The following is a 60948-nucleotide window of genomic DNA, read 5'->3' as shown; positions in this document are numbered from 1 at the left end:
TCTCAAAAGATAGGGTTCGTTTTCATAAGCACATACTGATCATCGGCTCCGTGTGGCAAAGCTGTCAAGTCTGTGGATGCAGCGGACTCGGTGAGGGTGGCCCGCTGTGACCTGTTGGGAGTTGGGGTTCTAGGGCGCCGGATGATCTCCGGAGGGAACGCAGGCTGGTAGTGGAGGCGAGCGAAGGGTGTTCTGAGCACAGTGATGAGCTGGTCAAAGGCGTGGAGGCTGTGTGTGACACGGAGTAGAGGGGAGAACTTTGCTAAGTGTGGGGCGCCTTGCATGTCTGATTAGGAGTGAAGGCTTTACTCTGAGGCGTGGGAAGACATGGAACCTTTATAAAAAGGAGGTGACAGGAGGCAATAAAAGCAAAGAGGCTGGTGATCTGCGGAGGAGACCTGCAGTACCTACGCAGGGGTTCTCCAACTTCCACAAACTTAATCCTCCGGGGGGGAGGGGTGCTTACAACGCGGTTGCTGGGCCCACCCCAGTATCCAGACTGGGTCAGACTCCCTGACGGTGGGCCAGAAAGCTGCAATTTAACCAGGGGTCCTGCCAAGCTGGTTCGCAGACCAAGCTCGAACACAGAGAAGGCTGCAGGCCAGGGTGCAGCAGTAATGACCAGGATTTTTACTCTGGGTGACCCCTCCCTCCCGTTACCAGAAGCTCACCAACAGGATCCACCCCTGGCCCAGGCAGGAAAGTGTGGCTCAAGCAAAGGACCAGGAGTGTTTTCATTGCTCACACAGAAGATGTTGCTTAGGGAAGACAAAAACCCAAGGCCAAACAGCGTCTTACTGTAAAATTCATTATGCATCAAATGACACATTAGCCAATGTGATCCTGCAAATGGAGGCTGCCTACCCACCGAGGGGGGCTTCCACATCAGCTAGTGAAACAGAGACCCCTTAAGGGGAGGGTCAGGGAAGTCACAGCAGTGCTTCATGCCTGTTGAAACCTTGTCCATCATCAGTGGTGACCCTTTGAGCCATAGCTCAGCCCTCATCTTCATGACAATCACCTATGCTCTTGATCTGATGACATGTGGGTGGACCCTGGGCCACCATCCTGAAGGGAACATCCTCTCTTGAGTGTTGAGGGAGTTCTATCCAGAGACTGGATAGGATAGCAGGAGTCCTCCTACAAAAGGAGACCCTGTTCAGGCTGACCATCCCCAACGCAGGGGTCAGAGAGCCTCATCTCTCCATACATTCTCCAGAAGCCTCCCAGAGGATGGAACAAGGGACACCTGCAAGCAAGTCTTCCTCCAACTCCTGGTTGGTGGCCCAACCAATCCATGTTGATACCTAATCAAACATTTAGAGGCAATCCAGGTTTAATCATTGCCTGTTTTTATTTGAAATTCTTTATGTAAAACTCTTTTCAAGGAACAAAAGAGATTAAATTAGATTAACATGTCAAAAGAGCTCACATTATAGAAAGTGATCCGAGACCAAATTAATGCTAATAAAAAAGGTAGGCCAGCAGAACCTTGGATAATTTAATACATTAAAACTGGGAGTGGGGGGTAGGGAAGGAGAAAGAGGACTGTATCTTTAGCACTTATTTATCCTAATATTCCTATTTGTGCTTCATCATGAAGCTGTTTTACTGTAGAACAGATTCATTAAGGAGCTAATTATTTCCATATGAAATCAAATTACAAGATGAAATGTATTCAGATCAGGAATCCGCCTTCTGAAGAATGGTTCTTTGAGGGTGGGGAGAATATCAAGATGTAAAATAAAAATAGAAACACCCTTCCTCATACAATTGCAGCCAGAGTAATGGGATAACCACTATTTATAGAGCACGTATCTATTTAAGCCACTTTTTTTCTAGGCCAAAGGCAATGCTCTAAGCTATCGACCTGGAAAAGCAAGGAATAAGTGAAAAAAAGAGAAACACCTCAAGTTAGAGCAGTTCAATCCCCTCCATTGACTTCCATCAGGAATTAGGGAACTCTGCTTTGGCTAAGGCAGTGGGAGCAACCCCTCAAGGGCTGAAAGCAAGAAGGGGCGAGGAGGAGGCTGCCTGCCAGACCTGAGTGAGGTTTCTCCTTCCCCAAATCATCCACCGAGTCTGACTCTTCCACTTCCAGGTCACACACAGTAATTCTTAGGTAACTCTAAACAAAACCTAAAGTGACAGAGCATCTTCTGCAACAGTCTCATCCCCATCAGAGCCAGTAACTAAAAGCCATTATGTTGCAATTGATTATTTTATTTTCCAGTCAGCCAAGAGTCCCAACTTATGGCTTTCTTCCCTTTTTACGCAACGACTGTCCTTCTCCAGAGAAAGCGACGAATCTGCCTCCAGCTTCATCCTGAGTGTGAAGATAAAATACTATTTTCAGAAACTCCTTGGAGGCTTAGAATAAACACTTGATTTTGTTGACTCATGTGCCAGCCACCCATGTCCCTTACTTCCCTGTTATTCATAATACTTTGAATAATGGCTTTGAAATAGAAATCATAATCTACTCAATTAAGAAACGAAACCAGAGAATTATAACTATGCCTCGACCACATCCTTTATTCTCAGGTTGAATGTACGTCTTTCTGCAGAAGCACCGCCATTTTCAAAATGTAAAAAATGCAAAACACACCCCCAAAAGAAAAATCATCGATAACTCCACCATTCAAAAATATTTCCGGCCACTTTACTATATATGCTTATGTAAATTATTCCCATACTTCCCCAGTCTCAAGTCGATGAATTTCTTTTCTAGCATGCCCTAAAGGCTACAGAGAATTCCATCATCCGGGAGAGGTAGGCTTTCACCATTGGATATTACTTCCAGGTTGGGGTATTTTAAATTGCTGTGGTGAGCAGCTTCATGTGTTTGCACACAACTCTGATTTTTTTCTTGGAAGTGTTATTCTACCATAAAAGGCCTGCACAATTAAATTTTTTCTTTCTTTTTTTTGGGGGGGGTGTTGCACGTATTCTTAAGGCTCTCAATAATACGGTCACTAACAGGCCCTCAGAAACATTCTATTAAGCTATTTTCCCACCAACAGCAACAGGGCCTGTTTTTTTGCAACTGAGAATAGCAGGTACCTTTAAGGAGCTTATACTGCTAGTCAGTGAGAGGCATTCTCCACAGAAGGAGAGGATTTTGTACTCCCTGATACACAGCCCTGCACCTGCCCTGTCCCTCCCCCACACAGGAGTGAATCACTGGCAGGGCCTGCACACGGCTTTATGTGGTGGCAACCATGTACATCTGAGTCATAGCTGAGCCATTCAGTCTTCCTTTCCTGCAGAGCCTTCTGTTTGTCCCGCTGTCCCTGTGTCTGATTTTTCTCTTCTGCATACATTCCATCACAGCAGGCATCCTGCTGGTTGTGTCTGTTTGAAGGTATATCTCTGTGGGGACAAAAGGCTGCTCTGCCTGACTGGCCATCCTCTTGGTGCTGCGAACGGCTTCAGGGCTCCCTGTTTCCTGGATCTAGGTCTTTCTTATTTCTACTTTATGCCCTCATTTTAGTAGGGTACATCCTCCAAACACTTCCTGAGAAAGGGTGCTTCAGGAATATCCTTTTGTGAGATACTACATGGCTGAAAATCGCTTTTTCTCCTCTCATTTTCCCTGACAGGTTGACTGGTGTTACCATGCTAGGGCTGCCGTAACAGAATACCACAGACTGGGCGGCTGAGACAAGAGACATTTAGTTTTTCATAGTTCTGGAGAATGGAAGCCTAAGATCAAGGTGCTGACAGGGCTGGTTTCTTCTGAGGCCTTGCTCTTTGGCTTGCAGATGGCTGCCTTCTTGTGATGTTCTCGCATGGTCTTTCCTCTGCACATCCAACTTTCCTCTTTTTATAGGAAGAGTCAGACTGGGTTAGGGGCCACTCTACTGGCCTCATTTTAACTTAATTGCCTCTGTAAAGGTCTTATCTCCAAATACAGATCACATACTGAGGTGCTGGGGTTAGAGCTTCAACAAAGGATTTGGGGGAACACAATCCAGCCTATAAGAGCTGGGTACAGAATGTTTTAGAAAAGTTTCCTCTCAGAATTTTGGAGAAGCTACTCCATTATCTCCTAGCTTCCTGTATCCTGCGCTAAAATGATGCTGTTCTTAATCAGTGGTATAACCTCTTTTCTCCTTCTGGAAGCTTTAGATCTTTGCCTTGATAGGGGGCTATTTTCATTCATGGGCTGGACACTCAGAAGGTCCAATGCAAGGGCTGCAAACTCATGCCCTTGCATTGGGGAAAATTATTTTCCTGATGGCTCCTGACCCTTTGGTTTCTCTAATCTCTTTTCAGAACTCTTCAGAAAGTAAAAACTTTCTCGGGGTGCCTGGGTGGCTCATTGGGTTAAAGCCTCTGCCTTTAGCTCAGGTCATGATCCCAGAGTCCTGGGATCAAGCCCCGCATCGGGCTCTCTGCTCAGTGGGGAGCCTGCTTCCTCCTCCTCCTCTCTCTCTCTCTCTGCCTGCCTCTCTGCCTACTGGTGATCTCTGTCAGTCAAATAAATAAATTAAAAATCTTTAAAATTAAAAAAAAAAAGTTGTGCTAAAAAAAAAAAAAAAAAGAAAGTAAAAACTTTCTGACTGCAGTCTCCACACTGGGGGAAGTTGGCTGGGACATTCCTCAGGGGTTGCCAGACTATCCAGAGAAAGCTCCTCCAACTGCAATGAGCAACCCTGGCAGCCAGCGTGGGAGGCAAGCAAGGGAAGGACACCAAGGGCAACAACAATTCAGAATTCACTCATTCTTTTAATTCTGTCCTGCTATCCACTGTGTTGATGGCCCCAATTTAGGGACCTGCCATAATGCCTCTTCCAGAAGATAAGCCTCCAGCCTTCTCCTGGGGTCAGGCAGGTACAGCCCCATGGTGGGGAAGGGTGCTGCGGTTCTAAGTTCTTTGTGACACACATTCCATCTTTGGCCCCCCATTTCCAGAGGTACCTTTCAGGATCTACTATCTAAACCAATTGGCCTTTTGGCTTTCTCCACAGGCAGCTCAGGATGCAGCTTCCATGGCCTGTGGTCTGTTACCTCTTGTCCTTCTGTTCTGGGGCTTTCAAAGTTTTGTAGCAATTGCCTCCTCTTTTCATCAATGTCTTTATTACATTATTACCTTGTGCCACAGCTTTAGTGGGGGTTCAGGATGGGGTAGAGCTAAGTGTGTGCCTTCAATCCCATCGTCAGCCGTACATTCCTTCTGGACTGGACTTATGGATTAAACAGCTCCAGCTATGGCTGCCAGCCTTGGCCTCCCTTCCCCTCATCTCCCACAGTCAGGTCACAAGTCAGCCTGCAAGAAGCCCATGCTGAGGCCTCTAGGCCTGAGGTAGCAAGCCCCAGCCTGTAGCTGGCAAAGGCCTGGAAAGGCACTCAAGGAGGAATCAGAGGCTGAGGTCTCATTGAGGACCACACTTGTTTCCCTGAGCCTGGACGTTCCCCAAACGCCCCCCAGGTAGAGGGGAAGAGTTCAGTGGTCAAGAGGCTGGTGATGGCCCAGCAGGCAGGAGCTAGCCAGTGACTGATCCTGTTTAGCCGCCCATCCTGAATAGGCTCACAGAACATCTGCCCTCTAGCCTACCCTAGATGCCCAAGAGACTGAGCCTTTGAGAAGAGGAACCAAGAGAGTGGTGGATCTAAAGTGTTGGTGTTCTAGAAATACACAGCACAATGGCCATGGCTGCTGGGTGGTGTGGGGCATCTGCAGTAGGGTGTGCTGGGTTTTCTGAGCTGATTTCCAACACTCGGAAGAAGTGCCCACAAGTTGGGAACGTACCCTTTGCAAACACCTGTCCCAATCTGCAGCCTTCCCTTCCTGTAACAGGGAATTTCTGGGCCAGGGGAGGCCATGTCTAGAGGGTGGTGGCATAGAGGCGGCCATGTCGTGATCAGGAGCTTGTCTCTGTGGCCTGGGTGCCCTCACCTCCACACACCATCATGCTCAAATCTGTAAAAATGTGGATAGTCACAGCAGCCACCTCAAGGGATGGTGCTGGGGATTAAACAGTTAAGTACAAAGCACCAGCATGGGGCCTGGCACTTGGGTGAGAACTCTGTGAGCTGGTATGACGCTGATCACCACTACCAGGTGTCACCAGAGCTATGGCCTGTGCACACCCCTAACACAGCCTTAACAGGATAATCAGGGTACCAGGGAGAGGGGAGCCCCAGGCACGGGGCAGTGGGGGGGTGGGGATATGACAGAAACGGATATGACAGAAATGGCCTCATTCAGAATGGGAAGAACTCTCCAGTCATCGGTAACAAACCAAACTTCTCATTACCAGTGAAATAAACTCACCTCTTCAACCTTTTTGACCAATGGACGTGAATTTCTGATGAAAGTGATCTTACCCAGTTTAAATTCATAATTGGGAATTCCTCTGTGAAGGAGAGGAAGGAAAAAATGGAAAAATGTTAGTTGTGGGAGAAAAGAATTGAAGTTCGTTCCTGACCATCGAGAGAAAATCAGGCAGAAAGAGGCAAGCATCATCCTGGTGACTCACTCTGGGCTATGGCACTGTACCCATTCTGGGCTTGGCCAGCCCTCTGGTGCTTCCCAGCCTCCTTTCTGAAGTAACCAGAAGGCAACTGGGGCAGAGGCCTGTGGACCTGATGCATGGCCTGCTGTGGAGGATTGGGGGGCCCTTACCATCTCTGTCCTCTAGTCTCACAGACCCTGCAAGGGCTATATTCTCATTAAACTCTTTATGCTCTCTTAAGAGACTGGGTAAAAACCCACACTTCCAGGGGAGCCTCACTGGCTCAGAGGGTCAGGCATCTGCCTTCACCTCAGGTCATGATCCCAAGGGCCTGGGATTAAGCCCCATGTTGTGCTTTCTGTTCAGCGGGGAGCCTGCTTCTCCCTCTCCACCCAGCTTGTGTTCTCTCTCTCTCAAATAAACAAATAAAATCTTAAAAAAACAAAACAAAACACACCAAAAAAAACACACACCCAGCATTCTCCTTCTGCTCTAATACACGAGATAGACAGGTGACATATGTCATCCCCACCGCCTCCATGACAGCCGCCAGAGCAGGAAACCTGCTCTGAGAGTCCCCGAGCCAAATGACAAAAAACACATTAAGGCAGCTCCGGCCTCCTGTTCGAGGGAAGTTGACATAATGGGACTTGATCAATTATTGGAAGTCACAAAACAGGAAAATAGAGAGATGACTAAACAGGAACCAGAAAGACCTGAAACAGCAGGGCAAGCTGATCAGGTACCACTTGGAGGTGGGCGGAGGCTGGACCGCAGTGGGAGGCTTGGTGAATGAGGCAGGGCACCGATCTCCTCCCCAGTGAACCCCCGCCGGGAAACACGGGCTCAGGTGGTGCTTGGGCCCACTGAGGAGAGCAGGCAGGGGCCAGTCATCCACACCACCAGCCTCCTTGGTCCAGGCTTTGTCTCCGGAGCTTGAGTGAGGCAACCCTGGCTTAGGAACCTGGCACAGAGTCTCCCTAGAGGATGACAGAAAACCCACCTTTTGATGTCTCCAGGCTTGACTGGGGAGGGGCTGGGTTCTACACCTTTCTTCTTTCCATCCAGTCTATTCCCGGAGCCAGAGAAGGCCTAGATGAGGGAGCAGGAGAGTGCGAAAGAGCTGGTGAGCACACACACATCCTGTGCCAGAGACTGATGCCAGGATGTATGGGGGAGGTGCTGCCCAGAACCGTTAGGGACTGAAGCCCTCACTCCCCAGCTGCTGGAGTACAGTAGGCCAAGAACTTTCCACCAGCCCCTCAGGGGATTGCTGTGAGATGAAAGGAGCCTACTGCTCAAACACAGCCACCCTACACGGGCAGCCAGTAGCTAAGGACAGGTTGAAGGTTCTGGCCCTAGCCTCTGCGGGACCAGCCAGTTCAGTGCCCCAAGGGTGGGCGAAGGCCTCTGTTGCAGCTGCCACACACAGCTCAGCTCCGCTTTCCAGGCCTGACTCCTCTGCCGCCTCCCAATACCCTGGTGCCAGAGCCCTGGTTATCTCCACCTGCTTCCCAGGGAGCCTAGCTGGGCGCAGTGCTGGGAGGTCACGCTGCAATTTCCTTTCAAAGAGTCATGTTCTCAGAGATAAAGCAGAATGTGCTCCCCTCTGGTGAATATAAGTGAAGGGTGTATGTGTGTCCTATTTTAACTTTTTGGTAGGTTAGAAATCTTCAAAAAGAAGAAAAATTGGGGCCTGCCTTATAGAATTGTTTGGAGGATTCCAGGACAAAGTGGATGTGAAGGACCATGTCACCGAGAAAGCACCAGATACGTGAGTGCACAAAAACCGCATCCCTGCAGAGGAACCCAGATGGCACGGTGGGAGCACAGAAATTGAAACTGTGGCCTGGTACTCACACGGAAGCCCAGCTCTCCGGCATAGCCACTGTGGTCAGCTTCACCCTCCTGACGGGGACAGAAAGATGGGTGATGAGCCTCTCATTGTTACTGCTATCCCTGCACCCCCAACAGCTGGGACGTGCTGTCCCCTAGGAGCAGGGCACGTGGCCGTGTCAGCATCAGCAGAGGGCAATCGCGACATGTCCATTGCCACAACACGCGCGGGACACCCTCCCACAGAAGCCCCATCACTGAAGAGGGCAAACAGCGCCAGGGCTGCGGAGGGATGCCGGACAAACGACTTACAGTAGACTCCTCATGCTGGACTTGTCTTTCGGGCTCCTTATAGCCCAGTGGGGCATCGAAGTCCACCTGTGGTCCCAAAGGGAAGAGTACAATTTTGAGATACAGGGGTACTGAGGCTTCCTTAGCATTTGTGTTTTCACTTGAGACAACCATAGGTTCACATGTGGTAGCAATGCGACAGAAAGCTGCCCCTGTATACTTTGCCCAGATTTCCCCAATGGTAACATTTTATAAAATCACAGAGGATCACCACCTGGATGGCAATAGTGGCACCGTCCTGCCCTCCCATTCAGATTTCCCACTTAAGTTCTCACTGTTTTATCACAAGTTTAAGTCAGTGTCTCCATTGCCACAGTTGAGATACTGGATCGTTCCGACCTCAAAGGGACCCCTCAAATTGTCCCATTATAACCACACCTGCCTCTCTCCTGGCCTGCTCCTGACGCCTGGCAACCACCACCATGTCTTCCATTTCTAAAATCCTGCTGATTTCAAGAACGTAGCTAACAAATGGAACCAGAGAGAATATAACCTTCTGAGATTGTCCCCTCTTGCTTGGCAGCGTTCCCTGGAGACCCATCAGGCTGCTGTGGGTACCAATAGCTGCTTCCTACACAGACGCTGAGTAAGCTTCCTTGGATTTCCAAAATATCCACGCTATGGCATGTCTGCAGTGCTGGTGAGTGCGGCCACCTCAGAACTGGCTACAGCTTTGCCACCTCGATTGGCCGCAAGTAGGTCACCAGGTCCACAGCCTCCTCTCAGTGTTCTGGTATCACCTCCTTCTGCCTCTGTCACCCACACTGTCCCAGGGGCTGCATGACACCCTGGTGGGGCACTGACTGCCCATCTTCCCCTGGCCCAAGCATACTGCAGGCAGCAGAGGTACTCACGTTCATGTCACACTCAATGATAGACACGGCCTTGTCAGGCTTCGTCTCCATCACCCGCAGCTCATAGATCTGTGGGCAAAACACAAAAATCAGGTGCGTGGTTTCGTGGGCTGTCCCCACTCACGTTACTGCGGCCCCCTGCCTAGCTCCTGTGGACATGCTGTTCACCTCCATGACACCCTCCCCCTGCCACCACCTCTTGCTGTGACGAGGGGACTGGCTGCCTGCTTGGATACCTTCCCATCACTCAAAAGAGGTTGTTCCCTATAAGTAGTTCAAATCAGGTAGGGTAGTTATGCATCAAATTGCAAAAGACACAACCTTTATCCCAGGAAGTTCACGTCCAGGAATTTATTCCGAGTAAATAATTAGCTAAACAGCCCAAGAGAAAATTCTGAGACGGCTCTCTCCAATATGACTAATGATAGTGCGTGCTCAAAATACCTACCAGTAAATCAGTTAAATGAGTGTTATTTGTTCATATATAAAGAAATTAAGTCACCAGTGGAATACTATGCAGCCAACAGGAAAATAAGTTTAAAGACCAGTCACACTGCTGTGTGTCCGAGTCAATCTCAAGTATGTAACAAACATAAAAAAGCCCTGAAGGGCAAGAGTTGAAAGTGGCGGAATCTGCTTTTTCCTGCATTGTTTTTGTTTTTTTAGCTAGGGTATGCCTTGCTTTTCTAAAGAACAGTCTGAAGAGTCCCACCATTAAAAAAAAAACCCTAAACATTAATGAAGTGAGAGGGTTTTGTGTCCCCAGCCTGTTTTCTAAAATTTCCTCATGGGGCCCCTGGGTGGCTCAGCCAGGTAAGCATCTGCCTTTGGCTCAGGTCATGATCCTAGGGTCCAGTGACTGAGTCCCAGGTCCGGCTCCTTGCTCAGCAGGGAGACTGCTTCTCCCTCTGCCCCTCCCCCACTGCTTGTGCGTGCTCAATCTCTCTCTGACAAGTGAATAAATTAAACCTTTTTAAAAAAATAAAGTGTCCTCATTATTTATTGAAGATAAGCAGCAAGGCATGCGTGCCACTGTGTGGATATAACCCAGTTTCTCCACTCAATACCTGGGCTAACTCCACCAGTTTGGCCATCCCGTCTACACCACCACCAATACTGCCAAGATATCCGTCAACGCTGGGGCCACAAGTTCTCATTTTGGTACAGTCGTGCTTTCAAATTGAAGGTCACAGCTGATTAGTGGGCCATAAAGCCAACTGTGTCATAACCAGAGCTGGTAAAGAAAAATTTTGCAAGGAGCACAACAGAAATACTAGACTACGTTGCATGCAATAAAGAGAAATTCTTGTGACTTTTTTTAGTTTTTTCTGTGGTCATGCTGCCTCTAAAACAGTCATTTTATTTATTATTTATTTATTTTTAAAGATTTTATTTATTTATTTGACAGACAGAGATCACAAGTAGGGGGAGGCAGGCAGAGAGAGAGGAAGAAGCAGGCTCCCTGCTGAGCAGAGCCCAATGCGGGGCTCGATTTCAGGACTCTGGGATCATAACCTGAGCTGAAGGCAGAGGCTTTAACCCACTGAACCACTCAGGCGCCCTAAAACAGTCACTTGAAACTGTTTTTAAACATTCAACACATACAGAGAGTTTCTAGTTATTTTTATTGAATGAATATTCTCTTGGAGTGCAAATAGAGAACACTTTCATTCTTCTTTTCCAGTATTTGGGATGTCCTTGTTTCAGGTTCACATGTTAAATATTATTTCTGCTTTATGTGGGATGTTTACCAAGATTTACTTCGGGACAGGAGAGTGTGTGAAGGGGCAAGGAGGCAAGGAGCTGGCCTTGGGGAAAGCCGAGCAGGGGCTGTGGTCACTCCCGAGCACCAGGAGGTCTGCTCTGGCAGCAACTCCACGAGGGTCACCATCCACAGTCATAGCGGGTGAGGGTGTCCACATGGTTGTGCTCCATGCCTGTGGCAAGATGGGGAAGGGGCAGGCTTGCCAACTATGACAGCTCTCCTCCGCCTGTTGCCACAGATAATGGGGACGTGGATAGCGTCTTGAATTTTGTGTCGCTTATACAGGACACAAATGAGAAACGGGAGGACAAGAGACATTGTCTAGATCTAGAGAGCTAGGAAGCACTGAATCACAGACGAACATATATGGTATTCAGACCCAAAAGATTCATATCCCAGGGGAGCTTCCAAGGGAAAACCAGGGCTAAAGAAAACAGGAGGAAGAGGACGTGCCCCCATGAGAAGGAGAGGTGATCTCATGTAACACTGTCTGTAGGCAGAGCCAGGCTCTACTTTCCCTGTGCCCCACAGGACTTGGGGCATGTTGTAGGGGGCCAGCTCCTCAAATCACAAGGACAAGGACCCAGGCTGCTTTGTTTCTGTGTCCCCAGACCAGCAAAGGGATTAGCTCAGATTATGGGTGCAGTGAAGAGCTTCCTAACAGAGACACAGTCAACACTGCTGGCATCATGGGACGCAGACACATAATTAATAACGTGAAGCTCAGGCACCTGAAAATGCAATCAATCAATTCTCGAAACAGAGCTGATGAATGAATTACTACAGGACACTAAACATGAACCCATGGGGACTTAAACAAGCAAGGAGCAGACAGCCATCATGATAAAAGCCAGGCATACTCTGCCTAAAAAGAACCCCCATTCAAACCCCAGAATGGACACTGTTGGTCCTCACTGGCTGTGACCTCTGCTGACCAGGACTCCAGGCCCTGCTGGCCCCATGGTGGAGATACTCACCTTCTCATTGTAGTTGATGGCAATCACGTCCCCTGTGGTCAGACAGGCAAAGTTTCTCAAGGCGTTTTCTAATCTGCAGACACACACTGTCAAGGTAACATGGCAACATGGGCACCTCAAATCTGAAACAAGTTCCATGAGGGGTTTAGATAATCACTGTCATTAATTTCTACCACACAGACAGTGGGATATGACTCAGCAATCATTATGGAAGGGTAAGCTCCTAGCACGGATGAATCTCACAAATGCTGCTGAGGGAAAGAACATGCCACAAAGTGTTCCCTCAAGAAAGGCAGCTCTCTGAGGGCCAGGAGGCAGTGGGAAGTTCCCAGGGCTGGAGGTCGGGTGAAGATGGGCAGGCAAGGGCACAGAGGACCTCTTGGAAAGATGGAGACGTTCCGGATATACAAGTGTTCCCATTCATCAACCCATCACACTGTGCATTTTACTGTATATAAACTATACCTGAACAAGTTGATCTTAAAAATCCCATGGGAGCACAGAAGAAAAAAAGACAGAGTGTATGATAAACAGGCCCCCTCAAAAATCAAAAATGTTCTCTGACACTTTCATTGTTTCTATCTTTTGGGCGGTAACCCAATTTTAGGGGTATGTTTAAAGAGGAAAATTTAAAAAAAAAAATTAGGAAGGAAAAAGTAACCTATAAACTTTTTTCCTAATAATAATTAATAAGAATGTCTTAGAAACTGAATAATCCAAATGCCCAGGCGAGGGAGTAATGCCTATTCACACGGAATATTTTTACCACGTCATCCTCATCAATTCGGAGGATTATTTTAAATAGAAAGGTCACATATACACTGTGGCTCCAGAACCCAGCACTGGGACATGGGACAGCATGTGAGGCTCTCAGAGTCTCACGGAGGGTACAAGACTCAGCCTGACTAGAATCCCTACTCTTCCTCTCACCCTGTTTCTTACTCAGAAAGCCTTCCAAGATGAGAACAGCTTTGTGTAAAGGGTATTCTGTGCATACTGTCTTTGTCCCCTTGCATAAAATGCCACGCTGTTGGGGTGCCCTGCCCTAACTCCCCTGGTGGCCCTGTGAGGCAAGAGGCACTGAGCTGTCCCAGCCAGCCCTCCGGGCTTCTGGGGGTGGAGCTGGCCTCTGCCTCACAGCTCTGTGTGCCCTCAGCCTCTGGGCTGAGTCTGGCTTTTACTATGAGTGTCTCTATCCTGTCAGCCAGCCCGGGGAGCACCACACTGCCTCTCAGCTGACAAAGGGGACACTCTTTCTCTATGGGCTAAAAAGTTAACCATGAGGCTCTAGAAAGAGCCTCTGAAAACCGTGTGGTAATTCTATGTCGAAACACAGATGAAAACCAGAGAAAAACCGTAAGGGGCTGCAGTCACGGAGGCAGACACTTCCGGGCCCCGCCAGGCAGGTGAGTATATCCAAGGCGGAGCTCTGAGGTACCCGGGCAAGCAGATCTTGCCACAGGATGTCATCCTACCTGTAAGTCTGGAAGCATTCAACAGTGAGTGCCAGTGAGCACAGCTCCCCAGACCCCCACCATGTCCAGGGCCCTGTCATAGGGGACTTGACAGGCTTGTCCACAGACATGGTCAGCAGAAGACAACACAGTGCACCCACATCCAGGACGTGGCCAGCAGCAGGCTTGCTCCCGGGTTTGGGGTGGGGACGGGGCTGTGCAACCGGGGGGAGGCAGTGGAAAGAGACTTTTTTTTTTTTTTTAACTGTCTACCTATCTGTATTGTTAAATTGTGTTTTTTTCAAGCCTTTTAAAAACAGGCAGCAGAGTGACCGCTCTGTAACATGATGTGAATAGCCAAGGTGGAGCCTCCAAGCCAGAGGTCTAGACCATAGAGGACTCACAGCATGCCCCTTGCCCACGCCGGTTACTCCTTTAATTATCAACACACATGTCTGGCTTACGTTCAGAGACTATACCAAAAACCACTAAAACCTATAATCTTTTCTTTCTTCTTGATGACAGAAAATGTACTCTGTCAATGCTCCCCACTGGTTTGGAGTGCAAAGGGTAAAAGGTGGGTAAAAGGTGAGGCTGAGAAGTGCTCATGGCTGAGGTGGGGCACCAGGGGCCCACTGGGGTAGGGCCTGGAGGGAGAACAGCCAGCCTCCTTCCACCAGAGCACACTGAGCTTTGTGCCAGGTACCCTAGTCCACCTGGAGGAAGGGCTCCATTTTGCCCTCAAAGAAGTGTCTGGAAGAGGCCCGCCGTAGAGCTCCTGGCAAGATTGTCCAGGGCCAGGCCGGGGTGGACATGCTGGCCAAATACCCTTCTTCTCAAACCACAACTTCAATCACAAACAAATGTGTGGTCCTCAAAGCCAGCACATGGTCATCAAAAAGCTCGCTTTTTACCAACTGCCGGCACACCCCTCCTTTGTCCAGAAGAATCCTTCTTATCGCAAAAGGATACACTGCTTTGGGGTTGGTGATGTCCAGGAAGTCAGGGCTCTGAGGCTGGAATTTGGAGTACGTGGCCACTTGAAGGTTGACACTCTCCACCTGAACCAAGCCCCCTTCTTCCAACAGCAAATTCTGCATCATCTAAAGGAAGAAGGCGGCTACATGAGGCTCTTGGAAATGGCCCGCGTCAGCGCCGTCTAACCACACATATGGCAGGCCCAAGTCCAACATTCAGACGGCCTCATTCTTGGGTCACTGGAAGAGGAGTCTGAGATGAGGACTTGAGGACAGGTAATCTAACCATAATTTGACATTAGGAAAGAGGACAAAGCAAGCCAGGACACAAGTCAAGGACATGAAAGGAAGGCCTTGGAGTGCTACCAGGAGGCTGCCGCTGGCAGTGTGGGTGTCTCTGCCAGCCTCTGAATAAAGATGGTCCACTGGAAGGGTCACGTAGAAGGGACAGCTACCAGTGCTAGGTCTCTTACAAGCAAAGTGTTTCCCCATGGAAGTTCACCGCCCCTACTCCTTGAGCTATCCCACATCCAACTTACAAGGCCTTGGGGTAAACGGCTGCAATGGAGGCAGGACAGTGATGACATCCAGTGGGCTCACCTCACATGGAATGGCCCCCTAGCTAGGGCACAGGGCAGTGACGAGCCCTCAGAGGCGTCTGCTACAGGGGGTCATATAAAACCGACAAGACAACCCCACACCTCTATGTAATTGTCCTGTGTGGTGGATGCTGGCTGAGAAACAAGGTGCAGAGAGAAGAACATAGGCCTGTGAGTACCTGGTGGGCAGGAAATCAAGACACCACAACCAGGCTGACACTTGGGGGTCAATGAGGGTAGGCCAGAAATGAGAAACCCTGCATGTCTTGGAATGTTTTTTTTGCTTTTCTTATCTTAGATCCCCCCCCCCAGATTTATTTGAGAGAGAGAGAGAGAGAGAGAACGCGTGTGCACATATGAGTTTGAGCAGGGGTAAGGGCAAGGGGAAAGGGAGAGAGATCTCAAGCAGGCTGTGTGTGAGCGCAGAGCCTGATGTGGGGCTCAATCCTACGACCATGAGATCATGACCTGAGCTGAAACCAAGAGTTGACCTCCTAACCGACTAAGCCACCCAGGCGCCCCTTGGAGGTTCTTACAGAGAACTTCAAACATATAAAAGCAGAGAATGGGGAGGGTGTCTCGCTTGCTCAGTCAGTAGGGCATAAGACTCTTTGATCCACGGGTTGTAAGTTCGAGCCCCACAGTGGGTTGTAGATTTAAAAAAAAAAAAAAAAATGCAGAACTGCATGAGCCAGCATCTACACACCCACCCCTGGCTTCAACAGTGATCAACAGTGATCAGTGACCTTGGTTCCTCAGTCACTGCCCCACTTCCCGGCCCCATCCCACACTGGGCTGCCCTGGAGCTGGTCCTGGGCATCATATCCCCTCAAGAACACTTAACCCAGATGGCACTGTCAAATAGCACTGCTGACCACAGAGGCTCCACAGAGGTAGTTAGAGGAGGAGACTCTAAAGGTCCAAGGACAAGATGCACATAAGAGGAAGGAAGGCCAAGGCCAAGGTGGGCAGAGGTCATGAGCAAAGCTGGAGAATGAGTAGGGCCCCGCAGACAAGCCTGCTGAGGTCTCCACAAACTCTCATTGGAAGGGTGCTCACCAGGCTGGAGAGGCAACAGACCTGGTAACTGGGACATTCGGTGACCTTGGAGAGGGACGTTTTCCTGGGAAGTGCTGTAAGGACAGGCAGTCAGTCTGTTGCAGCCCAAGCTCACAGTCCCTTAGGGATTTCCTTGGGAAATCTGCCACTGAAGACAGAGGTTAACCGATGGCTGGAAGAAGGTCATAGCCATTGGCAGCTCAAGGAGGAAAGGCAGGAGCCCGGGTACCCTGCTTGTGGTTGAATCAGCAGGCTCAGACAGGACTTTGGGGGGGAAGTAGTTGATGGAAGACCCCGACGGCAGGGAGGAGGCTTGCTCCAGGGCTGGCCTGCTCCTTGTGTGCACAAGCCCCTGGAAGGCACCGGTCACCATGGAGCACAGGCAGTATGACAGTCACCTCGCAGTAGGCATCCATCCACACGCTCCCAGTGTCCTGGGCAGGATCTTGGTCTAGGCCAATAGATGAGGCCTCAGGTGCTAGAAGAAAGTCCAGCATCTGTTCCAGGCTGACTTGCCCTGAAGAAACCTGGGAGCTCCAGGTGGGACGGAGGCCCTCAAACAGCTAACAGAAGACCCCTGCTCACATACCCACTGGGGGTGGAAAGATCCTCAGGCTGGCTCTGATCCCAGCAGTAGCTGGGAAACCCCAGGCCAACTATCCACTCTGGGCAAGAGCTGGAAGACCAGCCCAGATAGAAACAGGTCCACGTTATCTAAAGAAGCCTCCCAGGGGATACAATATTCCTCAACAAAAGGGATCCAACCAGTTTTCTGATCCAAAACGGTCTGAGAGCCTGGACAAGGGGCCACCCAAAACCCTATATCTGTACGGTTTTCCCCAGGTTACTGTCTCCTCTTTTACCTCTTCGTAAGAGTCACAAAGGGGCTCTGAGGATCGAGAATGACCTGGGGAAGTAGTCAGTGCCCAACACTTCAGCCACCTACAGCACTCTATCTGATGAGTAGGACAAGGCCTCGTGCCCATGAGGGGTACCTGTAAGCCCAGAGGACAATAAGGCAAGGTTTTGAGCGGCAAGTGCTGGGAAAGCAAGTGAACAGGGAAGCAAGTTGAGTCTGGGCTTTGAGGCATGAGTAAAAGCTCCTTGGGGGACTGAGGCTAGGAAAACAACATAGGAGAGGTAAGGCAGCAAGTGAGATGGGAGAGTAGAGTTCCTGGTAGGGAGGGGGCTGGCCAGGCCTAGCACTCAGGAAGAACCCAGGCTCAAGAGAAAGTCTGAAGGCAAAAAAGAGAGGCTTTGTTTCTATGGCAAGGAAGTGATGTGCTCTGGAAGGACTCAGTTACAGACAAGCATGGAAGCACATGAGCGTGTACATACCCACGCGTGACAGAACTGGGGAGAAATTAGTAGAAGTGGGAGCAAATGTATTAAAACATAGAACTCGGTACTCAGACCACTTCAAAAATACTCCTGCTCTATTATTTTTACAAAAGCCTTACCCAGGAAATGGCAGGTAAAGAGCATGGCTGCGGTTTCTGGGCTATTGGCTGATCAACTATCAAAGAAAAGGCCATCCCCCAGCACACAAAGCCTTGCTTTGCATCCCATCCTTGTAGTCCTGACACACACTGGGGGCTACCCTCCTATGGGGCCCCAATCCTGAGATAGGCCCATAGATTCTCAGAGACCAGCACGGCCCCACTCACCCAGTGCGGGAGGTAGCAGATGCCCTCGTCGGCCACGAACTCCAGCACACCGCAGTGCGTCATGCGGTCGGAGTTCTTGTTGGTCAGTTTGAACAGCATGGGGTAGGTAATGTTGAGTCGGCCTGAAAAGGAGAGAGAGGCTGAGGCACAGCTTCTGTGAGGGAGAAGTTCTATTCCCCAAAGGTGCTCCTCTGAAAATCAGCCTCCCTGGGTGCCCTCATGGCTCCACAGGGCCTAGTTCCCCAGAGCAGGCAGACCCACAAGGCACTCAGGCCCCTGGATGCCTGCCCACACTTCTCCCATGCACGTCACCTGGCCCAGAGCGCAGGAAAGTTTGGTCACCTGGGGATACAGTACTGGCTTACGCTTGAGGCTTTCGGAAATCCCAACTTTAAAAAGTAATATGGTAACTCATGTGTTTGTAAATAATTTAATTGCCAACCACATGTTGGACAAAAACCCCACCTGCAGAGGTTTCTAGTTAGAAAGGTGGGTAGGAAAGAAACACGTGCACCGAGATGCTGTAGTGCAGTGGGAAGGGTGGCATCGGGGAGGCAGCACTCCTACGGTCAGGCCTCCAGGTGAGTCCTGGGGCAGGCCAGCTGGGGAGGGAAGGCCAGAGAGGAAGCAGCCTGAACAAAGGCATGGAAGGAAGGGGAGCCCAGGCAGTTTATGAATGGCTGGCCATCAGGTGAATGGCTGGCCATCAGGTGAGACTGGGGTGAGTGTGGTCAGGAGGAGAGGGAGGCTGGGCCAGACACTAGGCTGGGTGGGAGCATTTGTCAAAGTGGGCTCTCAGCAAGGTCACGACACAGTACGTCCCCTCGCTCTAGTGGTCCGGAGACCAGGCTGCACGGACAGCCAGAGGCAGGCAAACCCAGGAGGGCAGGAGGTACAGGCAGTGTGAAGCAGGAGACCCAAAAGAGTCAGGGATCTGGGGATGGGTCTGGCACAGACTGATGCAGTGACAAGTAACAAGCGTTTGCTACATTCCAGGCTCTCGATTACTCTTTCCAGACCAGTGAGGTAAGAACGACCGTTACTCCTTTTATCTATGGGGAACTAACGTGCCCAGTCAGCAAGAAGCCCAGGAGCGACAGCGCTGGGATTCAACCCAGGCTGCCGGCCCAGGTCTGAGGCTTAACCACCGAAGCTCACTTTAGCTTGTCAGCTTAAGCAGATGTGGCCACAAAAACTTCATTCAGTGGCAGGAGGTATGGCAGACTCCCCCTGGGATCTCCCTGAAAATTATGGTGATGCAGATCAAGTAAGAAGCTTGGGCAGGAAGCCAGAGACAGGGGAGAAGAGGCTCCAGAAGTGGCAGCAGTGGGCGTGGGTGTTCTCGCCCCATCACCAAGGGTGACTTGGAGGCTGGAGTACAGTGACCAAGGGCCCAGAGGCCAGGGCTTCTGTCCCCACTGCACCTGTCAGCTGCGGAGTCGTGAAGCAGAACAGTGGTCACTCAGGGCTGTGAAGCAGAAGTTCCAGCCAAGGAGCCAAGATTCTTGTGGTTGGAAGAAACCCCTGTGCTCCTCAGTCTGGTGGTTTTTACACCACATTTTCTGATTTAGAGAAGCGCGTTGGGGCTCCTGAGCCTTCTGCCCATCTCACCTCCTCCAAACTGAGCAGTGACCCTTTTATAAATGAAGACTCTCTGTAAAATTTCGTTTGGACAAAATTTCTTCCATGACTTAAAGATCCAAACGCTGATCTAAGCCCCCTGTCCCAATCCGTGTCTCTTCTCAGACACCTGTAACAAGGGTCACACCTGGCACTCAGTGCCTGGCTTAGCTCAAATGGAAAGGCAGGCTCTCTGGGGGGCCTTGTTTCCATTTCTGTGATGGGGCTATGAACCCCATGGGTCTGTTAACCCCCTGGCTGCACAGAGGCCAGAATTACAGGCCTCCACCAGGTGTGGCCACTGCCACTGCCAGCACTGATTTAGCCCTGCCGGCTAAAGGCGACCTCCTGCCTTAACTGGTGTCACATGGGCTTGGGCTATTTACACACCTCCCACTGGGCACCCTCTCGGGAGGAGGAACTCCTGCCATACAGAAGCTTTGACAGGTGGCTGCTGTGTGTCCCTGTTTAAAGATGAGAATACTGAAGTTCAGAGGCCAAGTCACTAGTCTACAGGACAGGTACAAAGCCCAAGCTGGAATGCACCAGACCCACACCCCTTCTCAATGGTGCTGCCGCCACCCACTACACTCAACAATGAGTGTGGACCTGCCCTCTGGTGGCCTCCAGGGGTTCCTGCCTCAGATAAGAGAAATTCACACCAAAAACACCACTGAATCTCAAAAGGAACTGATTGCGCCCATGGCTGGGGGGCATGAGGTCTCCATGGGTTGTTCTTAGGGGATGAAGGGTTGAAGAAAGAGGAAGTATAGCCGCTCTCACACCCATGGGACTTTCTCACTCCTGCTATGAGAGAAAGGACCGGATAAGAGTGGCAGCAAACAATAGTTCAGTTTTTTATGTGCTTTTCAATGCAGAGGGGCAGACAGCACTAGGAATTCGGGCCTGGAGCTGGGGGAGAGATTAAAAGTCCGCTGCACAGCACCCTCCTGGGAGCCCACTGCCTCCTTTAGGAAAAAACCTAGTGAACCCAGCCAGTAGCATCAGGGTGATGCCTCAGCAGGGTGGAAAAAAAGCACCGGTGCTCGAACTTTCCTTTAGTCCTGATGGATCCGAATAAGGTGTATATGTGTATTGTGGGGGGAGTGGGGGGTTTCACAAGAGTAGAACCCCCTTCACAGGGGAGGGACCTAGAACTGAGTACTTGCTGGCCCTTGGACAGCTGGCCACCACCTCACCAGGGCATCTGCAGGCCCAGCTCTCCGGTCCAGCGTGTACCCTCCATGGACAATTCCCAACCAGAAATGATGAAGGTCGCTTATGTCCAGACATACTGAAGAGCATGTGCCAAGTTTCTGACGACACACGTAAACAACCTCGGTTCCCCAGCCATGGAGAAAATACTTACTGAGTTGATCGAGAGCTGAGGGCGGCATAATTACTGTGGAAAGAATATTTTAAAAACATTAAGAAAATAAAATTAAAAAGGCAGAACAAAAGCCAAAATTTAGTCTCTGTCGTATCTTTAAAACATACTATATGATACTTGTGAGGTAGCCAGCATTTCATGATGGTCTTTTATGAGGAATTTTACTCGCTGTAATTCATGGTGGGGAACCCAATAGCTATTAGCCATAAATCTAATCATAATTAGGACTCTCCCCGCCACCCTAGGCCCCCCTTAGCAAGTCTAGGGCAAGTAAGAGTATCGCTGTAACTAACTTCTGGTTACACATGCAAAACAAGGGCTACTGAAGACAATAAGCACTGCAGGTTGAGGGCAGGAAAGGTTACTATTCAAAATAAAAACGAGCACATACTCTTCCCTCCTTTCTCCACATCTGACCTGTCATTAGGCCCTGCGAGCATGGACACGGAGAAGCAGCGGTACTGTGTGGAGAAGCGGTTCTGGAAGACCCGGGGAATCGGGTGGTCAAACATGTTGAAGGAGAACTACAAGGAAGGAAAGAGACGTTGGAGTTAGAACAGAACAAAGGTACATTTCTTCACGTCGAAAGCCCAAACAAGTCAGGGCAGTTAATGCGGCATAATGTTCTGGAAGAACAAGATGCACCAAAATCCTGATGGAGCACAGCAGTCTACTGGAAGCACTTACTTCCCCGGAACATGGGAATCTCAGATCTGTTTCTACACATTTGGCCCTGCCCAGTCTCGTCCCTCCCATCTCGATTCCACTGCTTTTAGAAGGTTCAATCTTATTAAAATATACAATTGGCCACATCAGGCCTGTCATTAACCTTTCTCAGTCTCTCACCCCTCACCCAAGGATCCAGGCCAGACCTCACATGTACCTCAGGGACTCATTACTACGGTCCACAATCTCCTACACCTGCCACACCTGGTTCCTCCAACCGGAACACTTTCCCTCTTCAACAATTTAAAAAAAAATCTATTTTTGTAAATTTGAGTGCCCACTATCTGCTAGGCTCTGATCTAATCACTAGCAGAACATCGGTCTAGGCTGTTTGCTCATTGACAAAATAGGTACAACATCCACCCTGGAGGAGCTGGCATTTAAGACAAGGGAAACAAGAGAAAATGCCTGCCGTGTCTGGTGCTGATCAATGCTCTGAGAGCAAGATGGGGTAAGGGACAGAGAGCTCCTGGGAATGCTATTCTTTTTTAAAAGATTTTATTTATTTCTTTGAGAGAGTGAGGGAGAGAGCAGAGCACTAGCTGGAGGAAGGCAAGAGGGAGAGGGAGGAGCAGACTTCCTGTGGAGCAGGGAGCCCAACATGGGACTCAGACCTGAAGTCGGATGCTTAACGGACTGAGCCACCAGGTGCCTGGGACTGCTATTTTAAGTGGGTGGTCAGGAAGGGACTCTGCAGAGACTTGAATGCCAGGAGGGAGCCAGGCAAAAACAAACAAACAAAACCAGGGAACAGCATTCCAGACAACAGGAAGAGCAGGCATGAGGTGTTTGCACTCCTTCCCCTGGCTTCTATGACTATCCTTTCCTTGCTCCAGGAACCTTCCCTGCTTTGCCCAGGGTTTGACTGGTGCCCCTCCAAGGTGCTCTCATGTTGTTACACTGTGGTACGCCCTCATGTTAATAAGTAAACTCAAGACATGGTGCCACCAAAAAGGTACTATCCCAGGTCTTAACATGCGGATTATGGTGAGGCTTAGAAAACATGTTATATGGCAATCTGGAGTCTTCTCAAGTATTGCAATTACCATGATGTCCCTCCTCCCAACCCCCACTAATGTAAAATTACACAACAGGGTACATATCCAAAAGAACTGAAAGCAGGCTCTTGAAAAGATATTTGTCTCATGTTCGAATGTTCATAGCAGCACTATTCCTAATAGCTAAGAGGTGGAAACAATCCAAGTGTCCATCAACAGACAAAAGGCTAAAAAAATGTGGTCTAGGGGCACCTGGGTGGCTCAGTGGGTTAAGTAAGCCTCTGCCTTCGGCTCAGGTCATGATCTCAGGGTCCTGGGATCGAGTCCCGCATCGGGATCTCTGCTCAGTGGGGAGCTTGCTTCCTCCTCTCTCTCTCTCTCTGCCTGCCTCTCTGCCTACTTGTGATCTCTCTCTTTCAAATAAATAAATAAATTCTTAAAAAAAATGTGGTCTACCCACACACAATGGAATATTATTCAGCCTTTAAAAGGGAGGAAAATCACAGGGCGCCTGGGTGGCTCAGTCGTTAAGTGTCTGCCTTCAGCTCAGGTCACGATCCCAGCATCCTGGGATCCAGTCCCACATCGGGCTCCCTGCTCAGCGGGGAGCCTGCTTCTCCCTTCCTCTCCTCTGCCACTCCCCCTGCTTGTGCTCTCTCTCCTGCTTCCTCTCACTCTCAAATAAATAAAATCTTAAAAAAAAAAAAAAAAGGGAGGAAAATCTTATCACATACTACAACATGGATGAAACTTGAGGACATTACACTCAGTGAAAAAAACCAGTCACAAAAAGACAAATACTATTTGATTTCACTTATATGAGGTCCCTAGAGTTGTCAAATTTATAGAGACAAAAAGTAAAATGTTGGTTGCCATGGAACAGGTGAGGGGAAATGGGGGAATTGTTTAATGGGTACAGAGTTTTGGTTTTACAGGATTAAAAAATTCTGGACATCCAATACACAACAATGTGAATATACTTAACATTACAGAATCTATGCTTAAAAATGGTTAAGATGGTAAATTTATGTGTTTTTTACAAGTTTTAAAAAACATCTCATAATGAACAATTATTTCCCTTTTTTAAAAAAATATTTTATTTATTTGAGAGAGATCACAAGTAGTCAGAGAGGCAGGCAGAGAGAGGGGGGAAGCAGGCTCCCTGCTGAGCAGGGATCCCGATGTGGGGCTCGATCCCAGGACCCTGAGATCATGACCTGAGCTGAAGGCAGAGGCTTTAACCCACTGAGCCACCCAGGCACCCCTGAACAACTATTTCTTGACTGGATTCCAAATACACATTAAAGAGAGGGAAAGCCGTCTACTGATAAGGTCTACTACTAGCAATTCCAAAATTAGCAAGATGAATCTGCGATCTTCCTGAAATACAAACACAGTATGTTCCTGCTTAGAATCTCAAATGGCTCTTCAATCCCTGGGAGCTTTAGCATAGTAGTTTTCAAGGGTTTATCTCTTCTTTTAAGCACAACTCTGTTCCAGTCTTGGCCAGAAGCGTAACAAACGTGAAGGTAGACCAGTGGAGGATTCCCGTAGCCTTTCACTACACCACCCCACCTAAGCCATTTTTTTCTCTTTGCTTTCATTCCTTCTTAAATTAGAAAACCCCCACAAAGTATTTAAGGCCCCTAACAACTTGCCTTCAATCCACCCATGAACCTGACCTTCTGCCCCTCCCTGCTGCTCCCAACCCCAAGTCCTACTTTCCTTTAGGACTTTCCTTTATAATCCCAATGCCTAGCATATTGCCTAGACCTCTCAGGTATTCAACGTGTTTAAGTGGATGAACTTGAGAATGGAAGCATGATTCAACAATGACATACTTCGGATAAAACCTAATAACCATTACTTCTTTTTGCTAAAATAAACAAGTGACATTGAGGCAATGCCGTACAATGGCAACAGGACTAATCTTGCGGCCAGACACACTTGGTTTCAAATTTCCACTCCCACTTCCCTGATCTAAACTACTTTTTAAAATCTTGGGTGTTTTCACGGTTAAAATGATGATAATCATCCTTACCTCCAAAGCCATTGTAGGGATTAAATGGGATGAGGAGTAATAAGGGACTGTGGGTGTTAAAAACTGTGTAAAAGAAAAGAGCGCCAGCAAAAACTAGCTACTACTGTTATCTTTACTGAATCGCTTAAATAGCCAAAGGCGTCATTACAACCGAGGCATGACCCAGAAGTACTGCGCTGGACAAGAACTGGGGCAAGGGCTGAGTGTTCCCGCCCATGGGAACGGCCCCCAAGCATTATCCCTGGGGGGTCCCCGACTCGGCTCCTCACCCCCAGCAACTTTTCCATTAATTTGGTGTTATGGAAACCTGTTACATGCCTAGCACTTGTGAGACCCATGGGTGGACCCAAACGTAGAAAATTCCTTTTCACCCTAAGAGTTTAAGTCCAACTGAGAGGGAATTCGAACTGTGCCCGGGACCAACGAAGACAAGCCAAGGCCGTTCGTGGTCAAGGGTCCGGCTCTTGCCCGGCCGGGGTGACTCGGCATCTCCGCGGCCGTCCTGTCAGCCCTGCGGGACTCGGCCTCGGCCTCTGGCTCCAGCAGCCAGCCCCAGCTCCCAGCCCTCGCCAGGCCGCGCTCACCATGGTGGACACCCCTGCCTCGAAGATGCCGCTTCGCCCAGAGAACGTTACGATGCGAGCCCGCCGACCCTCTCTGCTCGCAGCAGCCGCTGCCGCCGCTTCCGCTCGGACGCCCTGGGAGGCTCACCGGAAGTGCCGGACCTGAGACCCAGGGGGAGAAGAGGAGGACAGGGGTCGGCTGCAAATGAAAAGAAGCCGGGCAAAGGCGCTAGGGTCTAAAACTTCTCTGGAGTATATACTAAAATACAAATTCCTATTTTTTGTCGCTCTAGGGTAATTTTTATCATTATTTTAAATTACATTTTAATAGTACTCCCCTCTAGACGAATTTAGTGAGGTCCGCTCTCCTTGTCGACTACACTACCCAGAATGCACGTAGACCTCCCGGCTTTTGCTGCAGCCATCGAGGATGCTGGCGGAAGTAATCTACACATCAGCCTTCGAACTACGCCGAGAGCTTTTTGAAGTCGTAAACTGACGACTCCGTTCGACGCATAAGTGGATTTAATTTATGGCGATGTTTCTTTTTCCTGGAGTTCCCAGTGGGAGGCTTTAAGCTTCTCTTCCCAAACTAAAGATGTCCACCAAGCGTCAGATTTGTGGGTAAATGGGAGTCAGGATTGAAGTGGGCGACCGTGCTTGCGTCCTGCCTGTGGATGACGCTCCTTTAGGAGCCTGCCTGACTTTTCCAGACTGAATGGCGGAGTGCTAGTGCCCGCCTCCAATATGACCCAATGAGAAAGAGGGAAAGGCAGGGAACTAAGTAGCGATTGGTTGGATCCTGGGCCAATCGGACGAGTCCTGATTTGGCGGGAGTCTTGACCACCCCGACAACTCTCAGGAGTTTCTGCACTAACTCTCGGTGTCCGGCCGCCGTGGCCATGTTCGTGTCCGATTTCCGCAAGGAGTTCTACGAGGTGGTCCAGAGCCAGGTGACCCCTTTTCTTGGACCTCGTGGCCTTGTCGGGGGGAAGGGATGAGAGGGAGCGGCCGTGGGAGGGCACCAGGGGCCAGTGTTCGGGTCTCTGCGTTCAACTGCGCTCTTCTCCCGACAGAGGGTCCTTCTCTTCGTGGCTTCGGACGTGGACGCTTTGTGCGCTTGCAAGATCCTCCAGGTGAGCCTTGCGTATTTTGGAAGGGAAGGGCCGGGGCGAAAGGTGAGGATGCAGGCGGGGCCCCAGGAGGAGTTTGGTGCCGGGTGGGCTGGAAGTCGGGGCTGGAGGTGAGGAGCAGAGTAGGGAACCTCTCTTCACCCCAGCCCCCATGATGAGAGCTCAGGCTACCGTAGGGGCTGGAGCAAAGGAAACCTAGGGAGGGGCACTCGTCGCTGGCAGGAGTATTGGGTGGGTCGGGGAAGGATTCGGCAAAAAGCAGGAATACTAGTTAGTATTTTGCAATAACGTGGGACCAAAAAATGGTTGCATTGGAGAGACCCTTAGACCCCGCGTGTCTTCGCGAATGTGGGGTTTCAGACAGAGGACTCTGTGATAACTGAGGGCACCGTGGTTTCATACACAATACCAGAAATTCAGATTCCTTCGTCTATTAGGGAAGATCATTGGTACTATTTTGAATATGATCCAATGTTTACATGACCTTTGCTCAGGCCCTTGGGTGAGGCACTGCTTCTCAGAAGATCTAGAAATAAGATCAACTTTCCCCTCAATGTTTTCCTTTCGTTATTTTCAAAAATTAGGCAAAGTTGATAGAATGATACAGTGAACAGTCATATCCCCATAACCTAGTTTTCCCCATTAACATTTTACCATTCTTACTTTATCACATGTCATTCATTTCTCAATCCATCTTTTTTTTTTAAGTGCTTTTCAAAGGTAATTGTAGATGTCCTAAATTTGATAGGTTTGAAATTAATATCTCTCAGGCCCTGTTCCAGTGCGATCACGTGCAGTATACCCTGGTTCCAGTTTCTGGGTGGCAAGAACTTGAAACTGCATTTCTTGAGCATAAAGAACAGGTATGGAAGAAATATTTTGGAATAATTAGTCTTATTTTACTCAGTTGCAATTTTTTACTACACAGCATTCTTTCTATGTCCATGATAGATTGTATGTATATTTAACTATCAGCTATATTAGACAACATGGAAGGAAAAAATGAGTTATACAGGGTGACTTACCCTCAAGTTGTAGAGACAAAATTGACAACCAAAAAAAAAAAAAAAAAAAAGATAGTGACGGCAGACACCCGCTGCCTTTGAATTTGTGTTGCAGACATTTTCATTGTAAGCTGCTTAGAGTTTAGCAGTTAGTTTTTGATATGGCCTAGTTAAGATTATGTTACACTACACAACTAGTTTACATTCTCTCTCCAAGAAAAAGTATCCCAGCTTCCAAATGTTAATCCAGGAATATGTCTTCTCCCTTTGCAATTTAAACAGTAGAGGCCAGGACTTCTGGTACCTCTGCATGGGGCTATACTGAAAGATGGGACATTTTAGATCCCACAGGGTAGGGTTGTGGTAGGGAAGAGGATCTTTGGGGTCTGTAGCCACATTTTGGACTGTCTAGCAGAGATAAATCCTTGCCTGGAGCTCCTGTCATCACGGAAGGAGCATATTTGTGCCAACTTGGTGTTTACAAGGAAGGGATTGTCTATAGTGATAGGACGTAATAAGACTTAATTTAATATTATGTGCTCATTGAGTATGGGCTGCCCAAGACTTGCTACAAATTTAGACCTGTATGACGTTGTTAGTACAGAGAGGCAACACCGTCCGGTAGGGTGACTGAGATCTGCAGAGGCTCTGTTATGCCTTTGAAGTCTTGGTCTATTGCTCGTCAACTTCTTGGTCCTGTGCATGAAACTGAGTCATGCTGAGCCTCCATGTGCTGCTCTGAGAAGCAGAGACAGTCACAGGGCTAGCCATGGGGCCTGTCTCATGGTGTCATCATGGAAATGAAATAGCATGTGGAGTATGTTAAAGCACCTACACAGACCAGCACTTGCCATTTTTGGAGCCTCTCACCGTCCGGGCCTTGCCCAGTGCCAGGGGCTTGATGTGTCTCAGAAGAAGGACTTAAGGGCCTAGTAGGCTGAAGTGAAGATCCTCCTCAAGGCACTTACTTCACAACGTCCTCTCCTCTTTCTTCTTTCCAGTTCCATTATTTTATCCTCATAAACTGTGGAGCTAACGTAGACCTGTTGGATATCCTCCAGCCTGACGAAGATGCCATATTTTTTGTGTGTGACACCCACAGACCAGTCAACGTCGTGAATGTGTACAATGATGCCCAGGTAACTCGACCTTTGGGGCACATGTCTTCCCTGAGTTCTCCTATCCATCTTTCTGTACCTCTTATATTATGGACAACATCGCATCTGGTGATCTAAGCAAGGCACGTATCCACCTCTGCTATAGGTGTTGGAACAGCCTGAGGGGCAAGAACCTGGTCTTGCTTTTTTCTGGTGAGAAACTGGCACCTAAGCCTTGGAGGCGCTCAGAATGCATTTTGGATTCACTTCACCTTTGAAGTGTAGGGATCAGAAGTCTGCACTGAGCCTGCCCTCTGAGCTCAGGCCCAGCTGACCTCATTGAATAAAAGGATCTAGAGGCATTAGCCCTACAAGTGGGGCTAGCATTTTCTGTCCAGCCAAAGGGTGGTGTGAGGACCAGAAGATGATAGCGTAAGAGGCCACTGTTAGCCTAAAATGGCCGTGCTGTGCTTCCTCTTTGAGCCCCAGCAGCAAGCATGGAGCCTGGCACAGGGCGGCCACCTAACCATTCTCTGAGTTGACCCTCCCCAACCCCCAGCCTTGTTATCAAACTGTTGGCCCTAAAGTTCTCTCTCGAAGCAAAATCAGCTCGGCCCTGCTTCTAGAGACAGCAGTTGTATGCACCGAAGTGTCACACATCTTCAGGTTTTCCATCAGAGTCCAAGTTGGAGGGTATTCATTTTGTTTGCTTAGTGTGTGGCGTAAGAGGGAGCTTTTTTCTCAGACTTCAATGACTGGGGATAGTTTTAAATCTTTGGAATTTTCTCGTATTGTGTGGTACAACTCCAGTGCCTCAGGGAGTGGAAATGAAAACAGGAAAATGCTTGAGAAGTCGGAAATTCTTCTCTCAAACAGGGGACTCTTTGTACACAAAACTGAACGAGTCAGCTCATTGGGAAAGAAGATTCTCCAGGAGAAAAACATGTGACAGAGAATTTTCTGTCTATGAGAGAGGAGAACCTTGACTGCTTTTTGTTTTAACCTTAGATCAAACTACTCATTAAACAAGATGATGACCTTGAAGTTCCTGCCTATGATGATATCTTTAGGGATGAAGAAGAGGATGAAGAGCATTCAGGAAGTGAAAGTGACAATGGGTCAGAGCCTTCTGAGAAGCGCACACGGTTGGAAGAGGTGAGTTTGGGACTTCCCATAATCTTGAGGAACTTGTCATTCCCAGAGGTCAGAGCTCAGACTGGAGCCTGCGGGGCCCAAGGTTGGCTGGGACTCACCAGGCATGGATCTTGACCCTGAGCTCTGCCATCCCCTGTCTGTGTGGCCTCAGGCAGGTTACTGAACTTCTCTGACCTTTGACATCCTTGTCCATACAGTAGAATTTCATCAGATAAGATGAAACTTAGAATGGCTCAGCTCTTCGCTTAGAGAACATACTTTTTAAAAAAGTGATACAGAGGGGTGGCTTGGTGGCTCAGCTGGTTAAGCGTTTTACTCTTGGTTTTGGCTCAGGTCATGACCTCAGGGTCTTGAGGTCAAGCCCCATGTCGGGCTCCACACGCAATGCAGAGTTTGCTCAAGATTCTCTCTCCCTCTCCTTCCACCACTTGCTTTCTTTCTCAAATAAAAAATAAAATTACCAAAAAAGTGATAAATAAAAACAATAAATAGCATAAACATCAACTCTCTTCCTTATTTTCTCAAGACTTGCTCTCTGCAGTCACCATGAAGAACAGCATGAGTCTGTGGCTCTCAGCTAGGCTCAGTCCCCAGTGGTCACTCCAGGGTAAGCCTCTTGCATGCAAAGATAAGAGTAGTTTGAGCCTCGTGACTTTTGGGTCTGAGGTGCTTACCTGATCTGGGGCCTGGCCAACAGAAGTAGCTTACCCAATGCAGTGGCTTCTGCTACCTGGGAAATAAATGGCAGATGGTTATTCCTTTAACAGGAGGGCCATGTTTTATTTTATTTTTTTTTAAAGATATTATTTATTTATTTGACAGAGAGAGAGAGATCACAAGTAGGCAGAGCAGCAGGCAGAAAGGGGAGGTGGGGAAGCAGGCTCCCTGCTGAGCAGAGAGCCCGATGTGGGGCTTGATTCCAGGACCCTGAGATCATGACCTGAACCGAAGGCAGAGGCTTTAACCCACTGAGCCACCCAGGTGCCTTGGGCCATGTTTTAATCTAGTTTTCAAGTGTTATGGAAGAAGCTGAGGCCTTTTGGCTCCCAATCCTTGGGGTGCATGCTGAAACTTGCGTCTGAAATGTTTTGGGCTCTTCCCTTCATCCTTGGCCTGACACTTCCTAATAAGGTGCTTGAGCAGAGCTCTTTTGAGCCATTTTGGGGATATTCAGGACATTCTGTCCATCTAGAGGGCATGTTCTGCAAAGGTAGGAATGTTTTCTCCTTGCCTTCCCCGCCTTTGACCAGTCCCTTCTGTAGAGTTTTGGGTGGTCTGATTGGGGACCTCAGGCACATTCTTAGATTCTCTTTCCTCTTGACCAACTCTTTATCTGTTCCACTCTCTAGCTAACTTGTGGTCTCATCTTCTAAGCTTTGATTTCTAAGAGCTCTCTTTTTGTGATCTGATGCTCCTTTATTTATAGCATTCTTTTTTCTCTGTTAGTGAGTTGCTTTCCATCGGGCCCCACATATCAGTATCTGGTGGGATTTTTCCCTGGGAACATTCACGTTCTGCAGATTAGAATCTTGGAATTCTATATCCTGACTAATAATTATATCAGCACCTAATATGTGCCAGATATCGGTTAGGCTCTAGGGTCCCCCGGGGAGAACAAAGTCCTGTCTTCACAAAGCTTCCTTTGCAGTGGGGGAGACATACGGAATGTATAAATGAACACAGTTCAAGGATGGTTTCAGGGGGAGAGCTATGTTGCTTGAGGAAAACTAAAACAAGATAAGGGGCTGGACAGGGAATGGGCTGCTTTCATGAAGGTGGACATGGACACTTGACCTGAATGAGGAAGGAAGGAGCCAGGGAAATCCCTAGGATCTTCCAGCATTCAGTGTAGCGTGTCCACAGATACAAGGGCTCTGTAGGGGGGATAGGCAAGCAGAACTGACCAGTGGCTTTGGCGTTAAAGAGAATGTCGATGGTTCCTAAAGTCAGAACCCGTAAGAACTTCCATTAACTTTCTTAGTGCATCTATTTGGAATCTGAATTTGTGAATGCTTTCTATGATACTCATAATGATATACATAATTTTCCACCGGCTTTTTTATTTCTTTTAGAAGTTTTATAATTTTAGTGTTTTTTAAATTCTTTATTTAAATTCAATTTAGTGAACATATACTGTTATTAGTTTCAGGGGTAGAATTTAGTGATTCATCATTTGCATATAACACCCAGTGTTCATTGCTTCAAGTGCCCTCCTTAATGCCCATCACCCAGTTACCCATCCCCCCACCCACCTCCCCTCCAGCAAACCTCAGTTTATTTCCTAGATATCCATGTCTCTTATGGTTTGTCTTCCACTCTATTTTCATCTTATTTTATTTTTTCTTTCCTTCTCCTATGTTCATCTGTTTTATTTCTTAAATTCCACATATGAATGAACTTGTATGGCATTTGTCTTTGACTCATTTCGCTTAGCATTATGCCCTCTAGTTCCATCCACATCATTGCAAAATGGCAAGATTTCATTTTGAATAATAATTCCATTGTGTATTATATATATATATATCGCATCATCTTTATCCATTTATCTGTTGATGGACATCTGGGCTCTTTGAACATTATGGCTGCTGTGGACATTGCTGCTATAAACATTGGGGTGCACATGCACCTTTGAATCACTGTGTCTGTATCCTTTGGATAAATACCCAGTAGAGCAGTTGCTGGGTCGTGGGGTGGCTCTATTTTTAACTCTTTGAGGAACCTCCATACTGTTTTCCAACGTGTTTTGATATTTTTTTGATATTTTGTTTTGATATTTTTTTGTTTTGATATTTTTTTGATATTTTTGATTTTTTGATATTTTTATTTATTTATTTATTTTTTCCTAACGTGTACAACAGTTAAAAAGATAGTACAGTGAATACCCATAAACCTTCATCTGGATTCAGCAATTTTTCACATTTTCCTTTTTTGCCAGTTTGCCTTCTTTTTTATATGCTTCCTCCCCCCCACCCCGGTTCATTTGAGAATGAGTTGCGGACACCATGATGCTCCCTGACAAATTCTTCCATATTCATCTCCTAAGAACATTCTCTTCTATAAACACAGTACCATCATCATACATAAGAAATTAGTAATGTCATCTATTCAATCCATATTCCAATTTCTTTAATTGCCCCCAAAGTAGATTTTTTTTTTAAAGATTTTATTTATTTACTTGACAGATAGATCACAAGTAGGCAGAGAGAGAGGAGGAAGCAGGCTCCCCACCTAGCAGAGAGCCCGATGTGGGGCTCAATGCCGGGACCCTGGGATCATGACCTGAGCTGAAGGCAGAGGCTTAACCCACTGAGCCACCCAGGTGCCCCTCCCAAAGTAGATTTTATAGCTGTTTTTGTGTCTGAATCATCCAGCCAGAGTTGACACAGTTGTAACTAGCTATTCTCTTAATCGTCTTTTAACCTAAACCGGGATCCCATCTCTTTTTTCTGTTTTATTTTGAATGACATTGGAAACCAGTCCAATTTTCTAGTATTTATCACTTGTTCATGGAGTATTTTACTTGCTGCTCTAAATTTGTATTTGCTCTCTTTCAAGTTTAGGCCTACATACCTGATTTTAATAAAAATTAACACTTTTTGTTAAAGGATTTTATTTATTTGAGAGAGAGAGGGAGAGCACAAAGGGAGAGTGAGAGGGGGAAGCAGACTCCCCGCAGAGCAGAGAGCCCAGTGTGGGGCTCCATCCCAGGACCTTGAGATCATGACCTGAGCCTAAGGCAGATGCTTAACCAACTGAGCCACCCAGGCACCCAAACACTTTTGAGAATACTTCAAATGTAATTAAATCCTCATGATTTGTAAATACACTGGTATCCAAGATATATTCTCAGAAATATTTTTATTTATAAAGGTGCATACTCAGAGAGATTTAGAGAAAACAGGCTATAAATGTAGAAATCTTAGATTCCTTTACTTCCCTTATTTTCCTCTATTTATAAAAGATTTTTTATTTACTTATTTGACAGAGATTATAAGTAGGCAGAGGCAGGCAGAGGGAGAGGAGGAAGCAGGCTCCCCGCTGAGCAGAGAGCCCGATGCGGGGCTCGATCCCAAAAAATAGTCTCTGTGTACATTTAGATCCACATGGGCTGTCCCAGTGGGATAAATTTTGCTTCAACAACAGAGCGTGATTATAAAACTCAAGTGGATAAGGGAAGCCTATTGTATTTACCTAGTTTCTACTCAGCATGTTCTTTCTTCCATCCTGACATTCCAGGGTTTTTTCTTTTCTCATTTTCTTTCTGTTTATAGAAATGCCCTTAACCATATATTTTTTTCTTTTTTTTAAAGGCAATCTGCTGGCAGTAAATTCTCTTAGTTTTCCTTTTTTTGAGACTTTCTTAATTTTCTTCTCTTCGTTCCTGAAAGATATTTTCACTGTGTGTGGGATTCGGGGTTAGCAGTTCTTTTCTGTCAGCACTTGAAAGTTATGCTCCTTCTTTCAGCCTCCGTGGTTTCTGGTGAGAAATCTGCTGCCATTCAAACTGTTTTATCCTATAGGTAAAATGTCATTTTCCTTTTGTTGTTTTTGAGATTTAAAAAAAATTCGGGGCTCTAATGGTCAGAAGTTTAATTACAATGTGTCTCAGTGTGGATGTCTTTGGGTTTAACCTATTGGGACTCAGTCAGCTTCTTAAATCTGTAGGTTTATGTCTCTTGCCAAATTTTGAGCCATATTTCTTCATTTTTCAGCCATTATTTCTTCAAGTGGGTTTTCAGCCAATCCTTTTTCTCCTCTCTTTCCAGGACACCAATGACATGAAGGGTAGGTCTTTTGTTGTAGTTTCCATGTTAATGGGGTTCTGTTGGTTTGTTTTTCCAGTCTGTTTTCCTCTCTTGATCAGACTGGATAATTTTTATCATTGTACCTGCTGGTTCTTTCCTCTGTTCCTCCATTCTGCTCTTGAGCCCAACCACTGAGTTCCTATTTCAGTTATTATACTTTGCAGTTGTAAATTTCTCTTTGGTTCTTCTCTATTCTATTTTTCTACTCATTCGTAAAAGCTTCCTGGTTTTTTTTTTTTTTTTCCATGCATTTCAGCTATGTTTCTAATTGCCCATTAAAGAATTTTTGTGGTGGCTGCTTTAAAATCTTTGTCAGATACTTCTAACATCTTTGTCATCTTGGTGTCGGCATTTATGGGTTTCTTTTTTCGTTTGTTCAGTTTGAGATATTCCTGGTTCCTAGTGTGATGAGTGCTTTTCACATGAAACCTGGACATTTTTATATTACGTTTTGAGATTCTGGGTCTTATTTAAGCCTTCCATTTTATCTGCTTTCTCTGACATCATTCTGGCAAAGCAAGGGGCAGGCAGCATGATCCCTTTATAGCCAGGTGGAGGTAGAATTTCAAGGTTTCCCACTTAACTTCTGTTAGCTGTGAGAGGAGTTGCTCTTTGTTACCACTGGGTAAGGAAGGTCCAGGCTCACTATTTGGCCTCTTCTGATACCACCACAGTTAGCATGTTGGGAGGTGTTGCAAGTGAAAGGTGGAGGTGTTACAGGTGGGAGATGTTTATCAGGTGGCAGTCTAGGCTCCCACTTGATCTTTGCTGGCTGGATAGGGGTGGGGCCACAGTGTTTTTGGTGCAGTGGCCTGAGTGGGCCAGTTATTATCTCAAAGTTTTATGTCTTTGGAGGCTGCTCCTCTGGGTCCTTGGCTTTTGTTGGGGACTTTTTCCTCTGTGCCTGTTGGTGTTTCCAGATTGCCGGCTTCTTCAGCTTCAAGTCTGGGATATATAAGCCCATACGAAAACCTGGGGAACTCATCTGTACCTCACTCCTCAGGTCCTAGGACCCCCAGCTTGTTGGCCTTCCTCTCCACCTTCCAGAGTCTTTTGTTTGCTTTCTATATATATCGACAGGGTTTTTGGATATATTTACATTTCAGACATATAGGGAAAATTAGATGGAAAATTTCCATCTTTCTGGAAGCAGGAACCTTGGGACCATAGATTTGTAAACCTGCCATGCTACCTCATGCCTTTGCTGTAGGAACTAAAGGGATCATGTCTATCAAATTAGAAGAGTGACTGGCACGTCGAAGGATATAGGAAACATTAGTGCTTATTAATCTGGTGGGGAAGCCAGTATGAAGTGGCGATGTACTTATCCTGGATCACACAGTGGTGGGGAGAATTGAAGGCTAGAATGGACAGACGGAGTGCGTGGCCAGTGTAGTGGGACCAGGTACTGGAGAAGCATCTGCTCCTGTCCACAATCTGGTATCCTCAGTGCCAGTGGGCCAGAGGAGTCCTGGCTATTCCCCATCTCAGTTTCTCCCTCCTCCAGGACCAGCCTGAGCTCAGGACATGGGAATGAATGACCCATGTTTTCCCTCTAGGGGATGGGGGCCCATGCCTGGTGGCTTGTGCCTCATCAGAACCTTCTTAGGCTACAGGGATAAATTCCTGGCTTCTTTGTTCAGCCCTTTGTTCTCTTTGTCCCCGCATCAGGAGATAGTGGCACGAACCATGAAGAGGAGGCAGCGAAGAGAGTGGGAGGCCCAGAGGTGAGTATATATTTGAAGCAGTACGCTGTGCCACAGAGCCCGTAATCCCTGTGGAATACTTGTGTTTTCCATGGGGCCTGGACACATTTTTTTTTTTCCCACTTGAGAACAGTTCATTTAGTTTAGAAATTCTGGGCCAGTGGCTCCAGGAGTGAGCATGTGGCCCCTGCATTGGAGGAGAGCTCTGGGTCTCCTCTGTATCACCCTGCGGTCTCACAAGTGGCAGGACTGGGCCCAGAGGTCTCCCAGATACATGCTGTTAGGGGAAACAGCCCCTTGTCTTTTATATTTGTAGTTTTCCAGATGTACTTTTATTTGTTAAGTTCTTTCTAAACGAGATAGATGCTAATTGTGTAAAGGTTTTCATAGAAAAAAGCGTGTGCAAAGGAATCCAAATTATTCTTAATTCCTCTCCATATTGTCAATTTTAAAGGAGAAGGGCTCTAGGGATGCAGGGGCGGCTCAGTTGGTTCAGCAGCCAACTCTTGGTTTCAGCTCAGGTCATGATCTCACAGTCATGGAATCAAGCACCATATTGGGCTCTGCGCTCGGTGTAGAGTCTCCTTCAGAGTCTCTCTGCCTCTCCCTCCTGCTCACTCGTTCTCAAATGAATAAATAAAAATCTTTAAAAAAAAAAAAAAAGTGAAATGCTCTAAAAAAAAAAAAAAAAAAACCAAAACTGGAAAGGTGACTATAGCTCGAGGTGACCGTGTAAGCATGCTGTTGAGCTGAGAATTCCTTGCTAGATCCAGTCCTTGATTTGTAAACAAGTATTGTGCTCAGCCACCCCCTCGTGGAAGGACACTGAAAAACCATTTTGGGGAGCATAAGGAAAGAAGAATGAATAGAATGCTATTCACTGATTGGAAGAGATTCTGACTTTGGGTCAATCTTCCTGGGGTAGCCATACTTGTGCATATTTTATATGATCATAATATGCACACCGTTTTGCATTTTTTCACTTAATATAACCATTTTTGATAGTTCCAAGCAGCTTTTATAACATGCACTGTACTTAACGTGGCCGGTCCCCTTCTTTTTTGAACCAGAGGTTACTTCCAGTATTTTGCCACAACAAGTAGGGAGACGATGAACAGCCTTGGGCACACGGTGCTGTTTGCTTGTTCCTTTGAACTGTTGTGTTAGGGTAATTTCTTAGAAGTAGGATTCTGGGACTAGTCCGTGCCATTTTACGTTTTTTGTTGCCGCAAGCCTTTTACGTCGATGTCACGCCCTTCCCTGCCCTATACATGTATACCCTGTGAAAGGGTCCGTAAGTGGCTGACTTAATCAGTGTTTCTCCGAATACTGTCAAGTTTCAGCATTTCCCAAATGTTGGTCTTCCTTGCACTGCTTCCTGCTGAGGGCCTGCATTTTATGTCGTTACAGAAGAGATATCCTCTTTGACTACCAACAGTATGAATATCACGGGACTTCGGTATGTACGGGTGGGTGTACTTCACCATAGAGTTCTGATTCTAGGGCTGTGTCCTAAAACATGAGGAGGAATGAGCATAGGACAGCTGCTTTTATTTGTGTTCATCATCAAAAATACAGAACAAGTCTGTTTTAGTCTCTAAGAAGAGAAACCTCGAGAATTTCAGAGAATTTCAGAGAATTGCATATTATGGTGTGTGTTACAGAACAGAATTTCACATGGAAAACGTACTGTGTTGACTCTGGAAGTGTCGAACAGAGCCCAGGGCTTTAAGGAGCCCTCGAAAATAAGTTTCCAGTAAAATATCTTGTGTTCAGTTTAAGCATTTGGCCCTGGGACCTTGAACTCTGAACACCATATTTCTAGTATCCCTTTTCCTGTCAAGGTCCCATCGTCCTTTGAAGGATCGTCTTTGCCCTTTTGGTTCTGCCTAAAGACATGGAAAATTCTAAGCAGTGGGTGAGGTGGGTTGGGAGGCAGAGGCCTGGCTCCTTTCACATGTGTGAACCATTCCCTTGGAAATTCTGGTGGGCAGCCCAGTGTCACAGCTAATGGGACTTCAGAGTCTTCTGGTTGGACACTGATGCCTCTTGTTGTCTCCCACCAAAACCCAGACTCTGCTCACAGGGAGCAGATGCTTCTGTCTGCAGACAGCCCTGTTAGAAAGAGCTCCCCACAGAGGTCCTGAGGCACCCTCCCTCTTTAACGTCCAGGTAACGGTAACAAAGGCCCTGCCTCACCCAGCCTTCCTGGTAGTGTGTGTGTGTGTGTTTAAGGCCACCAGCCTTCTGGGAAGAGCATGTGGACATGGGCCCCAACCCATGGGGGCTTCAGTGCCTCCCCGGGTATCACCAAGGCACCAGTGAGATGTGTAGAGGCCCAGGACGGTGCTGTACCCAGATCTTCTCCCTTGCATGACAAAGTGTGCACACAGGAATGGTGAATTAACAGAGGACCCCCCGTAAGTCACTTGAGTTACTCTGCCTTCTTCCCTCAGTTTGACCAAGAATCCACCCACACTTCCTTCCCTAGCTGGGAAGACCTTCAATCTTCAGGGGCTTGGCTGGGACCCTAGATAGCTCAGGTCTGGCCCAGGTATACAGCCCAGCCTCAATGTGTACCCTTCTTTTGAGCACAGCTGCCTTGGATCTCAGCCTTCTTTCTTTCTTGCAGTCAGCCATGGTGATGTTCGACTTGGCATGGATGATGTCCAAGGACTTGAACGATATGCTGTGGTAGGTAGGCCCCACCAAGACCAGTGCTGTGTGGGGCTTCCTTCTCTCCAAGCAGCTGTCCTCCCACAGTGAGAACAGGGTCTGGAGGAAGACATCTCTGTGCGGTTTCCCACCAGGAATACCAGACACGGCCCCTTTCCGGGAATTTTCATGGACCTGCTTTTCTTCCTGAGACGCTTGCCTGCCTATAAAGTTCTGGGGGAAATGGAGGGGACACTGTTGGATGCAGAGGGTCGCGGGTGGAGCCTGACTACAGCTCTGCCTTTCCCACCCTATCATTCAGCTTTGATGCCTGGTCAATTTGGGTAACAGAAGGAACATGGAATTTGAACAAAACAGGCCTTGCTAGACATGTTTGCATCCCTAAGGTGCAGTGGAATCCAGCACAGGAATACCCATTAGCCCACCTCTGAGTTTGCGACGCAGGCCATAAGCACGAGTGCTCAACACAACTTAGGCGGGTTTAGAAACTAAACCCAGAGTCTGAGCAAAGAAAGTCTGGATCTGGCCTGCTCTACCCCTCTCAGCCCTCTGCTCGGGTCCTGGTTTTCTCCTCCATGAGATGAGGGGGGGAGGCCCTTCCTGGCCCTGAGCCCATAGAGGGGACTATAATGGTCTTTGCTGAATCAGGGTTTTAGGACAGCCAAGGGCTGGGGCAGGACCAAGGCACTGGCCACACTGAAGCCCAGAGTTGCTGTGTCATCACCCTGAGCTGGTGACCAGCTGTAATCCACAGACACTTGGCTCAGCTCTCTTTGCCTCAGGTCCTCATCCATGGTGTGGACTGACAATCTCATACCTTGGCACAGGGGCCAGCTTGTAAATCAAGAGATCTTGCAGCAAGGTCAGGTGGGATCCCTCTACCGTGCCCTGTAGCCACAGTGTGTGACTGCCATGTCAGCACTGCGGAGCCTTTAATGAGCACCTGCTGTATGCTCAGGAGTACCCTTGACAGCCCACTCACGGCAAGCACCCCAGTTGAGCACTGATGTCAGAATGTGGCCCTGTGAAATACCTCCAGAAAACTCCAGAAACAGCACAAGGACAAAAGCAAAATAACCTGATATGAAATGCATGTGTGGAAAGGTTGGAAGGAGGAAGGGTAGGTCAGGGAAGACATAGCAGGGTGGCCTTTTTTTGAAGAATACCTTCTGAAGAGATGCTTGCTGTACTGAGATAGGGTGCTCAGACACCCTGCCCCCAGGTGAACCTTCCAGGGCGTCCCCTGCCTTACCTATACCCAGCATCTCTGGCTATTCTCGGCTCTCACCCCAGAGGAGGGTGTTGAAGGATGCAGCCTGGAGACTGACCGAGGGTACACACCCGAGGTCCTAGTCCCTCTTGCCAGGGGCTGGGCACAACCCTGGGGAGGTCAGGCCAACCTGGGTCTCCATGATCATCTCATCCACAATAGATGAGCTAAGAGACGGGACCTTGGAAGGCTCTTAAGAGGCCTAAATGCTATTGCTCCATGTCCCACCATTTTAAGACAGGGAGACATGGGCGTGTTGGGGGTCTGCTATCCTAGAGGGTATATTGCATAGGGGGCGGATGGCACGAGGGGCTAGGTGGGGGAACGATGCATCAGGATCCACTAGCACCTGAATGCGGTGTCTGCTGTAGTCCCACTCCAGCAGGATGAGAGTAGAGAGTGGTGGGGTCAGCCAGGACACAGAGACAGTGTCAGGCCTGCCATCCTTGCCCTGGGAGATCTTCCTCCTGGGTCCCCAAAGCTCCCACAGCAGTGACACTGGGCCGGGAGCTCTGAGCTGGCCCCATAACCTTTCTACCCTGCAGCGGAGAGACTGCCTGTCTGATGGTGGGCCCGGGCCAGGCCATGTTAGCGGGACGCTCCTGTGAGCTTTGTTGCCCTCTTCTCTTCCAGGTGGGCCATCGTTGGACTAACAGACCAGTGGGTACAAGACAAGATCACCCAGTAAGGATGTGCTCCCTCAGACTGTCTGAGGTTGACCTGTGCTGTGGCCTTAGGCCTGGCCTGGCTGCAGCCCCATGTGGCAGTGGGAAGTTGGGTGGCAGAGCCCTGTGGAGGAGGGAGCGGGCCTTGGGCCTGGATCCTCCTCACTGAGGAAGGGCTTAGGACTAGGACCTGTGGTAGAGTGGTGTGTGGCCTGGTGTGGATGCTGTGTCCACCCTTGGGGAGCCCAGCAGATGGAGCCAGAGATGAGGGAGGGAGCTCAGTCTCCCTGCTCTCCATATGTCCTTGTAGGGGGGAGCTGGGAGGAGGAGGTGAGGGCCCCAGGAATCCTGCCAGGAAGGGTGGATGTGATCTCAAAGACACAGAGAAGGCTGGCAAGGACTGCCAGGAGGACTGGCATGGAGCCGAGTCCTCTTTAGCCTCTCGGTGGGCAGGCTTTTGTGCTCCCCGTCCCTCCTGATGGAGAGCTAAAGGGCTACCCCAGAATGTAGACACCAGGGAGGCATGGGGTACTGGAACCCACTCTTATCCCCATTCTGGTGGCCATCAAATGGGAGCTCCAAGGGAATCAACAGGGTCCCATACCCTCACCTTGTCCAAGGGCACCCTTGCCTATCACGTGGCACAGCTTTTGTGCATTCTGGACCCCTTATGCATTTTGCAGAGATCCCTGTGCCTCCTGTTCCTGCCTCTCCCACCCCACTCTGCCCACCAGTGTCCTGCGGTATAGCCCAGGGACCAGGAGGGTTCTGAGTCTCATAGGCCTGGACACCTTGCTGGGCTTTGCTCCCCCTTTTTTGTGTTCAGGATGGCATGGGGCACATGCACTTCCAGGCACTGTCCCTTACCTGTGGCAGCCCCTCTGGTGAGGCTCCGCTGTCAGTGTCCTGCTCAGTGACCACCAGCAGAGGGACCTGGACTGGGATCTGCCCTCCCCTGCTGTGCTCAGGAGCACTTCCTGTATGGGATCCATCACCCTCTGCTGGGATTACTGACACTATGTGTCCGTCCACTTGACTGTGGCTGGTGGATGGGGTTGTGGCCTCTCACCGTGCCCACCCTCAGGAGGCCTCAAAAAAGTAAGGGCCGGACAGCCGCCACCTAGAGGAGAGTGGAAGGGGGACAGGGGCCCAGCCAGAGCACACCTCTCCCAGTCTCCTCACAGCCACGGCCGCCAAGCCCTGGTGCTGGAGCCACATTTGGCTTCTCCGCAGTGGTGGCGGAGCTCCATCAGTGCTGGCAGGAACAGCCAGTGCGGTGGGCCAGCGCCTGAGCCTGGGAGGGGGGGGCCTCCCGAGGGAAGAAGGGAAGCCGCATGGCCTGGCCGTGTGTGAGAGGAAGGCGCCCACCCAGGCGGCTGGCGGGGCTTTCTTTCCAGGATGAAGTACGTGACCGACATCGGCGTCCTGCAGCGCCACGTGTCCCGGCACAACCACCGGAATGAGGATGAGGAGAACGCCCTTTCTGTGGACTGTACGCGGATCTCCTTCGAGTATGAGTATCCTTGCAGCTCAGGCTCGCTCAGCTACACAGCGCTGGTTGTGTCACGTCTGTGGGCCCAGCCTGTGGGTGGTGTAGTTGGGGCTGCGGAGTGGCAGGTGTGGATTGTGCTTCCAGGAGAGAGGGGCCCTGGTGTGCTCTCCAGGCCAGGCAGAGCACCAGGGACCGGGGAGTGGCCACTGTCCTGGTGCTTCTGGGTACCTTTGGCTCTGAAATGCCAGCCAGTACTGTGTTTGGCAGCATCATCTATTTCTTTAGGGCTTATTGTGGGCCTGGTGCATGTGGACAGGTGCCTTGCAGGGCCCACCTGTGCAGCATGGGTGGTTTAGCAATGAGCACAGACTCTTGCCAAGCCATTCAGCAAGAAGTAAGCCAACATATGATTACAGACCACCAATGTTTCCTGAGAAGAAGGTAGGGCATTGAAAGAATAACCAGGGGCTTACTGGGTGGCAGTGCCCAGGAAAGACCTTCGGGAGGCCACATCTCAGACTGAGACTTAGCCATACTCCACGGGATTCAGGATAACCTGGGCCAGGGCTGTGGCCGTGCAAAGACCCTGAGGTGAGCCTGAGGAAGGGGCTGGAAAGATGGGTGGGGTCTGAGGGTCAGAGGGCCTAGGGCAGTGGGAGGTTGAGGGGCTTGGGGAGTTCAGTTCTTTGTGCTTCAGAGGTCCCTGGGCTGCTGGTTGTGGAGAGACAGACTGTGGCAGCCACAGGTGCAAGGCGTGGCTGGGAGCCTAGCTGCTTCGGTGGTAGGTAATGATGGCAGGAATGATGCTGCCCTGTGCCTACTGCAATGGATGGGGACCAATAAACATGGGTCTAGACAGGTCAAGTAGGAGGTGGTCATAACATGTCTAGGAAGAGGGGCCAGATGTGAGGCAGCAGAGATCCCAGGAAGGGGAGCCCCCCAGGACCTGACATATGATGTCTGGGGATCAGGGCCCAGCCATCAGGAGGGGCAGCACAGAGGACGGAGCCCACCACATGCCCAGAGGCCAGACCTCTAGGGGCATGTGCGTTGGCATACGTCAGAGCATCAACATGACTGGCATCCTGCTGAGGCCCTTGGAGGAGGGCACAAGAGGCGTGTGGGCAGATAGGATCGTCCTCACACACAGTCTCACTCACAGCCCCCCAACAGTAAAGAGCATGTTTAAGAAGGGTGAGAATGGGGGTCCCAGCAGAGAGATAGGTGTGGGGGAGGCCCGAGCTAGGTGTAGCACAGGGAGCAGATGGGATGATAGCCTGGACTGCCCTGTGTGGCCAAAGGACTCTGTCACCACAGGACACAGACTGTCAGAACCCCCATGCCTCAGTTTCCCTATCAGTTCAAGGGTGATAATGGTGTGTGCCTACCCCCTTACACGCCCTCTATATGGGTCAGGCTAAGCCAAGAAGTTCAAAGAGCGCCAGGTTGCCCATGTAGCAACGGGCTGTATGGACAGGCTCTCCCAGGATGGGCGGGGCCATGTGCAGCCAAAGCCACAGCCTCCTTGACTGCCCCAGCCTCCGCCTGGCACTCTACCAGCACTGGTCCCTCCATGACAGCTTGTGTAACACGTGCTACACCGCAGCCAGGTTCAAGCTCTGGTCTGTGCACGGGCAGAAGCGGCTCCAGGAGTTCCTCGCCGACGTGGGGTGAGTGACCAGCTTGGCCCAGAGGGTCCCGTCCCTCAGCGCCCAAGGGAAAGTTCTCTCCCTTTCAGTGTGACCAACATCCAGGGGCTGCTTGTTTCTACCAGAAGCACCTCACCCAGATATCATCCAAATATCATCCCTTGTTTGCACGTTCTGGGACTCCTCACAGGGTGCTTTCCATCCTCTGATGTCTAATGATCTCCCGTCTGAAGCCAGGTCACTTATATGGCCAATGTTCATCATCTTTCCAGCCTCCCCTTGAAACAGGTGAAGCAGAAGTTCCAGTCTATGGACATCTCCTTGAAGGAGAATTTGCGGGAGATGATCGAAGAGTCTGCAAATAAATTTGGGTAAACACATGTTTTTCTGTATTAACTTTCCTTCAGGCTTCAGCTATAACCACGTTCCTAAGATAATGCAAAAGCACGATGGCACAATATGAGTGTGACCTGTTTAGCCTTTCCCGGAGTTTTGAGTTCTCTTTGGGTTAAAAGTACGTCCAGAGCTAGAGAAGTCCAGGTCCTTAAATCCTGGGGCCAAGGTACAGAGCTCTAGTTTGACCTGGTCTAGCCCTCACTGAACACAGGAAATGGCCCTGGGAAGGGCCCACTGGGGCCAAGTTCAGGCAAGCTCTGCCTAGAGAGTTCTGTGGCTACTCCTAGCAACCTTGGATGTAGGAAGGGGCCACGCACATCCCTGCTCTGTCCCCCAACCAGTGAAACAGCTTTGGACAAGGCACTTAGTGCCCTGAGTTACAGGACTGGGATGTCAGGTCTTCTGACCCCCTGCATTCCAGGACCAGAATGGTCTTGCCATGAGCATTAGCAGAGGCCAGGGAGGGACAGTAGTACATCTGCTGGCCTGGCCTGGCAGTGAGAGCTCACCCACAACTCAGTACCCCCACACGCACACAGGGATGACAGCCATGTTGCTTTCTCCCACTGCAGGATGAAGGACATGCGTGTGCAGACTTTCAGCATTCACTTTGGCTTCAAGCATAAGTTCCTGGCCAGTGACGTGGTCTTTGCCACCATGTCGCTGATGGAGAGCCCCGAGAAGGACAGCTCGGGGACAGATAACTTCATCCAGGCTCTGGACAGTCTCTCCAGGTAGTGGGTGTGACTGTGGGGCACTGTCCCCCCTCCACTCTCCCTACAGGCCACCTCTGGCCCTCAACCTAACACTCTTCAGGGAGGCAGGTCACAGGGACCCCAGGGTGTGGTGGTGACTATGTTCTGCAGAAACTGAATCACAGTCTACCAGAACTAGGGGTGCATGTGACACATTTCCCATCTATCTTCAGTATGTGTCATTTCCTCTTAAATCCTTTTAATCTCCTTTCTTTTGATTAAAAAAAATTTTTTTTTTTTGTTTTCACCTCCTTTTCCCTCTTCAGACATTTGTGGTATTTATTCAATCTTGTGATTTTTATGATTTTCATTCATCAGTTATTTTCCTTTTATTTCTGATTTTCTCTTATCTCATTTCCTGAGATGTCTTATTTTATTTTATTTTTTTTTTAACATCTCTTAGCTTGCTTTGAAATAGAACAATACAATGTTGACCTTTTGGGAGCATATCTTTCTAGAGCACTTTCATTGTTGATAGGGATGCTGTTCTGCTCCTTTTTTCTGATAGTAACTTTGAGAGGATTTGACCTTGGTCCTTGTCTCTTGCTCTTTTTTGTGTGTCAATTTCACTTCTTTGACTTTTTCAGAAGAGGCATAATTCAGACAGCTTTTCTAACATGAGAGAATTGCCACTTCTGTTGCTTTTGTGCAGTGTTAAAAAATGTAAGGGTCTGCTTTCTGAGGTTTCCTGGCCCTGTTCTCTAGCATACTTTTTTAAAAGCAGCTTTACTGAGCTATAATTCATGCACTGTATAATTTGCCTGTTTAAAGTGTTCAGTTCAATGGCTTTTAGTATGTTTACACAGTTGTGAAATACCACCACTACCTAACTTTAGAACATTTTCATTGTCTCAGAAAAAAACCCTGTTCCCCTTAGCCGTCGCCTCCTAAATCCTCCATCTCTCCCAGCCCCAGGCAACCACATATCAACTTTCTGTCTTAACAGATTTCCTATTTTGGATATTTCATATAAATGGATATAAATGGACAATACACGGTCCTTTATAATCATAAATTTGAGGCTCCTTTCCCTCACACTAATGTTCTCAAGGTTCATCCATGTTATAATATGAAGGAATTTCTTTCCTTTTTACTGCAAATAAGACTCTTATCTGGACATACTATATTTCATTCATCACTTGATCAGTTAACAGACATCTGGTAGTTTCTACCTTTTGACTGTTACAAATACTGCTGCCAGAAATACACATAGATACATTGTGTGGACATTTATTTTCACTGCTCTTGGGTATACACTTAATTGCTGGGTTATATGACAAGTCTGTTTAAGCTTTTGAATAATAGCCAGACTGTTTTCCAAAGTGACTGCATCATTTTACATTCCCTTCAACAGTGTATGAGAGTTTGAATTTCTCCACATCCTTGACAACACTTGTTACTGTCAGTTTTTCTCATTGATAGCCATCCTGGTGTGAAGTGGTATGAAGTGCTGTAAAGTGGGATCTTGTAGTTTTCATCTGTGTTTCCCTCATGGCTAATGATGTTAAGTAGCTTTTTAGGTACTTACTGCCATTTGTAGGGCTCATTTGGAGAATTGTCTTTTAAAGCCCTTTGTCCATTTTTAAATTGAGTTGTCTTTTTATTACTGAGTTATAAGAATTGCTTCACATATTCTAAACACAAATCCCTTATCGAACCTATGATTTGCAAATAGTTTCTCCCATCCTGTGGGTTATCTTTTCAACTTTCTTGACGCTGTTCTTTGAAGCCCACGCTTTTAATCTTATTCATGTTCAAGTTATGTTTATTCTTTTGTTTCTTATGATTTTGATGTCATATCTAAGAAACCATTTAAGAGTTTTATAATTTGGGCCTTTACATTAGATATGATTCAGTTGAGGTATATTTTTGTGTCAGGTGCAAGGAACGGATTCAACTTAATTCTTTTGCATGTGGACATCCAAATTGTTCTAACACCATTTGTTGAAAAGACTTCTTTCCCCCATGGAATCATTTTGGCCCCATGTTGACAATTGTAAGTGTGGGAATTTATTTCCAGACTCTCAATTCTGTTCCATCAATCAGTATATCTACCCTTGTGGTAATACCACACTGTTTTGATTACTATCACTTTATAGTAAGTTTTGATTAATCCATGTTCCTTGAATTTCCATAAGCATTTTAGGATCAGCTTGTTAATTTCTGCAAAGAAGTCAGATTGCATTGAACCTTTAGATAAATTTGGGGAGTATTGCTGTCTTAACAATATTAAGTCTTCTAGTCCATGAACATGGAATATTTTCCCATTAACTCAGATCCTTTTTAATTTCTCTCAACAATGTTTTGTAGTTTTCAGAGAATGAATTCTTCTTGTGCTTCTGTGTTAAATTTATTCTTAAATATTTTATTCTTTTTGATGCTATTGTAAACGGACTTGCTGTCTTAATTTTTGCCTGGTCATTGTTATTGCATAGAAATACAGTTGATCTTTGCAGATTGATCTCATACCCTGCAACATTTTGAATTTGTGTAATAGCTCTAATGGTGTTTTAGTGTATTCCTTAGGATTTCATATATACAAGATTTTGTTATCTCCACATAGAAATGGTTTTACTTCCTCCTTTCCAGTCTAGCTGCTCGAACTTCCATTACTATCCCTGTGCATTTTTATCTGTACCTTTTTTTTCTCTTTTTATATTGTCTCTATCTTACTCAATTTTGATTCCATTCTCAGCATTTTCTCCTCATGTGGAAAGCAGCTCTGACTCCGGAGCTAGACCACTCTAGCTCCCCTAGTCTTTACCATAGCCCCTTGCACTTCACCACAGCTCCTTGCACTCACCTGTTCTTGGACAGGGCAAAACTCTCGCTTTGGCCTGCTGTTCCCCAGTTGCCTGGAATTTTCATCATTCTTAGGTCTTGCTACTTCCCTGCTCCCTCCCACACTGACTCCAGCAATATAACAGTCTTGTGGCCAGTTAATGGTCTATTCCCCCTGCTTATATTTATTTTGAGGTCTGTAGTGTTCCTTTATTCTCTTGTTTTGTTGTGAGAGTCCCAGATTTTTGGTTTACAAAGTGGTTGCTCTACCTATGTTTATCTAGAAATTTGAGGAAATGCCATAAGCATAGTATAAACTGTTAACTGTCCTCATCCCAGAGTTGATGGAGCATTTTTAGACATTGTCTACTGACTTCTTGCTATGAGGGGACATTTATTCCTCTTTTGCACTCCTTTCCCCTCCTGTGGGCACAGTTATGCCACTATTTGTAGCTCCTTTGTAACTATAACACGCCTACATCTTGTTCTATCACCATTGTCTCTTGTCTCCCTACTTTGTAAGAAGAGGATATTAGCATTCTTACTTTTCTCTTTCCCCATAACTTTCGCTTTGTAAAATTTTACATTTTCAGGGTTAATAACACTTAATCTTGGGTTACAGAATAGAATGCAAGTCATCTCACCCTTGGCTATAGGTAGATTCTAGATGATGAAAATCAATAGTATTACTTCATTGTGCTAATAAAATATAACAGAGTCCTTCATGCAGTGATTATATTACTTTCTGGTACTGCTCTTTGTTTTTCCTGGAGATCTTAATTGCTTTCTTTTCTATATCCCGTTTTCCCCAGCTCTCCTTCCAGGAGATATTCCCTGAATCCTTTTTGTCCAGAAAACCCCAGGAAGGCTCTGTCTTCTGACACCAGCCTGGACCTGCAGCTCTCTAGGCCTGCTGTTTGCTGCCACCACTGTTGGCCCTTGACTGTGCCGTGGGTTAGAGCCAGTGTTTCTTAGGATCCTTATCTTTGGTTTTTTCACTCTTTCATTTTAGAGCACAATTCTCAAGTAACTTTTAAAGACAGCACATGTGCAGTAAGCGTTCTAGTTCTTGCATATCTGACAATATCTTCATTCTTCCCTCCTCTGGTTCCTGGTGTAGCTTATTTACAATTCAATGCTGAAGGTAATTTCCAGGTGAGTGTGGATTCCATTGCTCCCTTCCTTCTAGCAGGAAGTATTGCTAATTGAAATCTGAACCTTCTTTGTTCTTGTTTCTTTGTAAATGCATTCCCATCCCACCAAAAGAAGCTTGAGGGATTTTTTTTCTTTTCTTTTCAGTGTTCTGTGATTTCATCATGACGTGCCTAAGGTGGATCTTGCTTCATGGATTGTACTGGGTTCTCAGGCGAGCCCTTTCTATCCAAAGTCCTGGATCTTTCAGCTTAGGAATGCTTTTGTACTGTTTCTTTACTACTCCTCCCACACATACATACATCACATACATTTTTAATTCTTTCTTTCCTGGCTTCCTGGAACAATGCTCTGCCTCTCACTTGTGCCTTATGTTTTCCATGTCTGTCTTGTTATCAATGTGAAAGAAGCTTCTTGACTTGTATTCTCTAGTCTTTGAGTGAATTTTTAATTTTTTTGCTGTCACTTTACTTTCCACAAATACTTCCAGTTTCTGATTGTTCCTTTTTCATGGCATCCTGTTAGTGATTTTTGAATTTATTTGTTGCCCAGCCTCTTTGAAGATAGTAATTAGAGTTCATTTTAAGTTTTCTTTTGATCTCCAAATCATGTGTTTCATCTAGGGTCATTTATTTAGGGCACAGACATTTCTGAAATATCTGGTGGTCCTCACTTTCAAGAGGGTGGGTGTAGAAGCCTGGTGAGGCTTTGGCATAGCCTGCTGGCTATAAGACATTGCTTCATCTTGGTGGGTAGGGTGTCATTATGACACTTTGGGGCTCTTAACTTCTGGATACACTTCTCCACAGAGAGTTCATTTTAATGTATTTAGAGAAGAACCCTCCTTTCTGGGGGAGAAAGATAAAAATCCACCCATCAGGTGGGGGGACACTGGTCCTCCATTTGGCCCTTACCCTAGCCCCGCCTCTGTCGAAGTCCCCCGGGCTTTCCAGAACCTCCTGCGCAGTGTCTTCCCTCTGTTGGCTTTCAGTTTCCCGTCTTCTGATGCCAAGAACCCCTTCCCACCTTTTATATTGGTCACTGTGGGTTTATACATGTTTTAATCCTTCTTTCCTTACTTCCTTCCTTTTTCTTTCTTTCTAGAGAGAGAGAACATGAGCAGGGCTGGGGGGGTGGTTGGGCAGAGGGAGAAGCAGAGAAAATCTTCATCAGGCTTCATGCCCAGCATGGAGCCCAGTGTGGGGCTCAGTCTCACAACCAAAACAAAGAGTCAGATACTGAGCCATCCAGGCACCGCTAATCCTTCCTTTCATATGCTAGGGAAGGCAGGAGGAAAAGAGTGAAACTCATGCCCACCCACCCTCTTAGGAACCAAGTGTTCTGTTTATGACTGTGCCAAAGTTGTGTGTCTGCCCCGTTACAGGAGTAACCTGGACAAGCTCTACCATGGCCTGGAACTCGCCAAGAAGCAGCTGCAAGCCACGCAGCAGACCATTGCCAGCTGCCTTTGCACCAACCTTGTCATCTCCCAGGGGCCCTTCCTCTACTGCTCCCTCATGGAGGTCAGGCTTCCCATGGACAGATGGGTCCCAGCACATGCCTACCAACAGCCCACTCTGACTATCTCTGTGTCCTCCCCATGCAGGGCACTCCGGACATTGCGCTGTTTTCCAAACCAGCATCCCTGACCCTGCTCAGCAGATACCTGCTCAAGTCCTTCGTGTTTTCGGTGAGGAGCTGGGTGGGTGGATGCCAGAAGGTAGAGACTCAGAGCTCTTGACCTCCCTGTCCCTGGGACAAGTACAAAGGGACCTCGCGGAGGGTGTAGGGCTAGGGCTATCTTCAGCTCTGCCTAACACCCTTCTTTTCTTGGCCAGGGACACCCCTCTCCCCCGGCCCAGCTAACATCAGAGCCTCACTCTGCTTCCTGGGTGAGGGTTTACGCTGGGGGCTACTTTAAACAAAATGTTTAATAGGAGGTTGACATCTCCTATGGCCAAACTGACCTATAAAACAATTAGCTGATGATTATGTGAAGACAATCAAATGATGACAAAAGATGGACTAGGGACAAAACATGAGCTCGAGAGTCCTCTAGGCTCTGTTCAAATCTCAGCCTCCTCCTTTACCAGTTGGGTGACACAAGGTCAATTATTTGATCTCTGAGCCTCAGTTTCCTCATCTGGAAAATGGGCAAATTTTCCCACAGGACCCATCACTTCTCAAACTTTTTTTTTTTAAGGTCTTATTTATTTCTTTATTTGAGAGAGAGAGCATGAGCAGCAGGGAGGAGCAGAGGTAGAAGCAGACTGCATGCTGAGTAGGGAGCCAGACACAGGGCTGATCCCAGGACTCTGGGATCATGACCTGAGCTGAAGGCAGATGCTTAACCCCACCCCGGCACCCCTCAGACATTTCTTGAGCAACCCCCACCAGCCAGGCTCTGATGTCATAGGATGACCAATTATCCTGGTTCATGCCCTGGGATGCCCTTTCAGTCCTGCACAGACCAGGATAGCTGGTCACCTTTGTTGTAGCATGTGGGTGCAGTGGATACAGCAGTGAAGGAAACACTTGAGTCTCCGTGTCAAGGGAGTATACATACCGGCAGAGGGAGGTGGCTGCATGGGGACTTGAGACTCTCTGGTGAGAGAAAGCCCCTGGAGGCTTTTGGGGAGTGGGTGGCTGGCCCTGTTAGGGCTCCTAGGCACTGAGTGGAGCAATCGCTCCATGAGGCCGTGATTAAGGGTGCACTTTGCCTCCGCAGACAAAGAACCGGCGTTGCAAGCTGCTGCCCTTGGTGATGGCTGCGCCCCTAAGTGTGGAGCAGGGCACTGTGACTGTGGTGGGCATCCCCCCAGAGACCGACAGCTCTGACAGAAAGAAGTGAGCCAGGTTTTGCATCTCCTGGGCATTGGGTGTCACTGGCCTGTGGGCTCTGCGGAGTTAGGGGATCTGTGCCCTCAATGCCAAAGTGAGGACAGCCTCTTCCATCACGTGGCAGGACCTGGGGGTTTAGCTATGTGGGCTGCAGAGTTAGCCATTGAACTTCTACCTTACCCCTTGACTGGACTTTGGAATGCTTCTAGTTTGTTCAAGGCCTCCCTCCCAGGCAGCGGTGTCTGGCTCCCCGAGGAGGACCAACGTCAGACCACCCCCAGGAGAGGCTACACACCTACAGTGAGGTGTGATTAGGTGTCCCAGCTCTGTGTGGCCTTGGGTGGGAACCTCAGCCCTCACTGGTCCTCAACCCTTTTCTCTGAGGAGCAGCTTATACTGAAAATCTGAGAGGTTTTAGGTCACCCACCCCAGAAATTAGGCTACACGGGCAAAGTTCCTCAAGAACAGCTCTGTGTGACGCCTTCAAAACCCTCATGAATGATCATTCACCAAGAGTATTGTTTGGGCCTCACACTAACCCTTGAGGAGAGCTGGGCAGTGTCTCCCATCCCCAGCCCCACCCAGGTTAGTCAGATTCACTACTCAGTGAATCCCAAATCCAGGCATTTGCCGAACACATTTTTTTAAAATTTTTAATTTTTTAAAGATTCTATTTATTTATTTGAGACACAGAGTGAGTGAGAGAGAGAGAGAGAATACAAGCTGGAGGAGGCACATAGGGAGTGGGAGAAGCAGGCTCCCTGCTGAGCAGGGAGCCTGATGTGGGACTCGATTCCAGGACCCTGGGGTTATGACCTGAGCCAAAGGCAGACACTCAACCGACGGAGCCACCCAGGTGTCCCTGCCAAACACATTTAAAAGTTCAGTTATAAGAGCTAGAATACGAGAAACTGTTTAGTGGTGTGGGGGGGTGTGCACCCCCAGACGACCTGCCTGCCAGAGCTTTCTACCCCTCTGGAAGCTGAGCTCACTTATGCCCCCCGATGGTTTGGGTGGCAGGTAGAGGGTCCAGCTCCAGCCCCAGCAGAAGCTGACACAACTGCTTAGTCACTCAGACTGTGGGGTTGTGGCTGCTTGTCCTCCCTCAGCCTTTTCTTTATTTAGCATCTAGGAAACATTTTGGATTTCCGTCAGTGGTGTAGTTCTGTTTTGTTTTCTCGCCAAGCATCAGCCCTCTGTGCACATTTTTACAAAAGTGATTTCTAACCATAGGAAGCCTCTTAAGTGGATGACAGTTTACCTGTCATCGCCTATTGGATGTTCAGGCTGTTTCCGACTTTTTGTTATAGACAACGTACCTGTGGGTTTGTGAATGCGTAGGCTCATCTTCTTGCTCTTTTGAGAAGCTTTTCTCACTGTCTTCTCAATGTTTCCCCTACGTCTGCTGGCCTAGGTTCTTTGCATCCTTCTGTAGCAAGGTCAGGTTTTCTCCTGCCCCCTCCCATCCACACCGGGTTTTGGCCTACAGGCTGGACCCTGGGGGTTCCCTGGTTTTCCCTGCGGCTCCCATCATGCTCTGTGGCCTTGTGACTTATCCCAAGTGCTAATGTCACCATCCTTGGGGGTCTTTGTGTCCCTGGCAGAGTCAGTACCCCAGGCCTGGTGCTCCCCAGTACATCCCGAGAGGTGACCTTGGTAAGATACTGACAGCTGACAGGAAGACACCCCCATCCAGCTCCCTGGTGCAGTGGCTTCAGGAGCCAAGGACCACTCAGTGTCCTGTGCCTCTCAGTTTTCCCAGTTAGCTCTTACTGGCCTCTGCTATGGAAGACACTGGTCTTGGATCCGGATCAGCCCTAGCCCTGCTCTTGTGAGCTTTGACCTCCTTCTGTGTCTGCAAAGGCCATTTAGTAGCAAATTGGGAGAGACAATGGGCTTTTTTAAGATAAGTGCTTGCATGTTGCTGGGCTGCTTTCCAAAGCCATGCCGCGGGTCTTGGATTCATAGTCACACCGGGCGGAGCTGGCCAGGGGCTCTTGGGCTGGGTTCTCAAGGCAGCCAGCAAGCCCTTCCCCCACGGGCCGCCACGGCCACCTGCATCCTCTATCTCGCCAGCGATTTGTTGCTCTACGTGGCTGTGCCAATCGGTGGTTAGCTCTGCCTGCTGTGCCCAGTCCCCTGTGAGAGTTACTGTGGGGACTGTGGGGGCTGGGAGCACACGCCCCTCCTCTGCCCATCCTCCCTGACCATAGCCAGTTCAAGAGTCCTTTCCCCATGATGATCTCCCTCCATGGCCAGCCCTTACTGCATGCACAGCCCCCTGAGCCCCCCGGGATGGGTGTGTGCTCCTGGCCATCTCCCTGCCCCACACCTTCATACTCAGCAGCCCAACAGGCAGAACTGGCAGCCAGGGAGGAGTCTGGGTCAACTCCTGTTGTCTGTCCCAGCAATTTAGGAAGGTTCCTCACAGTGGGAGGGCCCCCAACATCCCTCTTATGTGTCTACAGCTTTTTTGGGCGGGCATTTGAGAAGGCAGCGGAGAGCACCAACTCCCGGACGCTACACAACCATTTCGACCTCTCAGGTAAGAGTCTGGGGAACTGGGGCCCTTACAAGGTCAGTGCTGGCCTTGAATCAGGGAAGCTGGCATTGACAGAAATGCCATGTCAGCACCACTCTTGCTTTCCTGGAGGCAGCCCTGGGCCTGGCTGCTTCAGGCGACTCAGGAAGCTCTGGGATGCGTAGGGCCTCCTCTCTGGGCCCTGATGGGCAGCCAGAGGGAACAGGTGTTGTCCATAGAGCTGTGGGCCTGGTTTTGACCTTATAGTCTAGCCCTTGAGAACACTTCCCCGAGAAGTCTGGAGGACTGTCACTAGAGCCCTCTGGGCCAGCCCCATGTGTCAGGGTCACCTTTCCCTCCAAGTCTGTGCTGGTCACCACTGCAGGCCAGCAGCTCCTGTCTGTGTGGTCGTGAAGGGTCCCGCGTCAGGCTGCCATGTGGTCCTGTGTGACCATCTGGGCACTGGCCCTGACCTAATGTTGCATGAGTCCAGGGAATGGAAGAGCCCAGTCCAGGTGGTGGCTGTGCAGGCTGGCCAGTGCTCTCCACGACACCCCACAGCTTCTCCATAGCCCATTGTGGAACATGGGTTATATGGGGCCACATATGCTTTTTCTTCTAGCTGATAGATCTTTTTTTTTAAGATTTTATTTATTTGACAGAGAGAGACACAGCAGGAGAGGGAACACAAGCAGAGGGAGTGGGACAGGGAGAGGCAGGCTTCCTGCCCAGCAGGGAGCCCAATGCAGGGCTCGATCCTAGGACCCTGGGATCATGACATGAGCCCAAGGCAGACACTTAACAACTTAGCCACTGGGGTGCCCCAGCTGATAAGTTTTTAAGACCCATCACCACTTTGTATCGGTGTGTTTGGGCTGCCCTAACGACATACCATAGATTAGGGGGGTTTAAACAATAGAAATCTATTTCTCACTGTCTGGAGGCTTGAAGTCCGAGATCAAGGTGTACACAGTGGCTGATTCTTCTGAGGCCTGAGGCCTCTCCTTAGCTTATAGATGGCCGTCTTCTGGCTGTGTTCTCCCATGGTTGTCCCTCTGTGTCTGTGTCCCAATCTCTTCTTATAAGAACCCCAGTCAGATTGGATTAGGGCGCATCCCTGTGATTTTGTTTAAAGATCTTCAAAAGCCTCATCTCCAAATCCAGCATGTACTGCCTGAGGTGCTGGGGGTTAGGCCTTCTACACATGAATTTCAGGAGAATATACCTTGGCCCATAATTCCCACCTATCAGAAAGGACAGTTTCTTACGTCACATCGGCCGATCTGTTACAGTGAGCCCTTGGCGTCAGAAACCCCATGTTCACCCCAGCTGCCTCTCAGGCTGCAGCTCTGTGTTGGGTGGGTTCACCCCTGCAGCAACACCTCCATTCCTACTTCATGCCCGAGATGTGGGAGAAGCTGGTGCTGGCTGGCCTGCAGGATGTCCCAGCTTCTCACAGGGAGAATTTGTGGGCTGGCAGTTGCTTGGCTTCCCGTGGGGGAGGAGAGCTGGGGGAGAGGGGACTGCATAGCAGAGGGCAGGCAAGCACCCTCCTGGGTGGGCTGGGCCTGGGTTTGCTGGAGCCATGGCCTGTGACACAAGTGGCTCATAGGACCAGGCTGGCCTGGTTTTGCGCTGTTTGATGAGGGCCCCTGGAAATGGGGGCAGTTCGTGTCATGTTTCCCTTCTACAGAAGACGATCCTGAAGCAGAGAGACTGACCAGAGCAAAGCTGCAGGTTAGCCTCCTGCCGGACCTCAGGGCCTCCTACAACCCACAATGGGGCAGGGAACTGTGTCCAGCAGGGCAGGAAGGCCTGTCTCTGCCCGGACCTGTTCTAAACCATCACATCCCTGTGTCTCCCTTGGCTGTCACTGCTGGTCCCCTAGCAGCCTGGAGGGCCCTCCCCACAGACTGTAACCCCAGCCAGCCTCACCAACAGGGCAACCAGCCATTTCTGAGGACTAAATACAGAGGACAGAGAAATACAACCATTGAGCTCAGAATATTCCAGGCCGCTAAGGGGCTGAGTACATTTTGGAATGCACCAGAGGGTGGTTCCCATCTTGGATAACCAGAAAGAGGGAGTTAATATAACCTGCCTTGTTTTTCCTACGGCGCCTCACTCTCAGCCCTACTCCTCCCCCTCACGAGCTGTTTTTCTTTCATTACTTCAGTAATTGAACTGAAAGCCGAGGATCGGAGCAAGTTTCTGGATGCGCTTGTTTCCCTCCTGTCCTGAGGGTGAGATGTGGGGGAGGGGTGGGATGCTGGAGGGTTCTGGTGGAGGGGAATCCTGCTGCACAGCCAGCCCTGTTGAAGTGTAAAGAGAGCCCCCCATTCCCTCCTTTTTCCCTCCTCAAGCCAAGGCTTCTTCCTGTGTTTCAGAGCCAAGCAGGGTTCCTGAGTAGATATGGGGGCAATGCCTTTTTCCCAAGGGTGTCTGTCCCTGGGCTGGTGGCAGTGTCACAGTGGGATATTACTGAGGGAGCTAATTTCATTAAGCTCCTGGGACCCCTTCAGCAAGAGCTGGCATTTACCCTCTCCTGACCGCACCATGGGCTGGGCATCAGTGAGGGACATGCAGGCCTCCTGGCACTGCTGGGGGAGAAGGCGACCCTTAGGGGTGGGGAGCCTCCTGGAGCTTGGTGCCCTTTGCAGCCTTAGATCAGGCCCTGGGCTAGGGCCCACAGAGGCTTCTACCCAGGCTCTTGCGTGCTTGACTTAGGCGAAAACAAAGCTATTGGCAGCCACACGGCTGATAACTAGGAAATGTTGTCTCTGTGGGCCTTGCATGAGCGTGAGACTGTCACTAGGCAGTCCATGACGATGCTGCCAATCCAGGGCTCTTCCCAGTGCCACACATGCCAGCTCTTTCTTGAAGGACCTCTTAGCAAACTGGCCAGGCAGGGGCTCCGTCCCTAGGGCCCACTTCTCAGCCCAGGGCCCCCTACACTGCAGATGCCCACGCCCAGCCCTGCCTCTCCCTGAGCCCCGGGCTGGACTCACCGCTGAGGCAGACGGGCCTGTCAAGGCCCTGATGTAGAGGGTCCCCTCCTGCTCCCCCACCATCCCCTGTGAACTGGAAACTGTGGGGGGCAGATACCCTTCCCCTGCTGGGGCCTTAGTGGGCTCTGCTAAGGACGGTAGAGGGGACCTCAGGGACCCACAGTCCCTCTTTCAGGGTCTGCAAGGGTGTATAGGGCTTGGGGTGGGGCTTCGGGCTAAGACCCATTGGGTCTTTAGCAAGGTGTGCTGGGTACCTAACTGGGCTCTGGCTGTTTCCTCAACTGAAAGGGGGCCAACACCCCATGGACAATGAGAGCCAAGCCTTAGGATGGGGGCAGGGTGTAAGTTTATGACCCACATCAAAGGTTACTGGCAGGGGCTCTCAAGGAGGCGGCTGGTGTCTGTGGCCTCGCCCTTCCCTGTAGGCTGCTTAGTGATGACACCAGCACTGCTGTGTGTCCTGTCACCAAGACTGGGTGCAGGGTGGGCCAGCCAGGCAGGGGGAGAAGACTTGTGAGGGCCCCCTGGGCTGAGGCAGGGTCTGCAAGGGTGATAGGGTGGTGAAGGGCCATAAGGCCCTGAGGGTTCTCAAGCATGTGAGAGCCTGGACCCAGCTGGAGGGGTGAAGTGAGGCCGGTGGGCACCTCTGTGGCTCTAGGGTGGCTCTCCTCCCAGGGTCACCACCTCTCTCCCCTGTGAGTGGTGGAGGCTACTCAGAAGCAAGCCCATCAGGACAGAGGGAAGGCCTGGGCCATTTGGTTAATTCATAGGGCCATCAGAATTGTTGAAAATACACTTATTTTTTCTTTTTTTTCTTCTCTAGAGTTTGATCTCTGCAGACACGACCTCCTCCTTATTTATATTAACTGGATTTTATTTAGACTCTAAGTTATGGACATAGTTTTAGATGCAGGGACATCTGGTTTTTAATGGAATAAAATGTTCATTTTAGTTTTGGTGCCTCAGTCTGGGCTGTGGTCATAGAGCCAGCACTTGTTTTTGTCCTGAGCTTTCTCCGGGTACAGAGGAGCCTTTTCCTGTGCCTGGGAGACCTCGAGGCCCAGCAGTAAATCAGCATGGGGAATGGCCTCCAGGATCCCTGGAGAGCAGCAAATGGAGGCCGGGCAGCTCAGCACCGGAGCTCCACACGTTCCTGGACCAACCACTGCCCAGCCATGCCAGCCGGGGCCCGGCTCTGCCCTCTCACCACCTCTTCCTCTCCTCCTGGCCCTGGCAGCGGCTCAGGCCCACCCTCCTGACTGTGCCTGCCTCCCAGGCCCTACTTCACGGCCATCATCTCACCCTTCCACATCTCCTGTCCCAGTACCCCACCCCCGCCATCCCCACAGGTACATGGTCCCCCCAAGGCTAATGGGACAGTTGGGCAGATAACAAGTACAAGGTCCCCACCCTTCCTGGCTGAGGGGCCCCGGACAGAGATAGCTTCACCACATCCTGATCATAGAAAGTTCAAACTGGACAGAACCACGGCAACTTCCAGAGTCTTCAGAATAGCAAGAGTTCTCAGGAGAGCTGTGCCATCAACTGGATCTACTCTCTGACACGTCCCCAGAGCCCCTGTGAGAGTTGAGGGGGTCTGGAGGCAAAGACGATGCCATTCCTGCCCTTTGGGGAGGAGGGAGCTGTTCACATAAGTGGCAGAGGCTATCTGGCTACTCTGCCTGGGAGAAGGGTGCTGGTGAAGCAGGCAGGCTGGAGCAACATGGCCACCTGGGTGTGGCACCTGGGGCCTTAGGCAGGAGGAGGCAGAGTGGTTTGGGTAGGCTTTAAGCTGGTAAAAAGCCCAGAAATAGTGGCCTGGAACTGAGGCGACAGATTGGTGGAGACAGGTCACAGGGTGGCTCTTGGGAAGGGGTAGTGGGCACAGAGGGATTGGCTGTGCTGGAGGCCAGCTCCTCTTGCCTGACCTCTGGCAAATGGAATGTGCTCCTGGCCTTCCTGACATGAGTCAGGCAGCATCAGCTGGACTCCCCCAGCCCTTAAGCTGCCCACCTTGAGCATTTGCATCATTGGGACTGTACAGCTTCCCTTCGGAATCCTGCTGATTCCTGGGGCCTGAAGGAATTGGAAACCTCTGGGCTTGTGTGGGATGCAGCCTTCGGTCTGTACTCCTGTCCAAATACTAGCCTGGCTGGCCCCAGGACCTTTGTTCCAGCAGCCCCACCAAGGCCCCAGGATTACACACTTTTGCACTTGAGGACTGTTTGTGGACCTTGTTGCACAGGCCCAAGGGGGGCTGCCATGGGGGGCAGCTGAGGGCCTCTGGGCATTGAGACCCATCCTGCTGCAGCTCATCCCACTGCAAGGAGCTCAGGCTACCTGATAGTTCGGCCTCCCTTGAAGTCCAGCTCCCTGGCTCTGCTGCAACTTCTGGGATTCAGGGCAGTGTTCGGGCTCTTCCCCTTCCTCACAGTGGGGAGCCTGGCCAGCCCTGGGTGACTCCTTGCCACTGGATTTGGCCCAAGCATTTCTGGACAGAGCCCCCAAGGCCAGGTTTGGGGGCAGATGCCAAGCCCTGCTGGCTGGGCTTGGAGCTCCTCCCTACAGGCCCAGGCCAGCACCGGCTCCCTGGGGGCGCCACTCACAAGAGAAAGGTTACACAGGGCACTTCCAGCAGGGGCTGGCACAGAAGTGGTGCTAATGGTCAGCACAAGTCTGGGCTGGCTGCCAGGCCAGCAGGATGAGCACAGGCCCCGCACAGAGCTGTGCTGAGACTGGCAGAAGAGCCAGGACCAAGGGGCTGGAACCCTGCCCGGGCACTCTAAGCAACCTGCACAAGTGCCTCCTTCCCATAGCAACGTGCTTGCCGTCTTGCCGCTAGCTCCGGTGGAGCCCAACACACATCCTGGATTCGTCCCTGTTCCTGCTGCACTGTTGGCCGGAAGGGCCCAGTCAGTGCTTTACAGCTGTCTGGCCATGGTGTGATCCACAGATTGGCAAGCCCTGAGAGGGCAGTGGGAAAACACCCAACCTGTGGGGCATGGAGCCAGCCTCTTAAAACCAGCAGCCTGGCAGCCCACCCTCGACTCTTCCTGCATCCAAAGACCCCACACTGGCTGGGGGGTGGGGGGTGGATTTCCAACCTGCATCCTCTCCCGGGGTCTGCATCGTCTTCTCCCCAGGCTCTTCTGACTACAGATCTCCCCTTCCTGGGTTGCCGAAGACTAGCTGTGCTTCCCACCCAGTAGAAAGGTGCCTGGGTGGCAGGGAGGGATGGGTCCGGCCACGGATCTTCTGGAACACAGGGGCAGTGCTGGGAGGTCTCAGAAAAGGCCTTTTAGGGAGCAGTTGGTGGGCGGGTGGATGAAGGGGGCTGCTGGGCATGAGTAGTGACTGGAAAGAGAACAGGACACAGGTGGGAGGGTATTCAAACCATTTACTAAGCAAATTCTTACCCTCCCCACAAGCTGCAAAGGAGGGCAGGGCCCCAGCTCCACACTCAGGATCTGGTGCCCATAAGCATCTCCTGGGGAGCTGCCGGGG

At 49.2% G+C, this 60948-nt stretch overlaps 3 protein-coding genes across 4 annotated transcripts in view; 1 reads left to right on the top strand and 2 right to left on the bottom strand.

Annotated features, from left to right (window-relative positions):
* Positions 1-1331: 1331 nt before the first annotated feature.
* UFD1 (ubiquitin recognition factor in ER associated degradation 1) lies at positions 1332-25492 on the bottom strand. Its single transcript, XM_032875899.1, has 12 exons — positions 25360-25492; positions 21402-21534; positions 20990-21022; positions 18001-18122; positions 14671-14801; positions 12245-12317; positions 9503-9571; positions 8610-8675; positions 8322-8369; positions 7465-7553; positions 6281-6362; positions 1332-2326 (listed from the first exon to the last, which is right to left on the bottom strand). Exons 1-12 carry the CDS (start codon positions 25360-25362, stop codon positions 2252-2254), a joined length of 924 nt encoding a protein of 307 aa, XP_032731790.1. The 5' UTR covers positions 25363-25492; the 3' UTR covers positions 1332-2251.
* A 402-nt stretch (positions 25493-25894) lies between these two features.
* Positions 25895-58395, top strand: CDC45 (cell division cycle 45). Of its 2 annotated transcripts, XM_032875898.1 has the most exons (19): positions 25898-26291; positions 26415-26474; positions 27242-27334; positions 28477-28614; positions 29581-29727; positions 36204-36259; positions 37649-37697; positions 38871-38932; positions 40818-40868; positions 42247-42366; positions 43880-44011; positions 44263-44361; positions 44959-45120; positions 50459-50597; positions 50681-50764; positions 51803-51921; positions 54384-54460; positions 56613-56679; positions 58268-58395. In XM_032875898.1, exons 1-18 carry the CDS (start codon positions 26241-26243, stop codon positions 56675-56677), a joined length of 1704 nt encoding a protein of 567 aa, XP_032731789.1. In that variant the 5' UTR covers positions 25898-26240; the 3' UTR covers positions 56678-56679; positions 58268-58395. The 2 variants fall into 2 exon arrangements, 1 of the variants encoding a protein (XP_032731789.1); XR_004384844.1 differs by lacking the exons at positions 51803-51921; positions 58268-58395 and having other exon boundaries at positions 25895-26291.
* A 2426-nt stretch (positions 58396-60821) lies between these two features.
* Positions 60822-60948, bottom strand: part of CLDN5 (claudin 5) — a 1648-nt gene continuing 1521 nt past the window's right edge. Inside the window, 1 exon segment of the mRNA XM_032875897.1 lies at positions 60822-60948. This exon segment is cut by the window's right edge and continues 1325 nt beyond it. The gene's annotated coding sequence lies outside the window, so the exon portion shown is untranslated.

Source organism: Lontra canadensis, unplaced genomic scaffold (assembly GCF_010015895.1).
Source record: "Lontra canadensis isolate GAN:19392208 unplaced genomic scaffold, GSC_riverotter_1.0 scaffold57, whole genome shotgun sequence".
NCBI lineage: Eukaryota > Metazoa > Chordata > Mammalia > Carnivora > Mustelidae > Lontra > Lontra canadensis.
This window is presented reverse-complemented; position numbering and strand designations above follow the sequence as displayed.

Excerpts from the sequence above, each read along its gene's own strand:
- UFD1 (XM_032875899.1), bottom strand. Across the intron at positions 8,370-8,609 it reads TCCAGCATGAGGAGTCTACT|GAGGGTGAAGCTGACCACAG; the intron begins GTAAGTCGTTTG and ends TGTCCCCGTCAG. Across the intron at positions 7,554-8,321 it reads CCGGAGAGCTGGGCTTCCGT|GCCTTCTCTGGCTCCGGGAA; the intron begins GTGAGTACCAGG and ends TCCCTCATCTAG.
- CDC45 (XM_032875898.1), top strand. The coding sequence starts at position 26,241 with ATGTTCGTGTCCGATTTCCGCAAGGAGTTCTACGAGGTGGTCCAGAGC. Across the intron at positions 37,698-38,870 it reads ATGAATATCACGGGACTTCG|TCAGCCATGGTGATGTTCGA; the intron begins GTATGTACGGGT and ends TCTTTCTTGCAG. Across the intron at positions 44,362-44,958 it reads GAGTCTGCAAATAAATTTGG|GATGAAGGACATGCGTGTGC; the intron begins GTAAACACATGT and ends CTCCCACTGCAG.